General features: G+C 39.2%; 4 protein-coding genes and 1 long non-coding RNA gene across 11 annotated transcripts; 1 reads left to right on the forward strand and 4 right to left on the reverse strand.

Annotated features, from left to right (window-relative positions):
- Positions 1 to 903: 903 nt before the first annotated feature.
- Positions 904 to 9368, reverse strand: gdf6a (growth differentiation factor 6a). Of its 2 annotated transcripts, none has more exons than XM_064340922.1 (2): positions 8853 to 9368; positions 904 to 3402 (listed from the first exon to the last, which is right to left on the reverse strand). In XM_064340922.1, exons 1-2 carry the CDS (start codon positions 9229 to 9231, stop codon positions 2513 to 2515), a joined length of 1269 nt encoding a protein of 422 aa, XP_064196992.1. In that variant the 5' UTR covers positions 9232 to 9368; the 3' UTR covers positions 904 to 2512. The 2 variants fall into 2 exon arrangements, with proteins under 2 accessions (XP_064196992.1, XP_064196998.1); XM_064340928.1 differs by having other exon boundaries at positions 8883 to 9366.
- A 6770-nt stretch (positions 9369 to 16138) lies between these two features.
- sybu (syntabulin (syntaxin-interacting)) lies at positions 16139 to 30101 on the forward strand. Of its 2 annotated transcripts, XM_064340933.1 has the most exons (8): positions 16139 to 16307; positions 22185 to 22240; positions 22684 to 22870; positions 23516 to 23698; positions 25889 to 25988; positions 26278 to 26436; positions 27980 to 28135; positions 28349 to 30101. In XM_064340933.1, exons 2-8 carry the CDS (start codon positions 22217 to 22219, stop codon positions 29433 to 29435), a joined length of 1896 nt encoding a protein of 631 aa, XP_064197003.1. In that variant the 5' UTR covers positions 16139 to 16307; positions 22185 to 22216; the 3' UTR covers positions 29436 to 30101. The 2 variants fall into 2 exon arrangements, with proteins under 2 accessions (XP_064197003.1, XP_064197013.1); XM_064340943.1 differs by lacking the exons at positions 16139 to 16307; positions 22185 to 22240; positions 22684 to 22870; positions 23516 to 23698 and adding an exon at positions 24210 to 24419.
- On the reverse strand, positions 23103 to 23980 carry LOC135257818 (uncharacterized). The gene is made up of 2 exons (XR_010330779.1): positions 23863 to 23980; positions 23103 to 23718 (listed from the first exon to the last, which is right to left on the reverse strand). It is a non-coding gene; the product is annotated as an uncharacterized LOC135257818 (long non-coding RNA).
- ebag9 (estrogen receptor binding site associated antigen 9) lies at positions 29663 to 43110 on the reverse strand. 2 transcript variants are annotated; one of them, XM_064340956.1, is made up of 7 exons: positions 42955 to 43110; positions 42111 to 42209; positions 41738 to 41816; positions 41171 to 41329; positions 40666 to 40773; positions 40107 to 40198; positions 29663 to 35387 (listed from the first exon to the last, which is right to left on the reverse strand). In XM_064340956.1, the coding sequence occupies exons 1-7, from the start codon at positions 42987 to 42989 to the stop codon at positions 35270 to 35272; spliced, it is 690 nt and encodes a 229-aa protein (XP_064197026.1). In that variant the 5' UTR covers positions 42990 to 43110; the 3' UTR covers positions 29663 to 35269. The 2 variants fall into 2 exon arrangements, with proteins under 2 accessions (XP_064197026.1, XP_064197035.1); XM_064340965.1 differs by having other exon boundaries at positions 42735 to 43049.
- A 2335-nt stretch (positions 43111 to 45445) lies between these two features.
- On the reverse strand, positions 45446 to 50982 carry eny2 (ENY2 transcription and export complex 2 subunit). Of its 4 annotated transcripts, none has more exons than XM_064341008.1 (5): positions 50928 to 50982; positions 49729 to 49812; positions 47639 to 47709; positions 46237 to 46311; positions 45446 to 45725 (listed from the first exon to the last, which is right to left on the reverse strand). In XM_064341008.1, exons 2-5 carry the CDS (start codon positions 49794 to 49796, stop codon positions 45649 to 45651), a joined length of 291 nt encoding a protein of 96 aa, XP_064197078.1. In that variant the 5' UTR covers positions 49797 to 49812; positions 50928 to 50982; the 3' UTR covers positions 45446 to 45648. The 4 variants fall into 4 exon arrangements, with proteins under 4 accessions (XP_064197078.1, XP_064197055.1, XP_064197064.1 ...); XM_064340985.1 differs by having other exon boundaries at positions 50804 to 50963; XM_064340994.1 differs by lacking the exon at positions 50928 to 50982 and adding an exon at positions 50553 to 50754.
- Between the last annotated feature and the right edge of the window lie 21107 nt (positions 50983 to 72089).

Here is a 72089-nt window from a genome sequence, read left to right on the forward strand (position 1 = left end):
ATGTCTATATGCGCATGCTGAATGGAGCCTTTCTACCCTTGCATTAGCCTGCATCCCATATGTGTGCATTCTGCTATTCTACACGCAGCCAAGATGTGACATGTTCAGAAATGAGAAGTCTGCCGGTGTTCTGAATGAACCATGCATTTCACAGCTAAACAAAATGTTGCAATGAAAGGCCTGCATCTTTTCAGAACATCATCATCAACAACGCAAACATCTCATGAAAAACACGTGTGGAATTGATCAGATTGTACAAATCAATATTGCACGCTCAATATTATTGCAAAGTTCTATAACCGTAAGCAAGCGGTGTTCATTTTTTATTAACACTGTTAATATGCCTATTAACAAGAGCCGTTTTCACATAGGCCTAATTGGAGGCCACAGTCGTTCATTTATGAAAAAAAAAACCACTAACAAATGTCCTGTGACATCCATTCTAGCAGACCAGAGAATAAATAAAAGCCAACGCTTCCTTTCCAATTAAATTGCAATTTAGACACAGTTAATGCTAAACGCAGTATGGCTCATTCACCAGGATCTGATTTTAATTAAATAAGAATTCGTAGCCTACCATACACCGATAATGGTATAGCCTATACACATTAGCTTTTTGTGATATAGAGACTGAAACATTTATATTAAAAGACAAATCACTTTCATCTTTTATCATTTACCACCAATACAAGACACTACAAAACTGTAGGCTACTTGTTTGCAAAATATAACAAGATATAGCCTAGAATATAATACAAAATATTAATATCGATTAACCATTATGAATTATATACTTTGAGTAGATTTGCATCAACATATGACTGAAACACTTTTCAACTAGAATCGTGTCCTCTCGTTTGATAGCTTACTTCATGGAAAGAACTGAGATCAAGCCATCAGAAGTACACGAAAGGGTGCATTTTCCGTTTTATTGGTACAGTAATAGTGCGGAATATTATCCGTTAAAATATATAATTAAAAAGAACTTTACACTCTACTTGAATGCACCTCAGAACTTAGAGCCTATATAACTATGAGGTAGACATTAATCTTGTTTCCACCCTCAGTACAGAAGATTGAATACATTTAAATTAATCTTATCATCGTAGGAAATACATGATTATCATGAAACTGTACAGCACAAATAATAAAATAATAATTATAGAATAGAAATTATAACAATTTGAGTGCATATAAAGGTATATACATTAATAAGAAATGTGGTTGGTCATTTCATCATTGTTGCACTTGCAAAGTTTAAATATACACATATTTACAGCTCAAATTATGAACAGCAGTGCATTCAAAGCTAATGTGCATATTAAATATCTCGCATGCGAGTCTCTAACAGTGGAGTTCTCTCGGAAGACCTTTCCACCTTACAACGTGGATATGGACAGTTGTCGCAGAAGTGCGTACGTAAAGATGCAGACGTTGTACCAAAGTCAACAAATCATTGAGGCTTCAGGTTTTTCCGTGTGCTTTTATGATGCAACAATGAGATCCCACTGGCCTTTTTCGCCATGTCTTCGCATAAGTATGATGTTCAGACACAACAAGAAATTGTTTTCCAAAACCACGCTGCTCTTCTACATTTCCAATAGTTTTCATTTAGTCCTGTAGCTACCCAAAGTCTTTCGCAGCTGTAGTTTGGTTTTCTCACTTATAGGGCCGGGAAGCAGTGTGCGCGTGCGGGGAGGGGGATTCAGCCGTATAACTTTCTAATCATGTCTCACTTTATGTTTGGTAGTTACATTCACCTTTCAAAGGGACAGTAAAGGCCTGTCGATAATATGAAGGCATGTGATGCGGCATCATCAGCCTTATTGGACTCTAGCAACTTTCAGTCAGCCGGTTCAGTCGGGTCTCCAAGTGCATGACCGCGGAAGGAACTGGAACTGTGTTTCTTCCTAAGCTCCGAGGGCCTTCGTTTGAACAGGTGCCTGTCGGCGCATTCTGTCGTAGGCAAAGAATGGCGCAACGAAATTCCCCATTGTCCAGACATTAACAAGCACTACGTGGCTAGAATGGTGTTCTTCGCATCAGATCCCGCATTATGGTATGTAAACTGGAAGCGGTGACCTGCCAGTAGAAGTTTAGTGACATATTGAACCGTACCGTAGCATAGCAAGACCGTAGAGCCTACTCATCTATCTGAAACCATCTATCTTTAAAATAAATAAATTGCTTGCTGTCATGAGATGACCGATTGAACTTGAATGACTTTAAACTAGTAATTATACATAGGCCTACATAATTCGATAATGTTACGGCTATTATGTAAGAGTTAAACGAGCTTAAATTGACAGAATAAATATGTTTCAATATTACAAATAATGCATTCTATGTAGAGATCCCTTTTGAATATTAATGAGGCACACGTGGTGTGGAAAAACGCAAGTCCTGCATTCAGACACGAAATGACACGGCTTCTTCACACTGAACCGGCCCATAGCGTTTGTTTTGCGTTTATGGAATCAAACACAGATCCTAATAATTTGAAAGAAAAATGCTACCTGCAGCCGCATTGCTCCACGACCATGTCCTCATATTGTTTATACACAACGTTATTGCCGGAGTCAATATAAAGAATGCTAACGGGACTAAGTTTCGTAGGAACGCAACAGCTCGGAGGCGTGCTATTGGGATCCATTGAATTCATGAGAGTTTGAATGATGGCGTGGTTTGTTGGTTCTAAGTGCGATCTCAGGGGGAAGTCGCACACGCCCTCACAATGATAGGCCTCATAATCCAAAGGAGCAATGATCCAGTTGTCCCAACCAAGTTCTTTAAAATTAACATGAAGGGCTTTTTTGCTGCATCTCGATTTTGATTTTTTACCGTGTCTCTTCCCGTGCCGATTGTTTAACACAGTCCTACGTCTGCGTCTGGCTTTGAAGTGAAGACCTCCTTCATCCTCAGTTTTTCGCAAGCCACGAGACTTTATCTTCTCTTTCATCTCATTAAATAGGTTCTCCCTCTTCCTGGACCTTGTAAATACCACCAAAATAGCCTTCTCTTGCTGGTGACGGCTGTTTCTGTCAAATCCAAGACGTTTTAAGTCTATTTCCGTTTCTGATTTACCATGAGTAGCCCTGAGCTGGACACAAAGCTGGCTCCCCAGTGCAGAATGATGGCGATTTTTAAACATTTCCCACACATCCAAAACCTCCCATCCTGGTTTTCTAGAATCCTGGAGATCAAGAGATTTAGAATCCAGTAGCCGCTCTGATCGACAGGAGAGTAATTGAATGCCATAGAGACCTGTCTGAGACGCTTGGAAATCCCCGGGCACTTTTCTAAATATCCTTAATTCAGCTCCCACCAGCTCCTCTTTGTCTGAAAGGGTTGAGACATCAAACAGATACTTTTGTCTTCGCAAAGGAGAGTGCAAGAGATCGTCTGCAAGATAAAAGAAATAATTGCAGTCAGATTCACTTAGGATGTACAGTGTTCAGAAGGGAGTGGGGGTGGGGTCACGCTCTGACAGCACAGTCCGATTTGTTTGTCTTCTTGTTTCCATTAACCACACAGAGATTACAGTGCGCCACATTCTGATCTGCAAGCATTAATATCAGATTATTATTATTATTATTATTATTGTTCCATCTGGGACTATATGTACTCAGTAAGAGTTGATTTAACACAGAAAACTTTACTGTATTTTATTGTTATGCTGTTTAATTGCAACAGTCATATCTGTTTCAATGGGTTCATTAGCAAGTGAAGCTATTTAAATAAATGTCATCATGGGAAAATGAAAAGGCCTTTAGTCACATCTCACTGAAATATGCTGCTGCATACTCCTCATTGGTGTTATACTTATGGTTTGTTCATTCTTTGATTTTGTATAGATGGGATTTGTTTGTTGTAATTATGCTCTCCTCAGGGTATGAAAATGTAACAATAACCACAGAAATAACATACTGCTTCTCCTCCTACTACTGCTGCTACCACTACTACTACTACTAATAATTGTAATAATAATAATTATTATTATTATATGTAGAGCTTATAGCAATTAATTTTGGATTGTTAGGTCATGGGTTGAATACACGCTTAGGGCTGTGTTGCAAATTTGACATTTTTGTAAATGGTTCCTGTGCAATTGGGTAAAATATGTAAGGTGCGAGCTATTTGAAGTCACTGTGGATTAGGCCATTGTGCCAAATAAAAAGTATATAAAAAGTATTCAAAATAACAAATCAAAATGAGACTAATGATCTAATTATAGATGATTACTTCAAAACACCTACAGGTGAAATTACTGTGTTGGTTATCATAGTAACCCTGTGCAAAACTATTGGATAAGCCAATAATGATTAGGAAAGTAGGCTTTTTTATCTTACAAAACTATAAGAAATACCTCACACACTCATAATTATGAATAACTTTTAGACAGTTTTGAAACTCACAAATAAATAAAACATGCATATATTTCAATGTTAAAAAATGTAACCGTTTTTCCATTCATCACAATAGAGGGTAATGTTACACTTCTAACAATGTGGCATGAAGTATAATTTGGGAGGTTGAATATTAATTTGAACAATATACCTCGAGACATTTTATCTAATGAGAACCATACCGTAGCGATTACATGACACATTAAAGCAAAACATTAATGCTATTAATGGATACAAACGGATTATGTACAGTTCCTTTTGGTTTTTGAATTGACGGAGTTGAGGTTGAGTTTCTGAAAGGCACAAAACTTACACATCCTACCAAGCAACGAGAAACGAATGCAAACTATGGTTATCACTGAACGCATTTTATAGGCTACTGTGCGTTTTTCATTTAACTGAAAAGTTCACAATAAGATGGCAAACTGATTTCTGATACACTTCACTAAAGTGTTATGGAGTTTCTTGCACAGCCTATGATTAAAAAGCCTCAGATCAATGTACCCAAATCCCCTCTGCTCCAAAACCCCTTGTTTTAAAACTGTGTTTCTCATTCATTCTTATATAATTATTAGAATAATACATATAAATACGTGTGCAGGCATGCATTATTTTTAACCTGTATTTAACCTGTATCCGTATTTTCTCTTTATTGTCTCTATAAGGAATTTAGATTAAATCAACAAACTTAAGTGACTGTGTACTAGAATAAACAGCAGTCATGTACTATTTTGCTTTACTGTCTGACATTATACGCCTCCCACAACTGTCCCCACTAGGCCTACTTTTTGAAAAAGCAAATTATCCAAAAAGATATAACTGTGAAACGGAGGTGGACACAAGTGCCCCAATATGATGGCAAAGACCGCACTCATCCAATGAATTTTGCACATTTTAAAAATCTATAAATCGAGCCTATTGGCTATGTACAAACGTGAATTTATAATTCTGCCCTTCTAGACTACATATGCATAGATACATTTTCCAGAATAATTTTATAGTCTATTTCAAAGGTGGCCATTACCAATGGATACTGAGCCGTGCATTAACATCTAAAAGTTACATCTCAACAAAATCGAGAGATTATATTGCACTTTTTATCAATATAGTTTGTATGCTACATATTGCACAGAATGCTAACGTGAATACAACTCCACATTTCAAACTGAAGAGCTCTAAACGTATTTTTAAACTGTTTAAGCATCCAGACACTATCCCAGGAGTTTCCAGTAATTTCGTTTTCGCACGTGTTTAAAACAGACTGAAGACTGAAATCACGTTTTTGAGAAATAAAATGACAAATGGATTCATATGAAACGAAGCGGTTTCAGTAAATAATTAAGTCCATTAATCTCAATTAACCGAATCTACTGCGTCTTGTTTCACTGTATTAGCATTTTTTCGATATGACTCTAGAGTTGAATTTAATACACTAGGCTAGGGACGCTGAAAATACGTTTTAACACAAAAACATATTACTATTTCGATAATTAAACTACACTGCGAGTAAATTAATGCAGCCAATTATCCAAGAAAAAACGGTTGTTTGTGAGCTACTAATGTATATATTTTTTCTGCAGATGAACCGGACGAAGTTTAATAATAAAAGTAAATTGAAACCGTTTGTTTCGGTTGCTTTGCGCGTCTGGTCTGCGTTAGAGGTTTATAAGAGCTCGAACAAATCGAATACAAGGTCACCAAATAATTAACAGTTAGGAATCCCCTCCTTACCCATTAGAATACTTTCCTGCTTATATTTCATTTCCCGTCAGCCAGAGATAACATTCCCAGAACTAATGTGCTCTTACTGATTATGCCAAATAAATGAAAGATTATGCCAAATGAATGCCATATTTTGCATAATATCAAAATTTAATTTATGGATTTTGATTAGGGCATGTTATAATGGCAAACGTTGTTTAGCGGCGATTTTTAAAATAATAGATCTGTTTTTCAGGGTTGAAACATTTAGCCTATCATTTGCAGTGTAAACATTGTGAACTTCAGATATTTCTTTTGTCTCCAAATGATGTTTAATCGACAGCTGTTTTATTACAGACCCTCATCACAATGACATTTAGTCTGAAACTCCGCATGTTACAGTATGGGTATAACCATATTTTTTTCTTTCTTTGCTCTTTTATGTTTAATGGAAAATATATTGTGTAAACAAGTGTGTCCGTAAAATATGTGTGTGTGTGTCTGTGTGTTTGTGTGTCTGTTAGCGAGAGAGAGAGGGGGGGGGGTGTTTCAGAGAGAAAGACAGAGAGAGAAAGAGAGGCAGAGAGAGGGGGAGGGGGGAGAGAGAGGGGGAGAAAGAGAGAGAGAGTAATACTGAGGCTCCCGAGGCCAGCAAGCACCATCTGCGTTTTAATGAGTTACTTCAAGTGCCAAAAGTAATTTTCATACATTCAGCTAGTTCTTGTCTGATCTTGCGACCGTAACGAACCTAAATCTATTAAGTTTTCTGATCTATTTTGCATCAGGAATTTCCTGCTTCAGTATGAGGGAAAGTGTTTATTTTTCTTAAAGATGTGTTGGGTGGAAACAGCTTGATAACATCTATAAATTGAATGGGTTTGTTTTTAAAGAGCGTGAAGTTTAAACAAAAGCCATCCCCACCAACGACGACTCTTTTGGGAAAGCTGCGTATACAGGCCTACATAAAACTGTCGTCCATTTATTTATTTATTTATTTATTTTACTTTAGTATGTGCGGATTATCATGAGTTTAAAGTTTTAATTTGGCCTACAAAAGTCAAAAAACGGCAAACGGGAAAAGTGACACATTGTGATGTGAGAAATACTCTTTATAGAAATGAACTTTCAACACATGAGCTTGGACAAACTTTGACAGAAGACGTATTGAGCAAAACTAACGGAAGAAAAATTATTTTCCACAATTAAGTGGCGGTCATGCAGAGAGGTGGGTAGTAACTACTTCATAGGAACTGAAGTTTTCTTTAATTTTTATTTTGGTGATGTGCCATTGGCTGAGCTAGTTCATTATGGGAGAATAGACAGTGTTTGATATGTTATGACATGAACACTCAATTAGATCACTGAGTTCAAATACTCCAATCAGCGGTTCGATGCTAAGCAACCCTCAGAAGGTCCAGCAAGAGGTCATAGCCAGTGACACATCAAATCAAAATCAGAAGAGAAAGTGAGGCTTTTTTAATCAAACCCGTTCAGAATTCCAGAATTCACTGCTTAAAGTCTAAGTTCTATTTTCTGACGGGAGAGAATTCCAATGAAGTTAAATGATAGCTTTTATTTCCCGACCAAGGTAAACTCAGCTCACATGCCCTCCTTCTTGTCTGTGTATTTTGTTTGTTTGCGTTTGCTTTTCGTTGTTAGCCCGATTATTTTATCAAATCAGTCAGTTAAACTGCTAGGTAACCATAACCACCACACTCTCCTGAATGACACCCCCGCCAACCGAGTTTTTATACTATAGCCTACCTGTTAATTGTAGGCTACTGGTTTTATAAGTCTAGCATTTGAAATGTGACCATTTTGTAGCTATATTCCCTTTCTACATCGGAATGCTTAGGCAAGTTAACAAAGTAGGCCCCTATTTCCTATTTTATAGGAATACAAACATTACGTTTATTATGGTCGTTGAAATGCGTCACTGTCCCGTGTTATCTGTAATGTTTTCATAGCCTATCCTTCATTTACACTTTTCGTGAACTTGATTAAACAGGAGTAAACTATTCCAAAATTATACACAAGAGACTAAATATGGCTTGTTGAAGTATATCGAAGTGCCCTAATTGTTCAATGTGATTCGACTGTTAATTAACTCTGCTGGGAAGAACAACGCCTGTAGCACCTTTATGAACTGAGACGGTCAGGTTGATAGGAGCAGGTTCGATCTCCTCACGCGATGAGGGCGAAAATGATTTACAGCCTTGATCTGGAAAGCGTTTCAACTAGTGTTTAATTGTCGGGCTACTTGCAGGTCAATGCAAGTAGAGGCTAATTTAACTCTGTATGTGTCGCAAATGCGGATTGTTTTTCAGTATGTCCCTGGAATCTGTATACGATATAGCCTAACAAAACTGAATGTTTCGTTCACATTGCAGAAAAGGCTCCAGTTCAGCATGTCAAGCTGAGAAACTAATAAAATATTATATTCTAATGATTTCATGAAAATATACTAACGAACATGTCATATATATCAGCGATATATATTTGTATATGTTAAAATATTGCTACGTTAACTCGTCGTTTCATTCCCACCCCTACAGCTGTAAACTAATTAAGCACTAGGATAGCCTACCTGTGTCAGTGCGCAATAAAGACTGTCGACTGTCTCAGATTCAACCAACAACTTTTCCTTTAAAAACCCGTTTGGTGTGAAAGAATAATACACGTTGAAGTACCCTTTCACCTCTGCTGTCTATTAAATTGTGTATGGGCGATTTCAGCGCAACTTACAATGATAAATTATCATTATTTTTGACCAACCTTTTCCTCTGTCCACAAAACTTGTAATGGTATTTGCAGATTTGGACGCCCGGAACAAACTTGCGTTTAGCCCCAGTTTTTCAGCGGCAGAGTACGTCCTGTAAATGGAGAGCATGTAATCGTGTGGCACAATTGCGTCTTTGAACTCATCCTGATGATAACTTTGGCTCGAGGAGGATGCGAAGATTTCTTTAAGGAATTTTGGGGGCTTCTGTCCATCATGTAGGATCCTGGTTCCCTTATTCCTCCTGGAGACTGAGGGGGAGAAAATAGCAGCTGACTGGAAACACGGTAAATCCCACAGAAAGATAAATAGCAGGTAGAAGGCTACTGCCCGAAATACATCCATAGTAGTATTGTCCCAAAATAATTTTAAGATCCACAGTGAAGCCGGTATAATCGCTCGAAGGAAGACAGTGGCCAGAGCTAGACTTTTCGTCCACCAGAAAAGTGCGCTCTCTCCACTAATGCGGAGAGCAGCGGCGGCTGCATCAACAGAGACACGCCCACTCGCATACGCTCCTGTGGGACCTATTTATTGGAGAACTTTTCTCTGTTCTTTCAGTCCACTTCTGAAAACGGACATCGAACAGTGTTTCCCTGCTCCAGAGAAAGCATCACCAAAGAATGCCTTGCAAATTCGACAAAAAGATGGTATATTCAGCAAGACTGGTTATGTTGGCCTACTGCCGGTTTTGTACTGGAAATAATTCTAAATGAAGGAATGAAAGAACTGATGGACTGCATGGTCAGTTGACTTAACTAATCACAATGCATTACTGCCAGTAAATAAGTTTTATGATATGCAGTTTATTTGTTGAAACAATTAAAAAAGAAAATGACGTAGAGCACAGGTCCCTAAAAATCTTCACATGCATTCTGGCCCTGGTGCAAAATAGCCTGTAAATGGTAGCTCAGAGGCCCATTAAATGCATAGCATTTTAGAAGGGGACGGAACAATTTCCATTGCTTTATTAAGCTATAACATGCTGCGCATTGTCGAAACAGGCCTAGATAGGCTAATGTCACTTCAAGTGTCTGGATGTAATATGAGCTGCAAGTCATTTGTTTGCTCAGTAAAATAACTTTGTTCTGTTAAGTCCGTCGACTTCAAGGTCATCTTTTTGTGAACTTTCCTCTTTTTTATAGTGTTCGCATAATGTTTACCCTTTGCAGTTCCAAAAACAGCCACATACGTGTTTAAATATGTATGTGTGTGCATGCATGCATGTATGTATGTATGTTCCATCATGTTGATCTTTGTAAATGTATGTTGTGTTCAGTTCTTTCTGTCTATCTTTGTTAATTAACTTTCAACTTTCAACCCACCGTATGACTTTATATGACAAAAATAGCCTGCACGCGTTCCCTAACTGAAATATATATATGATTTATAAGACACCTGAGATACAAGACTTCCTCAGAGACTAATATGAGCACAGCAGTTACATTCTGTTCATGAGACCTATGCGACTATATTGAAGCTACTTCTTATTATACATAGATCGTAACCAAAAAATAAAATAAAATAAAATAAAACAAATAACTATCGGCCTCGAGATTAAGTTAGCTATGGTACTGTGCCGCAAAAATCGTTTAATTTTAACGGCTTATACTGCCCTCAAGCGGATTTGCCGCAAAAAGGCACGCTGTAACGCGACGACGGCAGCAAGCAGCCTAGCAGATTTCGCATTCACATCTACTTTTCTTAACAATACGGAACACATAGAAATTAGAGATGGCACTAATTACTAAATAGGGTAACTAGGTCTATTTAACGCAAACCACCCTTGAGAAATACATATTCGACAAAGCACGTTGGTACATCTATTTGTGGACATAACCACGTAAAAAATTCATTTAGGATTTAAAAAAATGCTACGCATTGCAAATAATGTGACGAAAAATCTTTCAATTATAGTCTATATGCCCTACAGAGGTCGAGACTAAACATCTTCAGCCACTGATAAGATGCTAAAACAGGATAGGCCTATATGGATCACTTATTAACCAATTGTTGTGTTTACAGGGTATAACAAAGACAAGGTCTTCCTTTGGTGATAAGATCAAACATTATTTAGAACAGGAAATGAATGGGCAACATTCGGCAGTCCCTCACAGGTGCCATGACGTTTAGACGTACCTTAGTACTGTTCAGGCTCAATCACCAGTTAATTCTTATTTAGTAATAATTATGAAGTGAACACTAGTTTTGTTTGCTTTAATACCCAAACAGTTTGCAGGTAGTGCATAGAAAGCCAATATTCCTGGAGAGCCAATATGAGTTTAATATTTGTCGGATAAAGTGCTCCATACTATTGAAAATAATTATTTTTTTATCAATTAAGGTGGGATCACTAGGCAAACAGAGTTTAAAAAGCACAGGAGTGACTTTTTTGAGGCGAGGTTATTAAAGAGCTAGCCAGGTGTCAATATAAATTTGTACATTGTTCTTGGAGAGGGAACCATCCCTTCTGAAGTCAATCAACAAACAAATCAAAATAATATACCATGTAGTGAACAGTGTAGGCCTAATCCAGAGGGAAATTTTAAAAATCAAATAAGAAAAATATGAAACGATTCCCTGACCCATGAAAACACCAGAAACCCTTTGACAAAGGACTTGAAACACCCATTAGCAAAAAAAATAAATACAGAAAGACCTGTAATAGCCTACTGTATATACACTGTGATAGGAATGTCGTAAATTTTACAGTAACGTGTAGGCAGCAATTACTGTCCTTGGAAGTTGCTATAATATATATTAACACTATATATTTACTGTGGGATGGGTACTGTAGTTGTGAGGGGTGGGGGGGCACTTTAGAGTCTCCATTTAGCCTAAACTGCATGTCTTTGGACTGGCCAGGGAAGAATATGTGAACCCAGGAAACTCCACACAGAAATCCCACACAAGATTTGAACCTGGGACATCCACTGCACCATTGTGCTGCCCCAACAACAATGTAAGATAGCAGAGCAACGTGACCATCAAGACAAACAAAAAACCAACCCACATAATTAAACGTCACTGTATCTACAAATATTATACAAGTTGCTGTGATTAAAACATTTGTCCATGATAATTCAGTGATGCTTCAATTACAGTTACAAATTAAAGTACTTTGTCAAAAGTAAAAAATGGTTGAACAGGCTACTTAAGTGATTTTGACAATGAGAAATCTCTCCAGTAGTGCGGAAATAGATGTTACGACGGGCTCCTGTGTCAAATGTGTGTCTTGTTGGATTAGGATACGTAGGTCTTCATGTGAAATTTGAATGCTTTGAAAGAATGCTTTAAAGATCTACAGCTACATACATATATACAGGTTTTATAGTAAGTGTAATTTGCTCATTATACAGTAATGCTGCTGTGAAAACTACAAAAATCATTTATAGTAAAGAAAATCGTTGAGTTCATCTTAAGTCCTATTTAAGGTTGTATTTTGGATTGTTGATCACCCGTCAATTACACCCAATCTTAGTTTTTCAAGCATTACACTTTGTAACAATGCAAAATTTAGCATTGTATTCCGTCCCATGTTAGTTACCATTTTCTACGTTCACAGACAAAAGTAGAAGAAATGATTCCATGATTGTCGTGAAAAGACTTCGCTGGATATCGTGACTGTTGGCCTACTGGGCATCTGAACACAGGGTGGCTAGTGCCCAGGATATAATCTTTATAATTTAAAAAACGTTCTGCGTTGTGTTCTACAGGTTAGGCTACTCAAAGCCAGGAGGTCCATAAAAAACGATGATGTAAATATTTGGAAATAAAAATTGCTGAAATGTATCATTTTTAAAATAATTATATACTCTAATAAGAGGTTAAAAGTATAGTTAATCTTTCTTTAGCTCTGGACCTTCTATTCACTGCGTGTGGTCAACAACTGAAGCGATCGCCTTTAATGTTTAAAACAGGGCCATGCAGAAAACTTGTGAGGTACAGGGGCCCAAAGTGTGAAAAGGGCATACCAACTAGAAAAACAGTTTTACGACGCACATGTATTTCACATATAAACATATTTTACCGAAATTAATGATTCGAAAATGAATAACAGCAGAAATAGTTTATTTATTTATTTATTCATTCACTTATTTATTTATTTTAACTGGCGAACAGTCATTTAGTTTCTACACGCTATGCATTCATACTGCCTAAAATGAGTAAATTATTACGAACTCATTTACATGCATGTAATCTTTTAGGCCAGGTTTACACACAGGGGCACGGTTCTCGCGTACCACTATGTTTCTACCAGCAGAGGGCGGGTGGATCACCTTGTCCTTAACCCTCGGTCACAAACCCTCGGACAAGTCATTACTTTATGATTAACTTATATTTCAGATCATTTTCTAACCACCTACCAGATCAGTCTGATATTCAGCATCTTGGTTTTTGTGTCACACTTAGACTGTGTTACACACAGACCTATGACAAATAATTTAATGAATTAGCATGTAGACTAAAGCCTCAAAGCTCAGTGGGAAATTCTCCATCAAACAACATTACTGTGATACGTAAGGAAAAACAGAAGAGCAACTATTTTTCAGGTGACTGAGAATGTCAATGCATGACACATAGCGAGGGATATCATAGTAGGGTTGCAGTGCATAAATCCTTCATTACAAAGACAAATGCGTTCAAGAGAGTTCAATGGTCCAAAAACCATTGGCACTGGTCTACAGAGATGTGGAAAAAAGTGATACGCTCAGATGAATCATCCTTCACCATATTGTCAACAAGCGGACTAGTGCATGGGTGGCGTACACCAAGAGAAGGGTACAGGCCCGAATGCTTGACCCCTACAGTGAGGGAGTCTGGTGGCTCTGTTATGCTGTGGGGGGCATTTTCCTGGCATGGTTTGGGTCTACTTATCCCCTTAAAGGGAAGGTCCATTGTAAATCAATACAAAGTTATTCTGAGTAATCACCTTTATCCTATGATGAAACATTTAGATCCTGATGGGAGTGGTCTCTTTTAGGATGATAAAGCCCCCATCCACATGGGCACGAGGGGTCACTGAATGGTTTGTTGAGTATGAAAATGATGTGAATCCTATGCTGTGACCTTCCTCGTCACCAGATCTCAACCCAATTGAATACCTACGGGAGATTTTGGACCGACGAGTGCTCAATGGTGGTTGAGCACTCTCAACCACCATTCTCAAAACACCAAATGAGGGAATATCTTTTGGAAGAATGGTGTTACATAGCTCCAGTAGAATTCCAGAGACTTATAGAATCTATGCCAAGGTGCATTGAAGCTCTTCTGGTTGCTTGTGGTGGCCGAACACCTTATTAAGACACTTTACAATGTTTTTTTAAAAATTTGTCATCCATTTGTATGTGCTTAAATATTTAACTCAATAATTTTTGGTTTTGGATTTGACCATATAAAAACATTTTTATATCATATCATTTTGTCACATGTTAATAATTTGTAAGTACATTTTAAGAAAGAAATCACAAAGTCATATTAGGAAAATATATAAATGTCTTCATTAATTATCAAACTAATCAATTCCACAACATTGTGAACATCTCCAGACTGACCTGAATTGTCTTTAGGAGCATTTTATATATACTTAAATTCCATTCCATTCCCATATATATGTGTGTATATATATATGTGTGTGTGTGTGTGTGTGTGTGCATGGGTCACCTGACGTACGCATTTATGCAGGTGGGGTCATGTAGAAAATCTGCCTTTGCCCTTAAAATGAGGGCATGTATTTAAATATTTAACCAAATTTTTGTATGCATTTAACCATCTAGAAAGATTTTTATGTCTAAATTATATATTTTTAGCACTTTATAGTTAAGACATCACAACATCATCAGGATTATTTTACTTGTTTAGCTGTTGTATTAATTTATTCCACAACATTATCACATCTGTAACATGTTGTTAAACAAGCATGTAACTGTCCAGACCCAGGGCGCAACTCACTTCAGCAGACACATTTTAGCTGGCACCACCTGCGCATGCGTCCCACAAAACGTCCCTCAAAGGTCGTCCATGAGTGAGTGACCACAATTTGCCATGCATAGCCCACGGCGGCAGTTCCTGCGCGCCGTGGGAAAAACCTAGTAAAGAACTAACAATGATAAAAATTTATAGAAATGATCCAGGTAAGTTTAACATAAAATTGACAAAGCCTATTAAAAATGTAGCGATAAAACTTTGTATGCACATTGCAAAACAAAACGTGAAAATATAATCTAAGTCAATAACTTTAATCTAACAAATTGGTAACCAACTCTGTGTCTGGAGATCTACCGTCTGGTTGGTTTTCACTCTAACCCTGTAAAAGCACATCTCATTCTACAGCTAGAGATTTTGATTAGCTGATAATTATTCGAGGTAGGTGTGCCAAATTAAGGTTGAAATTAAAACCTACAGGTTTGGTTATCACTGATCTAACTGATGAAGCACACAACTGTAATTATCATAGTAGTTGGTGAGTGTTCCGAATAAATTACTTGAAGAATAGGCTACATGAATTCGCAAATGATCAAATGCATTTGTTGAACAGACACAAAAACATGTTCGGGGTCAAAAACCGCACCCTTGCATCTGGGTTAAGTTCACATTCAAATCCGTAACTAAGACTTCAGGTAATATTCACATGAATACTTGTTTTTATATTTTGGTGACCGAATAAAAACTGACATTACACGAATTAGGCCTATTGCGATGAGTGACTTCGACCAAAAGGAACTTCAATAAGTTATATATATTTCATCTAACATGCCTCATAGAAACAACGAGCGTCATATAAGATGGTATTTTAAGGTCGTTGCATTCCGCTGACTTCAGGACCATGGATAGCCAACCCCTCCTTGTGTGGTTGACAGCATGTGACGGACAGTCTCGACTCAGAACCCTAGAGAATATAACTTCATTCAAGCGACTGAATTCAAACATAATAGGTCAATAAATGGGAAAACTTGGTTTAGGGCAACAACAACAACGACGTCGACGACGGCAATTGCTAGGTTATACGTCAGCGAAAATAGCACCTATGCTTAAAATAATGCTTGAAGAATCAAGAGTGTTGATGGGGGAAAAGGAAGTAGTTAAAAGCGTTACATAACATACCGTAGTCACATTTTTATTTACGTCTATAGCTCGTCATTGGATCGCTTTGAGCAGCTGCCTCCTCGTCCAATCCCATACAGCTCACATTTTCATTACAGCGCATCGAAATCAAAAGGGGAGCCTTTGCGAATTCCGGGAAACGCTAGTATAGACTGCCCATTGTGAAATGTGCATCTCATAGGCTTAGACACACATCACGCCTACACTACTCACGTTATTAATTGTTTAAAAAGTGGACACGAAGGACAGCTGTGCAGCCTATCGATTACCTAGCTGGAAGGAATATCCATCCATCCATCCATCCAATAATCCGGCAAGTACGTATATTTATAAATATTCAGACGTTGCTATAAAATGTAATAAAAAAGATGAAAATTAAATTAGAACATGGAAACTAGCAATTCATATAATCTCCATTTTGGTAGGCTACTGTTTTTGTCCGTGCGTGCTTGAACACTAGCCTACACACGAAATAGGCTGTAGATGTAGCCTAGCAATGTATCAATGCGTGGGAACCAGCTGCTGCTGGATTTGGTTACCCTGATTCGCGTAATGAAAAAAAAAGAATGACATTGTTGGTGCTGCGGCGTGCCCTGTATGTTGTTTACAATTTGCACAGTTAAGGTGGGGCTGGTTGAAACGCTGGGTAAGTTGAAGTGCTTAACAGCCTTCTTCCAAGGGCACAAATATGATTCGCAGCGGCACATTATCGATGTAGGTCCCATCCTGGTTTTGAATACTTGCTCGGATTTGAGGTAATGATCGTTTCTAAAACGGAAGGTTTTTCCTTTAAGCTTTAATTTTTTGACATATGCCATCAGTGTTTTGCTTACTAACTAATCGTGGACAAACTGTGCTACCCCTGTTTACACATGATGGAACTGTATTAGCCTATGTCTTTAAACTATTTTTTTTAGTATGCGGCTATGCTTCATAGTTATATGTGGTTTTATGTGGTAAACCAGTAGCCTTTTATGTGCCGTTTTGTTTTTTCTTGAAAATATTAGGGGTACTATTATTACGGACCTTGTTTTTGGAATGTGTCATTATGCTCAGATTGACATTCGAGACCCTGTAAACACGTATTGTGTAATCAACATTCAAACAAGTAAACAAAACAACAGTAAAAACAACAGCAGCATCAACAACATATTTCAGTGATGTGCATTGCTTCTGTCAATACAAATAATAGGTCAGTTAATCATGCATTTTGTACATTTAGTACCACAATTTATTGAAATAGACTGTAGGGATATTAAAAACCTGTCTTAACATATTAATTTATATATGAACATGACTTTATATCATAAATTGTCAATAAATTATTATTTCGTTTTCTTCAGGCATAATGTGATGTACTTTTTTTTTTACCCCAAAAGGTTTTAACAGAAGTGCTCAAGTGAGATCATTTATGTTACGTATTAACAATTCAGTCTGATTATAAACTGTGGTAAACTCACTTTAGCTACTTTACCTTCTTCTAGCACACAGTTTTTACATTTCAACAATTAGGGGCACCCAATCATGACTGAAATGAGATGTAGCTAAGTCATGACTCAGCGGTAGTAGGCTACACTTTAAACCCAAATTACAGAACAACAAGAAGCACAAATATGCTGAAACAAAATCAAAGTTTTTAATAATTAACGAGACTGGCATGCATAGCTCTTGAGCACTCAGGGCTGAGCTGAATTATAGATTAGTCATAAATAACTGATGATGCCTTAATCAGCACTATACCTTTTTGTTAAAGAATTGAAATGAATATGTTAGAGTTAGCCCACTTTTTATTTTTTCAAGGGGAACATAAAGGATAACTTATAACCAGTGACAACAGAGAGTACGTTACTAAAATCAATGAAACATCCAATAGTCCGCTCGTGTGTTCAAGTGGTGAAATGCATTGTCTGTCTTGGAATGGCTTCGATAAGTTTTATTTTTACTGTACAGATAGGTGCACGTTTTCACATTTCGATGCAGAGAACACAAAATGCAGTGAAAACAGCATGTTTTAATGTCATGAATGAATTATGAGAATGATGGACTTTCTGGTTCAACACACCACTTTACGATTATTGCATCATCTATGGGGGTCCTCAGTCTTCAATAAATAATGTCTGTTATGAGCATAGTAGCTCATGAGAGTGTTTAGTGGAGTTATATAACTGTACCTATAAACTTCACTAAACTGTCCAGGGTGTATTCCTGCCTCTTGTCCAATGCATGCTGGGATAGGCACCAATACTTCCCGCGACCATGACCAGGAATAAGCAGGGACAGATAATGGATTGATGGATAAGCCTCACTGGCTTTGAGACTCAGACACAAGTCATTATGAATGAATTCAAGAATCACACATTTAAGGGTGGCATCAACAAAGCCGAAGAATCATTGCATAACACGGTACAAGAGAACACATGGCATGGGAGTACTAGTGGAACGCATGAATGACTTCCATGCGGTGCAAGCATGCATGCTATCATGCAGCTGTTAAAGACTATGGCCAATATTCAATCCAACCACAATATGGCTAATCCATAACCTAAATGTTAATCTTTATTTTACTTTCAAATCATCATTAGTATTTTGCCAGTCTAAAAATTTAAAAAGAATATAAGAAATGGGAAGCAACAAAAATAAAATGTCTGTGTAATTTCTGTTATTCATATTGACAGTGCTTTGTAGTAAGACTGAATCTTCCAGAATACTTGACATCAATTATAAAGCAATGGGATTGATGAACATTATAAAATAGCATTCCAAATATTAGACAGTAAGCTGACCTTGGCTGCTCTGCTATATTGTGCTTTGGGAGCAGTGCTGAGACAGCGAATGGGTCACCTGACACTTTAAGGGACTACCAATGAATGCTGAAGAACTGATGTATTGGGGCTGCCATGATTCTTCTTGTACACTCGCCAAATCTACAGCGTTCTAGAAATGTTTCACATACAAAGCAACTGTTCAAGTCCTAAAGCTGTCAGTGCTTTGAGGTCTGATGTTTCTGAAGTCTGGGTATGACATTCACAGAACACTGGGGACAGGGGGTGTTTTGGCGTGAATGAGGCATTGTGCACTTGTCAGCTGCATCTTGTGGCTGTATTATGTCACCAAGCATGTTTGTGACAGGAGAGATAATTAGTCTGACTGTCCAGTGGACAAAGTGCTGTAACCCACACAGAGAAAATGCTTCATTGGACAAACCTAAAATTTTACTTCCATTTGTTACACCTATATTTTTTTAGGTTTTCTCAATTAAAAAAATATTTTGTTCATTCCAATTAACCTAAAAATTTTCAAATGAGAACACCTAAACAATATAGGTGTAACAAATTGAAGTAAAAATGATAGGTTTATCCGAAGAAGCATTTTTTTCAGTGCACTTGTAATCCACAGGGGACAGAAGCAGATAGAACATGCACAATGACAAAACACCTGCTCAAGGCAGCACTACATTTTAGACCAGGATAGACACAGGTACCAGAGAAAGACAGCTCCAAAAGATTCAGGGACAGACACGCATTCCCACTGGCATAGAATCAGCCACTGGGGAACCTCATGTGATGCAGACTGGTCACAGCTCAGCTCATACATGTGGCACACAAGATACAAACCAAATTAAGATGTTATATGTACCTGATCATTAAAGGGGTCACATTTACCAGAAAAGTACTGTATTATCTTTGTTAAAAAATTGTGCTGTTCAGTCATATGTACCAACAATCAGACACTTCCCCTTACATCAGACAATATTGTCAGTACGAGGGTATGATATTGTTCATATGTCAAATATGAACATTTACTGGTAATTAAACACCAGATTACATCATTTCATAGTTCGCAGCTAATGATAACAGTCGTTGTGTTGGCTTAAAATTACTTAGATTGAAAACACAAAGATCCAAACCCAGATCCTGGGAGTGGCTCTGTTGTTGTAGCCTCAAGAAAACGTATTAATGTTTAATGCTGCAAGGAATATCTATCCGTATAAAGAGATAATGTGAATAAAAATATGCGCTGCAGTATGTTTATTAAGAAAACTAATGGTTTAGAATTTTCAGCCCCATGCAGCTGGTCATGTGGCAGCCTTGGCTACTTTACAAGTAGCCATTAGCTTGGAATAAATGTTAACATGGCCCCCTTTTAATAAATTTCCATAATGCAGATGGAAACTGCAGAAATCCTGTATATGTAATAGGCTCATCCAGTCAATGTTGTTCATACTCCACTCTCCTCTGTTGCTAAGTCTGTTGCTAGGCAGAGCCAAGGCTTCTGCTGCTCTGCAGAGCCTAATAATCTGATTCCACTCTGAAACAGACAGTAACAAAAGGAAAGTGACTGCACTAAAGTAATGGGATTTTCAATGACCTATTTTTCTGATGGCTTGTGAAATATGTCACCACGTACATCATGTGCATAATAAAAAGAAATGACTGGCATAATGTAGTTCAATAGTTTATAAAGTTGAACAAAACATCTGATGATCTTAAATTTTATTTGCTAATTTGGTATGAGTCAGGAAGAAAATTCAGTTTCAAGTGATAACTGAAACATTACTGTGAAGTTTTAAAGTTTACCAATAAAACGAAGACTGATATACAATATACACAACTTTGTGCTAGTGTTTACTTAATGTTGAGTCTCATATTGTCATAATGCGAAATAATTTTTCATGGTACAGTTCTTCTCAGGATTTCTAGTGAAATACAGCAGTGGGTGGCGGTGTAGTATAATGGGTAAGATGCAGGTCTTGTAACCTAAAGGTTACATTGTACCCTGCATTGCTTCAGTATATTTCCAGTTGTGTAACTGGATGCCATGTAAATGCTATGTAGAAAGTTGTGTATGCCTGTAATGTAATGTGAAGAAAATAAAGCAGTATGTGCGGTGACCTATACCTCAGAATGCAGCAAAATATAGCCTACACATAGAAAGATATAATGTGCAAGTCAAGGATAAGACACAAGTTTTTTGGAAGGCCACTGATGATGGTGAAATATTTAGTAGTACTGTGTGCCTCAAGTAAAGATAACATCTGCTAAAAGATAATTCAGTGAAGCGAGCAAGCAAACCTTGGGGAGGTTCTGACATCATTCTTATAAAAAAGTCAGTTTATATAATCAGCCCCCTCCCAACTGATGCAAAGGAGGAGAAAGTAATCATGCATGATTGCACACACACACACACACACACACACACACACACACAGAAAAGTGAATTACACATATGAATGATTTGATTACAAATCTAAAATTATGGAGTACATAATAAAAAAATAAAAAATAAAAATAATAACTCGAACTGTGAAATTTAGCTACAAGCGAATCTTTGGTGACATTTGGGACACAAAAACTGTCCTATGCTGATTTTAGTCAAATTAAGGTACCAAAACTGACATGAGGTATGTTTGAAGAAATTAGTGATAAAAAAGATAACACGATGGAATCAAAACAGCCACAATTAATTACAAACAGAGAAGGAAAGACCAAATTAAATATTACATTTTCCTCCCATACGCATTCTGCTTTGTTAATGCTCTGTATTTCAAACGAGGTTTTGGAATTCTTCAGGGTTTAAAAACATGTAAAAACAAACTGAACAGCCTGAGCCTTGAATTTTCTCAAATAAGGTGCATCTCCAAATGTACGAAAAATAGAGAATGGTTGTTATAGGCCTACCCATAATTTTCATTTAGACGTAACATTTGCAACCTTGAAACTAAATTACCCAAACTAATAGGCTACTGCCAGATTTAGATACCATGAGCCACCAAATAAACTCCGGGCAACTGTTGCTGTAGCGCTACAACGTGCTCGTGGCGTTACACTCTAAAATAATTTAGGCGACGTTTTTCGTCAGATTTATGAAAGGTAACGTGTCATGTGTTACACTGTGAATGGGAATATCAGTGAAAACTGAATTTTATGAATAAATATAGCCTAATTAACATTAGGTCACGAGCTATCACAATGGATAACCTGGGCAGCTCCCTACCAGTCAGTAATGGCAGTTATTATATTAATTAGGCTACCGTTAACTGTGATTAACAATATGACCACGGGCAAGCAAACTGAATTCTAGTAGATTCGACTGACGACCGCTTCAGATATCTAGCGTTAATAGCCCAATCCATGTTTTGTTCTACTTATTTCCAAAGATGCCACAAATGTCTGACCTTGCTTTTCTCTTGACAGGTCTGCGACAAATAATTCCTGTTTCAAGCAGAATGGGTCCTTTCCAGGATTATCAGGTCGGTTTCTACTCCTTTGACTATACTGTGTGGCTACCTAGCAAATGTTAAAGTGTTGCTAATGCATTCCTCGCTTGTCAGTTAATGTTTGCTGCGCTCCCTCGTTCACTTGCACACAATGTACAGTAGCTACGTACACGTGTTACATTCAGTGGGCTAATCTAGCTGACCTATAATTATGCGTGTTTGCTTCGGAACGCACATCTTTATAGGATTTAAGTTAAATATTCGGATATTTTAGCATAAACGGGTTTGTCTAATGACAGTTACCCAGCTGCTTCGCAGTTTGGGTATCAATGTAGCTACGGAAGGATTGCCACAGTGCACTGCTGGATATATAGTGATCCCAGAGCAGACGTCAGATATTGTAGGCTAGTTCTTTTGGCATTAGTCTAGGTAGTTTCTTATTTACATGTGACAGTGTCCGATTTGGTGGTTTCCAGGAGCACAAGGCGTCAGAGAAGGAGAGCGCCCGCAGTCGCATCCCCCGTCCAGTCTTCCGCTCTTGCAGACCCAAATTGAACGGATTGCCACTGTCAGATTCACCATTTTCCGAAGAGGAGAGCAGAGACTGCGACCTCAGCTCTGATCATTCCAAAAGAACCATTAGCACAAACAGTTTTTGCTCAGGTGCGGTAATGTATACGTGTTGAACATTAATTTTCTCAGTCAGTAGGCTACTAATGAAAGTATGGGGAGACCAAGAGAGTGGAGTAATCGTATACGTCACTAACAGGCCGATTACATAATCTGGTTCTCGGCTGTGATTTGAGTGATTGCAACAGTGGCCTACATCCCGTTATGTAAACTTGGTTGGTTGCTTTTGCTACTTCTTTCCCCCGAGAGAAACGAATGATATGTATTTGAAATTCTTCATAAAATTCTTCATGTATTTTTACACTTCAAGCAGTTTTAAACATTATTTACTGCAGTATAACGTTGCTAAAATTGAGTTACGGAAACTACTGCTTTTACGAAAGAGGTTTTAATATGTAATTTAACATCCTGATAACAGAATAAATGTTTAACTTCAACCACGACCACCATTAGTTCTTCCATTCCAGAAAAAATTACCTTGGTGTTCTTTGTTTCTTTTTTAAACAAAGGTATGCTGTAGCCTACTACCATGAACTGATTCAAGACAATGTCTTATAATAGCGTTTGATTTCCGAACATGGTCGTTATTGGATACGTTATCTGACAGATAGCAGGAAGAACTTTGCCTTTGGACTGATGTGCCTGTTTTTCATGCTGTCTGGTGCACAAATTGCACAGATGACACCGGGTGTCCCAGCAGCCAGCCCGTATCCCCCTCAGGCTCTGAGAACAGCCCGCTAGCGTCCCCCTCACCCGGCGATCGCAAGGTCAAGGTGAAGAGGGTACGCGTCGTAATGGCGGAGTGGAGCGCGCCCCCGTCCAGGCACAAGAGGGAGCAAAGGTCCTCCAAAAAGCTCAAAGGTGAGGAAAAATGCATTCGTCTGCACAGAGAATGGACACACACACAATGCAATGCTTGTTTTATCTCTTTTTGCAGCTCTGAGTTAATGACTTGAGGTTTAATCAGTAAAGCTTTCATTTTGGTAACCGCAGACCACAGACATTTTAAAGAAGGAAAGCATTACTCTTTGAACGTATTTCTCTTGCTGATCGATCAAAGTACGAAGTAGCTGAAGCTGGTGCATATGAACAGCTGACAACATACCACACATGAAGCAGACCTGGCTTTTATTAAGCAGGCGCTTCAGCATGGAAGCAACGCCTCTTGCCTGATTAAGGTCCACAGCACCTGTTTCATCAGCATACTAATTAACACTCTCTACTACCAGAACTTTATTTTGCTTAACAACTGAATGTTTTTCCACACAATTAAAGCAGCTTGTATGAAAAGAGATGATTGAGAAAAACATTAGTTACTACATTTGTCAAAAAACATGTTAATTGGTGTGATAGTGATGTTGGGTACACAGATGCCTGTCCAATTAGTTCAATTGGCTAGCATGGTTTACTTTTCCCCCCACTGGTGGTGGGTGTCCTCCAGCAGTCAAACTCACCAGTTTGGGGAAATTTTTGTTTAGCAGTGTTTCTGTGGTTGTTTGACACATATTGCACGAATAGTCACTATAATATAATATAATATAATATAATATGGTTCTTTCAAGCAGAAACAAGTACCGCTCATGTAAGTAGTTTAAGTTTTCTTTATTATTACTGCTGAGGAAACTTAATTGATTTTCTGCTAACAAATCTTGTGTGCCTTGTGGAAAATGCATGAAATATGGGATTTGCAGACAGGCTGTTACTTGGTAGAGTAAAGCTGTCTTTTCTTAATAGTTGTTATTGTAAATAAATTCAGTGAAGCAGTACATCAAATTGAACTGTCAAACAAACAAAAAAGAGCAATTCCCAGTCCTAGTTTTTGGGAATGGCAGTATCATTTAGACTTAAAATATCTGATTTGATATTGTGATATTATGTACAAGTCTGGATGCTCTGAAAGTTTATGAATCCCTAGTGCATAGCCATGGTAGTGTGCTTAACCTTCAGCTTCCTTCATGAAACCAGAAAGCTACATTTTTATCTCCTTCAATAGCACAGTATTTATGGAGGTATAGCTGGCCAACTCATTAGATCCTTTTAGGAACTCCACTCCATGGTGGAACCGAGCCAGTTGTTGTGTACTGGGTACAAAGTTTTGCAAATGAACAGGCATTCAGTACAAATTATTGTCCAGTAGAATAAAGGCAGTTGATAGTCAGTGGTCTATATGAGATGCATCTCTCTCCATTGTGTTTTTCTCACTTATTTCACTGCGTCTCTTGAGTCAACCCTGATAAATCTAATGGAATATGATTAGAACATGAAAGCAAGACAACAAAACTAGAACTGGGTCTTTTGTATACTGGCTACAGATTTCGGGCCAGAGCAGGTCTGAGAACAGCACAAATATCCAATCCAATCAGTCATTGAGCAGATAAGGATTTCTGTTGAACTACTGATTTCGCTGTTCATGTCTGCATGCCAAAAATTGTTTAAATGAATTGCAACCGCAAATGCGTGCTATGCAACTGTTTCTACTCTTAGGGTCCTATAATGCTGTTCTTTCAACATTAGACGTTTGTTCAGTGTTTGAACATTCTGAGGAGTAATTGGAGGGCTAGAGGGAGGGGTGGAGACGGCAGAATCCTTTGCCCTGGTCAAATCAGGCAGGTGTTGAGTGAAAAAGTTCCCACAGTTGTGCGGAGGATGAGGCGTCGCATGCCTCAGGCAGTCTCCCAGTATGCAGGAGAGCGCGTTAAGTCATGGAAAGTCTGTAACCCGATATCGGCAGGACGGAGCGCTATGAACCGGCCACCGACACCTCGCTCTCAAAACACACGCAACTGGAAGCTGGAGCGAGCGCTCTTGTGCGGCACACAGCCTCCTTGCAGGGGATAGTTTTCTTACTGAGCTGTGGCCTCCAGGATGTGAAGGCACGGGTGGAAATGTTGAGAAGATACATGGCTCAGGAGGGTGCATTTCAGAGGGTGGCAGACGCGGAATGTAAGCAGTGTGTGCCAGAGTGTGTGGACGTTGCCTGGTTACAGGATGGCGTGAGGAGGGGTTCTGGGTCCTGGGTAAATGGTAGCTGTCTGTGTGCTTGTTCTGCAGGCAGCGAGGCAGACTTCAGCTCCTCCAGCAGCGCAGGCAGCATCAAGACCCGGGAGGCCCTGTCCAGCTCTACAGGGAAGAAGTCCTCATTCTCACGCAGGTATGGCAGGTTATCTGATCCTGGTGGCCTGTGTGCTGGGAGAAGCAACCCTGCTCCTTGCATGAAAATGCTTCTCTCAGCTTTTTGTTCTGTGTGTTACTGAAAGCATCCATCCAACCTTATCAAACAGACTGGCAAGTTTTTGATAATGCTGGTGATTATGTCTGTAATGCACAGGAAGGATTATACTGCAAATTATCATATGTGGCTAACTAGCATTATTCAACACTGTATCTTTGTAATTATTACTTGAAAATTGTGTTACTGTTAATGTGAATTTGTCATGCAGCCATAGCGCCTACATCAGGAGCAGCGTCCCAGCACAAAAGGCAGCAGGAAGCCCGGCTGCCCTCCGGGACAAGGAGCTCTACGGCCTGTATCACTCACTCCCCCACACCCCCACTTCCTCCAACAGCAGCAGCAATTCTGGCTCGAGCCCTACCGCCAGGTACCGTAGTGATAACATTGGCGACTGCTTCGCTTTCATGGGGGATTAGGCAGTGTGCCAAGCTGGCATGTTTTTGTCTTCCCTTCTAAATGAGAGGCTTTATAGTCATGGTAGGGTTATGCTAAGAATGAAGGGGTATTGTGTCTTTGTATTTGACCTAAATAATATTTCAGTCTCTGCCGCATACTAATAAATGGAGTGGTGGAGAGGGGGGCAGACACTTCTCTGCTTTGTTTTGTGGGGATAGGAAATGCTCATGAATATTTCATACACACTCGGTATCTCTGCTTCCCTCTGATGTGTGCTGTTTCTTTGGTTACGCTCTCCCGTTTCTGTGTAGGTGCTTGGTGTTCATATCAACTGGCCTTGCAATATCAGTAATATCAATCTCCACGCGGGATGCATGAGAAACCAAACGCCCACTCTCCATTTTCTGGATCCCTTCCATGAAAATGATTATGCTCTGCGTTGCCTCCATTTTAGTTTGTCTTTGTTGCTTTGTTGATATCGAATGCAGCCTGTATTTTTATGTAAGCCCTTTTTTGTATTTCAAAATCCATTTGAAGTGGACAGTAATGGTTGTGAAGCAGCATCTGTGCCTCTGTGCTGCTTGCTGTGATTGGGTCGTGATGTCCTTGTTCTTGATCCAACATGCACCTCCTCCTGCCTGCTAGCTTGTTCTATTTCTGGCAGAGATGTCGCACTGACATCAAAGCAAAAACCCAGGTTGCTAGGATATTCTGTGAGCTGTGTCACTTGTCTGCAAGGGCCTAGTCTGAATCGAGACTAATTCATTGCCTGCCCTGCAGAGGGAATAAAACCCATATCTTCTCTAACTACAACAGGACCACGTTTTTCCTTTGAGAATTATAGATGGCCTGAAATCTGGGCTACTTGGTCAGCTTCTTGTCTGGAGCAAATAAGCTACTGTTTGCTGCTTGCTTGAAGCACACAGTCAAACTGGCTTATTTTGTGTGCTGTGCATTAATGTTACCTTCCTTTTGGCAGAGGTCAGAGATTTCACACACCCATTGATTTTACTCTGCACTCCCGCTGGCTTTCACCTTCTGATGGGTTTTAAGTGTCCGCCAGTCAGTAATTCTTGCCTCCACTGACCCATATGCCCTGGAAGTGCAAAATCTGAGATTGTCCAGCCTGTCTGGACAGAGCAATTACTGGATGGATTCCACCAAGGATCTCCCATAGCTGCTTTAAAAGCAGTTGCCCAGGCAGATGAGCTTCATATGACTTGTGAAGACTGGATTTGACTCAGCAATGAATGCATAAACAAATCGGTGTCTGGTGTTCCATTGTAATAAAAGCCGAAAATTGCACTTAGCTATGTCTGTTAGGAGGTGCCATGGGTTTCAATGTGGGAGCAGTAAACTAGAAAGAAATTAGCTAGAGATTTGACTACAAAATATAAACATTATGGCACAAAAGTCTTTAGCTTTCATTTTTATATGAATCATTTTACAAAGAAAGCATCTAAATTTTATTCAGTTTGAGCTGACAAAGTTTTATGTTGAAAATGGTCTTTCAGGAGATCCAAGACCGGACGATATCACTCCTGTGGGGACAACCATGGCATCAAGCCCCCAAACCCGGAGCAGTACCTGACACCCCTTCAGCAGAAGGAAGTGACCATCAGGCACCTGAAAAGCAAGCTGAAGGAGTCTGAGAGCAGAGTCTGTCAAAGGTTTGCTACGTTTCATTTCCACTGGGGGACCGGAAGCAGCTTGTAGCAACCCTTCAATAAAGGAAGTCCGCTAATGTCAGAAAGTCTGTAAGATGAAGCTTTCTGATGGATTACCCTTGTCACTGGTGGACTGGGCACAAGGCTTAGTGTAATTTAATATAAAAAGGCTGTGCACCATATTCTAAATGCCCACATTTTCTTTTCCTTCTGCAGGGACTCTGAGGTGGAAGAGCTGAAGGCACAGCTAGGACGAATGAGGGAGGACTGGATCGAGGAGGAGTGCCACCGCGTGGAGGCGCAGCTGGCCCTGAAGGAAGCCCGCAAGGAGATCAAGCAGCTGAGGCAGGTGGTGGAGACGATGAAGAATAGCCTGATGGAGAAGGACAAGGGCATCCAGAAGTACTTCATCGACATCAACATCCAGAACAAGAAGCTGGAGACGCTGCTGCACAGCATGGAGATGGCCCAGAACGGCTCCCTGCCGGAGGAGCCCACCCTGGACTTCCTCTGCGACTCCGCGCCTGGTAAGCCCATGGCCGAGCTCGGGGACGGCCCGGCGCTGGAGGACCAGGCAGCCGAGAAGATGGCCGACAGCAGCCTACTGGCCGGCGATGAGATGGCCAACCGTTCGGACATCCTGGAACACGTCCTGATGTCGACAGCGGTGGACTCCAGCCAGGAGTGCAAGCCGAAGCTGTGCCCCTTGCAGTCCAGCCTGCTGCAGAGTTCGGTGGAAACGATCCCCACCTTGCCCATCAGTGAACGACAGATCGCCATGCAAGATAAGTCCATCCAGACAGACTTCATCTCTGAGACCCCTGACCTGGAAAACCTTCTGCTTCAGCTACTGAAACTTCAGACCAAGGGAAACAGTGCCCCGAACCCCAGTCTCCCTGAGCATCCCATGTTGAAGAGCCCAGATGTACCTGAAGCAGCAAACCTGACTCCACCTGACCCTTCAGCCACCGTCCTACTCGCTTCTGAAGGCGATTCGGGCCAGTGTTCAGAGCCCATGGAGGGCGACGGCTTCATTGAGGAGCTGGATTTCTGCATGAAAACGTCTGTGAATGACGTAGGTAAACAGCAGTGCACCGCACTAGTGGAGAAGCGATACTGGAGCAACAGCTTCCTGGTGGATCTGGTGGCCTTGGCTGCTCCAATGGTGCCCACCGTGGCCTGGCTGTATTCCACCCACAGGGGCCAGGGGGCGCCGGTGTACAACATCGGAGCTCTGATCCGAGGCTGCTGCGTTGTAGGCCTGCACTCCCTCCGCCAAGTCTCCTTGGGCTCAGTTGTGTAACATGTTCTCACTGCATGCAAAGACTGACAGAGAAAAAGAACCTAAAGAGTTAGGAATCGTTAGCGTGTTTTCTACACTTGTGTATAGATATATATTTTCGTTGTCACCCTGTAAGTTATTAATTTGCACTGTGTACAGTTGCCATCGGTTGAGGAAAAATGTTGAATGAAAGGGAATTATTTTCTGTTGTGGTTTCCCTCCCCAGGATTCAGTTGTTGAAGTCTTGATTTGTTTAAACTGATCATTTGGGTAGGTGGTTGTGTTGTAACTAAATGATGTTTGCTGCTTTAATTTATTTATTCCCCTGCTTTTTAAAATTGTATTTTTATGAGGGGTGGGGGAGGGGAGAACAGATGATCAAGAGATGAACATGAGTTTGTTGCAGTAGAATTTAAGGTTTATATGGAGTTGTATCTTGTTTGTTTAAAAAAATTACTAAACCTTCAGCCAAAGCTTTAAAGACCTTCACTGTTTGTGTTTAGTGAAGATGTATTTTCTCTGTGTTAGAGCTTTTTATGTTACAGTTCTGTGTTAACTTGTTCATGTGAAAAAAGTTAATGCTACAGCACATTTGACACTTGTTATGTGCCTGAATCATGTGCAATACCATTTTATTATTTACTTGAGATGTCATAATATATTTATTATTAAAGCATGATAGTCGCAGTCCGGCTTCTGTTTTTTTTCTTTTTGAAAAGTGCCCCTTAAGCAGTATCAGATGTTCATAAAATGTTTTTCTTTGTTTATTCTAACTGGCTGTCAGGGTTCAGAAACACACCCATTTTAATTTATATTTAGGCTTTTAGCAGATGCTCTTATCCATAGTGACTTGCATAAGTGCATACAAAAAGGTTTAGGCAATCATGAGCCAATGGAAATCCATTAGGGTTACAAATGATAGGAGCAGTTAATGTTAATTACTTTAATGTATGAAATAAACCTACAACATAAAGCACCATAATAGATGCAGGAGGGATTCTGGGAATGCAGCATTTCAAGTAGCAAATTATCCTGAAGAAGTAAGGAAAGGATGAATTTTGAGTATGTAGAACAGTAGCTTAAAGTGGTTTTTTGCAGTAGGCGCATAAAAGACATCTTGTTATCCAGGAATACACCAACACTGTTGGCAACTGGGATGAGGATACCTTTGTGTTGCCGAGGGTGATAGACAGATCCTCAAGGAATGTGGATTTAGCTTGGACATCAAGCACCTAATTTTTGGCAAGACTGAGTTTGAAATGGAGACAGTTCAGCCATGTCAAAGTATGACGTTAAGCTAATGCGTGCGCACTGATAGGAGTGGTCAAAATGGTATGAAGTTAATCACTTTTAGGCATTGTCTGAGAGAGCGATTTCTTTCAGGGTTCCCAAAAGGACCTACACCAAATGTAGCAGAGAGATCACGTAGGATTAGTACAGAGAACAGGGATGTTGTTTTTGCAGAACTGAGAACCTGTGTTACAGAGGATAGCCAGACTGATTTGGGTAAAGAAGGTTGTTCTGATTTAAGTAGTTTGTAGTTTTGGTGATTACAACCCTTTCAAGAGAAGGTAGAGAGGATACCAGTTGACAGTTAATTGGGTTGCAAATTGCACATTTTGATGAAGGTTCATCCAACAGGTTGCTCTGCATTTGGTACTTTAACCGATAACTGATATCTTTAATAATGATTAACAAATGGAATCAAATAATTAAAAAAAAACTATTTATGTCGGGATAAGTGAGGAGTTTCAATGGTTGATGCACTTTTGTTCTGTACTCAGAATGCCAAACATTAAATTAGGTTGTTAGCTATTAAAACTGCTGGATTTGGAAATTGTCATAATTTAAACAAATTCTCAATTCCCCGACAGATGTGTAGGCTCATACACTGGAAGGCTGTTGCACTGAATGCCTAAAAGCAAACACATTTATCAGCAGGTGGACATCCTTCTTAAAACTCATTCTCACTACAATGACCAAAGAGGGTGGGGCGCAGAATGGATAGGCAGTGCTGACAGTAGCTGGCAGCCCTGCAGGTGCAATGTAGTGCAGTGCATAATTGATTGTAGTGTAACATTGGGACAGAGGGCTTCAGACATATTGGTATGCCCCCTCTGATAGTGAAAGGACTCCTCTGGTTAGACAAGACAGCAAGTCTGCAGACTGGTGGCTGCCAACATATAATTTGGTGATGTGTGCATGTTTATGCTCTCTCAAACTGAAGTTTAAGTGACAAGACAGTCCTACAAATAGGCAGGGTGTTTTGCCTCGACTGCACAAAAAACCAGCTGGGTTACAGGCTACAGAATTCCAAGATGCAATGAGGACTTCACACCCCTGAGGTGCCAGTTAAACTGTAATGAGAATTCCAAGTCACCTTAGATGAGAGTGGACACTACACAGCTGCAGGCTGCTGAACAAATTTCACCAACAGTCATGTCCAGCCCAATCCCAGCATGCCCCTAGGCATCTTGTTCCATCAATTTTCATTTAGCATTTTCTCAGTGGCATGGTATCCCTCTCCATGTTTTGACTGCCAACACCTCTAAAGCAAAAATCTGTTTAAAACTATTCTTATCCAGTTTGAAGTGAGCTCTTATTTATACCCTTAGAGAAAAGCCACACTGAAGTAACCCTCACTGCTTTCAACTTTCTCATCTTACTTAAGAGTTTCAAATTAATATCATAACGGAACAAATATACCATAATTTGAATCATGTCTGTGGTCATTTGTCATTAACTAGGCCATATTAGCAAAAAGTGGGGGATTAATTACCTTCCGTGGATGGGATGGTCTGAGCGCTTCTATCATTCAAAAAATGTAAATGGCTCCAACTTCACACTTTCCCCTTCTAAATAGATTTTGTATGTCCACTCTAATAAAACACTGAGAACAAATACATTTTTTTCTTGGCCCAAGTTCTGACTACAATGAGTTATTACAGTGTAGTACTGAGGAACACAACACAAAAACTCAAAACATGGCCAGTGGACACAGAGACACAGACAAAGTGACTGTAACATGAAATATCTCCTCACTATAAAAATAACTACAAAAGTTGACGTATGCATGCCAATCATTCCAAGCACATACTGTACATTCAAAGAGGAAGCACTATAAGCGGGGCTTGTTTGAGAGCGGAATATCACTCCAGTCTGCTTTGTTCCCTTTCACCGTTCTCCAAGCACAAACAAGCCTTTTCCATTTAACTGGGTCAGCCATTGTGTCAAAGAGGGATGTTCTGGTGGCAGACAGTGATTATGACGTCAAGCTTTCAGGATCAAAATGTGCCGATTATCGAGGCAACCAGTCTGACCTGGGATTTAAAAGGCAGCGGTCGAAAAATATGATTACACTAAATTTATTTCAGACACACAAATAATGTGATCGCTTGTACAAATAGAAAGTCTAGCCTATCTGAGGTAAAATGGCTTGTAGAAGGGTACAGCAACTGTGACATACAAGTTTCAAACTGATGTCCAGTGGGTTCAGAGCTGAACACTTGTAACTGCATTGCTGCCAAGAAATCAGACCTATTGGTTAACAAAGCAATATAATATCAGAAAATTAAAACTGCAACAGGGCCATGCACATTCTACAAATTAACGGGCATTTCTTTCCTCCAGTTTTAGGAGAAAATTATTTATTTCTGTATATGAAGGACTAAAGGGACACTAATAGCATCCACGTTAAGAAGAAGCAAGGAACGACATTACGAAAACCTCTGAAATATAATCAGTACCCCGGCCACTGAAGTTCTGCCAAAACAACCAGTGAAGCTGCTGAGCAGTATTTTGATGTTTCATAATGTCCTGCTAATACTAATGCTAACAAATCACGAGCCTGTAGAAAGATTTTAAGTTCTGCCTTTAAGACTGCCCATTGGGTGTTCAGCTGGATGACCTGCACCACACAACACCCCCACATACACACACCGGAATGAGACTCTAGACATTTATTGCCTATGTCATACAGGGGATGTGCAAAATAATGAAATATTCTTGATGAGCACACAATTAACCATGCAACTTTCACCACCTAATTAAATATGACAGAAACCAGCCATTCTGCATTGCAAAGAAAAAAATCAATGTAAATATATCAAAAAAGGCATGAAAATGGTCAAAATGTCAATTTCTTACAACCATCATATCCCTGGCCCAAAGTTCCTGTTTACACACTGCATGCACTGGACAATACTATCAATAGGTCAATAATGTATAAACCAAAGTTTTAAAATGTTTTATATATTTCTCATTTGTTAATTGCATCAGCCTGCTCTATAGATTGCTCTCTTGGCAATACAGTCGATATTTTAAAATGCAGTAAGACTGCTACACAAACGATTCCCTCTGTGACTCCCCCCCCCCCCTCCCCCCCCAAAAAAGAAAACCCTCACAAGAAGAAACTAAGGTGAGCATCTTGCAGCCAAAAAGTATTTTTACAGAACATCCAATGTACTGTGAGACAAGATGGTTTTTTTTGGTGACAGAAGCATAATCATTCCAGGTCAGACTGCTCACTCATATGAAATCAGTGTTCAAAAATGACAGCTCTCCTGCAACAATTTTTTTCTGAAGCTGTAATTACCCCAGGTTTCCATGACAATATGACATGCCAATCTGGTCTCATAAATTATGCCCAGTATGGACCAGAATAAACTGCCCACCCTCCTCTCCCTCTTGAATGATGCTTAGATACAAAGCTACAATGCTTTAACATCAACTGACAAGCACCATTGTTCTATAGCACAGATGCAAACCGGTTAGCGTATCTTCTGTGGGAGTCTCTGTACCAGCCTCCGTTTCTCAAGTGCTGCATAAGATCACTTGTACCAGGACAGATGCACACTCAAACATATCAATGCTAGTGGACATGTTCTTCCCTTAACAGCAGATATTGTAACATTCAGTCATCAAATCCCTGCTGCAAGAGGTCCAATCATAGATATAGGATTCATTCATCGTATGTGCAATACTAAATGCAGAGTCAGTGTTAATGTTTAGTTTTAATTGATTCTTCAACGAAAAAAACGATCATTTTAGTGAAAATAACAGCTACTATTAAGAGCATTAGGAATATGAATAAGAGCAAGAATCTTACAGAGTACCACCTGCATGATGTTAAGACATGCCCTTCCAAGAGCATCTAGTTTGATTATTAAAAGTAGAATTTGCTTTGGGATCCCAAAATAAACTCACCTGTCCTTTAAAGATACTGTTGGAAGAGTTGGACTCTGTACCCACATCCACATTTAGCAGTAACTACAGTGAACCTCAGAACAGCCACTTTCATTTACATCAATGGTCCTTGTTTGTACTATGCAAATTCAGTGTTTGGAGTCACACACAGACTGATGAAAGTATTGTGACAAATCTTGAATGAAGACCCTCCACCCCGCCCCCCACCAAAAAAAAAAACAAAAAACAAAAAACAAAAAAAAGAACCAAGCTACTGGAGAATGAATTCAGCAGTTTAAGAATATCACCCTCTGCTGTGCAGTTTCACCTTATTACACAAAACTTCCCAGTTCTCCAAATGTTCATTTGTAATTCTATTTACAATAGTTCCTGCAACCTGATTCAGCAGAGGGGAAAAAATAATTTAGCATATTTTTCATATTTTTTGTTGTTATTTAAAAAAAAAAAAAAAAAACAGACCTACAGAATGATTCACAGACACCAGACGGATATTTTGAATGGCTGCTGGTGGACTTACACCAGGAAATTGAAAATGAATGGGTTAACTTTGGAAAGGGAGGGGGGAAAAAAACTGTTATGAAAATGGTGACTGTGTGGAAGGATGTCCAGCTTTTTCCTGGCATATGTCGTTGCCCAGGGCTCCTTCTACGTTACGAAAGCTTAACGGCAATCTTCTGTTCTTTTTTCGTCAGTCTCTGAGCTTCTTTCTCCAGTTTCTTCCTCTGCTGCTCCATGGCTCGTTTCTCCCTCTCAGCCAGCTTCTGCTGCCTGTTTCAGAAAGAGCACAAAACAGCCGTCAGAAATACCCCAGTTTTCCAGAGTAACTCAGAGTATCTTGAAGGTACAAAGGTTCCCCCCCTCCCCCCCCCCCTTTCAGCAAAGGATTATACAGTAATCTGTACCTGTGCCCTATACCAAATGCATTAGGTCTACAAAACAAGCTGGAAAAGAATTTTCTGGACTTGTGGTGCATATCAATGAGAGGTTGTCTCGACACATCGTTCAACAAGCTTCAACAAGACATGCTTGCCACAGGGGGCTGAGATGAGAATAATTTTGAGGTTTTCATTTAATCCTGTGAAAAAAAGCTTACTCAGAAACTATATTTAGTGTGTCCTATTATCCCATGCAGTTTGTCCCTGCCACCTACAATTCCAGACTAGCAACATAACATGCAGCATTAGTATATAATTTATTAGTAGCATCAGTTAATGCTTTGTAAACTGAGATTCAGGGCACCCTGGGAAGATTCAAAGCCACAAATTGTTCTCATCATTGTTTCAGGATACCCAAAAGCAGGGCTGCCCAATCCCTGTTCCTGAAGATCTAATATCCTGTAGGTTTTCACTCCAACCCCAGCAAAACACACCTCATTCAACAGCTAGAGATCTCGCTGAGCTGCTAATTGGCAGAATCAGGGGTGCCAAATTAGGGTTGAAATGAAAACCTACAGGATGGTAAATCTCTAGGGACAGGGTTCGACAGCCCTGCCCAAAATCAAGTGCAAGTTAGGAACACTGTGACTGAACCTGTACTTCTCCGACCTTTTCACCTAATATTGAAGACAGCTCACTGTTTTATTAGAGGTCATCATTACAAACACATGACAAATTCCTTAAGTGGACCACTTCAAACCAAATAACTGCAGTCGCTGCCCAGACATGCATGGTAAAACGTTTTACTCAAAACTAACGCCACACACTTCGGTTTGGTGGCATGAGTGTTGATGAACACTCATGTATTGCATCACACTGAACTCCTTTCGAATCCTTCTGTGCCAGGAAATCCACTCAGAGTTTGTGCCCTGTGCTTCCCAGAATCAGTCAGAGTCTGTCTAGCTTTGGCCAAAGCAATATTTCTCTGATGAGACATATCTGAGAGATCAGGGGAAAACCAGGGGTTCTCTTTCCCTTTTATCTCATCCCTTTTATTTATTCACGACTGCTTGAATGTGCATTTTAAAATAAAGCCAAGCAGTATGAACATCTGGGATAAGATCTGTTAAAAGTCACATGTAAATCATGAAGAAATGCCTATTCGTAAAGGTTCTTAAAATTTATTTTAAAAATTAAGTGGGCCATTTCAGTATTCCTGAAACACACTATGATACAATGGTCACTGAAGTCATTGGGGAACACAAAACCCGCTGGGTCTTTGTGAGGAGTGTTGGTTAGAATCAAACCAGTAAGAGTAGAATTATCTGGTAATTTTGTTTTAAGTTGTGTATAAAACTAACAAATTGGGAGAGATTGAGAGAGTTACACATGCATTTGAATGGATCAGAAAGAGGAGTTAAACGATCATGAATTAAATTGGGATCGTTTAACTCCTCTTTCTGATCCATTCAAATGCATGTGTAATTTCTTGTTATTAAACTCAGCCAATAAATAACACAAGGAAGAAATCTCATCTCTTGAAGCCTTATGACAAGTCTTATGACAGCCTAATATTGTGAAATATTAGGCTAGAAGGCAAGCTAGCAAACTTGATTCATAACTAAATAAACTGATTAGCTACCAATCAAGGAGATTAGCTTGCCTTACATAAAACCAATAGGTAGCCTCATCAAAACATACAGGATTACTTTTCTAGAAATCAGACTACAAGTCTGATCTTATCATTTAGTAACTGCCTTTAGCTAGAGCCCAAAAAGCTTGTCAGCCACATTGATAATGATCATCTTGAAGTATGCTGTCTAATGGTAATTCATTACTTTGGTTTGCTATTGCCAACTTCCTTTCTTTTGGCTAAGAAGTGAGGATGCCAGCGCTTTATGAGAGTAGGTTGCTTGCTTGCAGGCTCTCACTGGGACTGTACTATTGAACATTAGTTGCAGCAAAATTTGAGAGGCTTTGGTCAGGCCCCTAAATTTGACTGTCGCAGTGAATCTGTTGACAAACGATGACTTAGCCCAAACATAATTCGCAATTTAAAATGAAGATTTTGAAGACATGACCACAATCTGATGAGCTGAATTTCTCTCACTGTATTTAAATCTCTGTTAGCTACAGATTCACCATGGTTACTTAACAATACATGACTGAATAAAGATGCCTACTAGACCTTTAATGCTGATGAAACGACACTTACTTATGTAATAATGTAAATAAGCTATTTATGCTCAGTATACCTTCATAAAGCAAAATGTTTTATTTTTTGCCATTACGTAAGACAAGAAGGTCCTCACGCTTGATTGACCACATGCATGGTACAGTGCACCGTGGTACCACCGTGTAGAATACTGCATAGTGCACTTATGTAACTCCAGCAGTGACACAGAATGTTTAAGTAAGGGTTACGTCATAATCTACGCAACTTGTAACATAAGGCGGATACTGCTCTTCCCAAGAACCTTCTGGCATACAAATAATATATGTATGCAGGGTGTTAATTTAATGTAAAATCATCTCTCACTGAAATGCTTTTAGCACAATTTTCAGAACAAACACCCTTGTTATAACGTAAGTGGCAATGTCCAATATGGAAAAGCCTAAGTTACAAAGGTGTATGTGGATTCTCAAGCTATTCAGCAATACTGTCTTATGAAGCAGCTGACAAATTAAGGTATCATGTAGCATAAAACTAAATCATGGTAGAATGTCTGCCAAGCAAGGTGTATGCAGCATTAATGTTTTTGTTGCTGTCCCAACATGCTAAGAAAGATGATATGTAATCTTTCTGACGGTAAGCTTACAGACCACCATCGAGTGGAACCTGTACCTTGTTTCTTCTGACAGAAGCATCCATTGTGGATCGTGCATTGGGGCATTACTGGAACATTACAATACAAGTCAATGTGGGTGTTACCCACTCTGAACAGGCTGGGGTCATTCCAACCGCTTATTTCCACTCATTGCATCATTTTCTCGCTCCTTAGCTCCATCCATTGGAGAACACGAGGAAGAGACGAAAGGATGAGATACGAGAACAGAGGAATCAAGGCAAATGAAGCGTCATTCTTAAGTCAAGCATCAGTCTGAAGTGACGTCAATTACAGATGCAGCAGATGTGGACAGCTGGATGCACAGGCGGATCAATTATATGTCACACATTCCAAAAAAAAAAGAAAAGCAAAGGCTGCCCTTGTATATCCTCACTGAAATCTCACCGCTCCTCCACTTAACAGACTGGAACAACCTTAAAGATGGTGGACCTTAATTTATTTCTAGGTCACGCTATGGCTGCATGATATATCAGATTGTGATCTTTCGAAGCGTAATAAGAATAAGAATAAGAATTCCTCATGGAGCGTATAGGTGACCTTCGGTCTTTTTTTCAGTCATACCTGATGCGCTAGTAAGAACCACTAAAAATACATCCCTAATAACTATTGGGTGTTGATAAGACAGACAATCAGCAACGAGCTAGTACATGTGATAATGTGATTTGCTTTTTCCGATTGCAAGAAGGCCTTGCTGGTGATTGGCTGCATGTTCAGCACCCAATTTATATCAGTGTTTTTTTTTCCTCAGAAGCATTTCACATGGCCTCTGATGCATGGATGCATACTACCGCATCAGGTATGACAAAAAAAATAAAATAAAAACAAAAGATCGCCTATGTGCCCCATGGTGGCGGTTACTCAGATTACCCTTAGAAAGACCGTGATTCAATATATCATGCAGCGCTAGCGTGAACCAAAAATTGATAACTCGGAATCCGGAAACCGGGAAATCAAAGACGGATAAAATAAGCGATTGGAATGAACACACTTACACACAGTAAGTGCGTTCTTAAATCCTGTGAAGATTGAGGCCACGCAATGACACAACCTTGCATTATTCAGGGATGGGAGCCATCAAGGACTAGCTTTGTGAGGAAGTTCATCTATGATACTTGTGCAAGCTGGACTGAGAATTTTACTATAATACCCATAAATCAGACATTTTCTAATTAGACTTAAAAATATTTGTGTCATTATACTGTTCAATCAAAGAATGCAATTTTCACAGGAAGGAGCCTTTAATATAGTCCCCAATGAAAAGTGTGCAGTGGTGAAGCAAACCTTTCCATGAAATTATAAAATTCTTTGACATTTTGCAAACTGAAAAGCCTAAGAGTGCTCAAGGACGAGACTGAACCCACACAAAAAAGCCAAGGTCATGCACTGCCACCTACTGGCAAGAAGCAGAAAAACAACTAGACATTTATCATCTGCATGTGCAAGTATAAACAGCACAGGGAAATGGCAATTCCGAATCCAATAATCCAGGGAACATACAAGAGACGCTACATGCATAGCGAGTTTCACTGCCATGCCTATCAAATAGTGAGAGCCAATACATCAACAAGGTCAGCTAAACTGATATACCAAGCACAGAAAAAAAATCCCCATTTATTTGAGGGCACCACCATAGATATACAACTATCAGAATTTCCGTGCTTGTTAAAAGCATGGGTGAATGTACACATCAGGCTCTACTTTACGTATAACCGGCTGTGAGAGAAGAAGGAATGGCAGGAGTGGAGCACGGACGAGTGCAGTACCTCAGCACTTCCTCCGCCTCCCAAGCAGCTTCAGACTCATCCTCCCAGGCATTGGGGTCCTCCTGCCAGGTGTCCATTTCCCCTAGCTCAGCCTGCAGCACAAAGGGAAAGGTGGGGGGCAGGGGGTTGGAGGTGGAGGGTTAATATAGTTCAATCTTAACTGTCCCAAAGATTCCTAGGTGCTCTGTCGCTGTAGACACCCCTTTAACTACATGCTGTAAAGTTTCTAAATATAGCAAGAATAATCACTTTCACTTGTATGTAAAAATGTCCGTTCAACCAACAGTTATTAAAAGGATCTACTATTAATCTAATTGTTGCATTGAACTGCATCTTATTTCTACTTCTGTTATACTTCTCAAATTATTTGATTTTGTTTAATGTGTCAATGAAACTGCAATGTTTCCATATAAAAATTAATTAATGTGCATTCCGTCCCCCCCCACAAGTTCACAGCTGTAAGATATACGAAGTGCTCTGTGCGGTAGTCTCTGGAGGAAAGTCGACTCCAATCTGGTGTGTGATTGGCCCGTCAGGAGGAGCGGGCTGCCGCGCTCACCGACGGCTGGGTGAATGACACATCCTGAGTGGCTGCCAGCCGGCTGGAGAAACCCGAACTTCCGTCCGGAATGGTGAAATTCAGCGGCTCCCTCTTCTTCAGAACAATCTGAGGGAAGGAGAAAGAGAAGGAGGGTGGTCAAGCTCCCTGATCTAGACAATGTTTTCCCCAATTCTTTAACCTTGCTCAAAGGACATAGTGGGGAATGCAGCATGGCAGGAAAAAGGATGTTCGCAAGATGGAAATACATCTGCGAAGAATCAACTTGCTAAAACTTCACAAGGTCACTATCACATTAAAAAAAAAATTATTACATTTAAACGATAACAACTGAAAATGAAATGAGACACACAGGCACAATGGTCCAAAATGGTGGCCTGGTACTAAACAGAAAGCACAACTCATTTCTTTATTGTCAATAGCCGTTTTTTTGTTAGTATGCAGCTTTCAAATTTTGGCACACACTTTGTTCTGAATACAATTATTAACTTAAATTAAGTAATACTTTTTGGGTTTTCCTGATGGTGGGAGCCATGTCCTTGAAGTAATCTGGCTCCTCCTCCTCGGCATCATCCTGAGGGGGTGGAAGGTTGCCATTGCCCCCCTCGATTTTGATACTTGTGGGGGCTTCCTCATCCCAGGAGCTCCACTCCTCAATCTCAGCCTGGGGCAAAATGAGCATAAACATCCAGTGGGATTAGAGTATGACTGAAAAAATCAAAACAAAAACACAAGGAAACATCCACAGCCCCTGTATCTATGATACAGGCTACTTTAGCTCCAATGGAAGATTGAGCTGCATTGTATCTGAATTGAAAAATGAATGACAATCTGTCTGAACAAAATAAGCGATGTCGCTATTGCCCAAGGGAACAAATTGTCTGCAAAAAAATGAAGTGCACTGCATTAACCATTACTGAAAAATCGTACAAACAGAGCAAACAGGTGATGATTAACAAGTGAAAGACGTGCCATCTTTCCTGCAAGCAACGTCAAAACAACGAATCCGTGAAGCTGGTGAAGTATTGCTGATAAAAGAAAGCACAGCATGGGATTGCTGGACCTCACTGACCTGTTTGGGAACCGATGAAAAATCCACTGTAGTTGGCAAAGTTATCTGGTCACCACTTAGCTTTCGCAACCTTCCTGATCTGTGGAATGATACATCACTTACTCAACCAACAATACTCCACAGGACACCTCTTCTTGATCAATATCATTCCAGAATAAATAACTTTGCAGTAAACACAGGTGCATTCTTTATCTTTAAATACCAGCAGTTTTGTACAGCAGGCAAAACCTTAATTTAGCAAGAAACTAAAGTAAATTGCAGATATGCATCGTTCGAATGATCTATAATTCTAGTACAAACAAAACTGAGGCAAGCTTGGAAATAAACCTCCAGCTATACACGATTAAATTGCCCCAACAATCATAACTCTTACCTGCATATCAATCTTTTGAAGAAGGACAGCAAGGTTGCGAGACAAGTGCAGATCTTAAAAAGGCGAAACTGAGAGATGGCCATGGTCGAATATGCACTGCTGCATGAACCAACAGGAAAGGACAGCTAGTAGTGGTTAAACATATGCTTTAACATGTTACATTTTTTTTAAAAAAAGTAGCCAATGTTGACTAATATACTAACATCATTTATTCGAAAATAAAGTTTTTCGTTACAAGCTAGTCTAGCTAAACAATTAGCGACTGTTCGCAAGCGAATATAATTTGTTTATCTGGCAAGCTAGCTATCGATAGCTACAGAGCAATGTAGATAGGTGCCCGATCACAATAACTGCACCAGCTGAGCTGAACTATGACAACTGAGAATAAAGCAACATGAACCAAAATATAAACGCGTGGGTATGTTATGGTTTATAACGCAATCAGACATTTTGTTATTCTGTTCCGCCAACTGGCTGTATCTCTTAAATGTAGCTGGCTAGTTAGGTTAGCAACCAACTAGACACTGACAGATTGTTTGACACGAACACAACGCGAAACTAAGCGCCTTTGCATTACACAATGGTTAAACCAACACCATCAATGAGTCCTGCGAGTATACTCACCGTATAAATCAATACAGAATCGCAGTATTTGCGAGCATCTATTTTGCTACCACTAGCTAGCTACGTTAGCTAACCAGATCCGACACACTTCGACTATTCAACAAGCAACAAATCAAACGGATCTGCACTCCTTAGCCTTCGAGGTAAATAAACTGTCTTCAGTCAAGTTCATGTCTACTGCACCAGCAGTCTGAGCCAGTGGATATTACAAATGTGCTACCTTGCTCCCTTGTCCATTTTCATTTCAGAGAACATCACCCTTTGCACGGGTCTGTGAGTGCCATCTTTACACTGACAAGGAAGCAGAACGTTTGCAGAAGTAGGACCCTTCTATAGAGGTCCGCTGCACTGCCAGATTTTATTAGGGCTCCAAGCACGAAGTGTGCTATGGTAGGAAACAATGTGTTCTTTTACAGTTCAGTGATAGGAACCTGTGGTATTATTATTATTATTATTATTATTATTATTATTATTATCCAGGTGTAAAACTTATTCTGGAGAAAAAACCAAAACAAAATTTCATTTGATTGTAATTTCTGCCCCTCAAATTACCTGAGAGATGGACCTGGTTAATGGACACTTTGGCATATTTGTCATCTGGATTGTTTTCCTGCCTTTTTTAATTTTTGGCTAAACTTGGACACTGAAAATTATTATTATTTTTTTTTTACATGACGGGCAGAATGGAACCCATGTTTACACATACACCAGGACTTATACTGAACATACAGTTCCATCAGATAGGCCAACATTCATGTGGTACTTCTTGATATCTGGGACTTTAAACCTATTATTACTGAGTAAATCTCAGTTTGGTTTCACAGTGTCACACTACTGATTCTGGAATGAAGAGAATCCACATGTCATCAACTTTACTTGATTGCTGCCTCAATTACCCTAGAATGCCTCTGACATGTTTAACACTTTGGCATTTTGTCATCTGGTTGTTTCGTGCCTTTTCTAATCTTTTTGGCTAAACTGGACACTGAATTTTTATTTTTTTCACACGGCAAATAACCCATGTTACTACATACACCAGGACTTAAACTGGAAACATACACCATCAAATCAGTACCCTTAGGAGAGTTGCAGGGGTGAGTCTCTCAGATGCACCCATAACACAGCAATGGGGCCATATTTAGACCATATTATTACCTGAAAGAAAAGTAAACCAAGGCTTTGGATTTGAGGGCCAAATCTGAGTATCCATCCACTACAGCAGATGTGGGCAATGAGGGCAGTATCAGTTTATGGCTTTCATGCCAACTTCCAGCCTTGATTGCTTAATTAGCCCTAACATTTAGCCATCTGACATTTTACCTACATTTTTTGACTAAGTGCAAGAATGACAACAGAAGACTGTTCTATTTCATATCAGTCAACATGCCACCATATGGGTCAGCCTCATTGAAAGGTTGAGCTGTTAGGAGGAATGACAGCATATTAATCACACCCACCACCTGCCTGCAATCAGATCCTACAAATACGAATGCGAGTCTGGCAACACACTCTCCGTTTGCCTCCTGGAAATCAAAAAAGCTGCGATATTCCAGGCTGTTAGCATGTTTGATTTGGTTGTTTTCAGCTCTTTTTGTGGATCGCATAGCAATTTGTCTCCCAGTGAGAACTGACCATTGCTGAACGAACATTCTTCTCCCACAAGGTGAAAACTGCTGTGTCAGCTATGGCTGTTCTTAATTTGGCAACAGTTGAAGATAAGCATTGCTTAATGATATTAATGATATTAATAATATTCACAGAATAGTGTCGGAATACATTTTACTGTGAGGCAGCCGACAGGAGCCTTTTAGACTGAGAGGGAAAATGCTACTAACCCTTTCCCAACCCTGCTTTGGGACTATCATGGTACCCAACAGTAGTCATGAACGGTGGGGCCATGTCGCAGACTGGGCAGGATGAAGATGAGTGGTCCTCCTTCCAAGATCACACTAAGCTGAGCATTATGGCAGCCTAAGGGTGATTCAGAAGAGGCGTAGGAAAGCAATTAATTATATTATTTATATTAAATAATTGAAGTATTAAGAAATTTTCCAAACAGATGCTGATGGTACTGCAGTTGTACTGTGCTCAATTACGTATTAAAATTAAAAGTATTTTGAAAATTTGATCTTTAATACACAAACTGCACTTTTTTATTTTACAAAAATTAAGGATTTAACACAATTGCTCATTTCTTTGTGCATTTTGTTATTATACGATCTTACAGGCAGACAGTGAAGAGATAGAGGTCTGGACAGCCTGCAACAGCTTTAAAATAGTAAGTGCAAATCACACCTACATTGCCATACGCCATAGGCATCTAGCCAGCTCAGAAAGCTGATTAACGGTAATGTATTTAGGATGCTACAGTACTTCGCTTGCCAGCTGTCATTTCTTGCTTGTCAACATAAAACTGACCAGTTAAAGATAACTTCATTAACTTTACTTAGCTAGTTAATGAGACCAGTGCTTGCTTGTAATGTTAGTTAGCCAGTAGCTTACAGATTAACTACTGTAACATTACAAGCATCTATTTTATTGACACTATTTTATCACCAACATGAATTATTTAGAGGATTAAAACAACAAACAAACAAAAAAAAAAACTGTATATACATTTGGGATCTCTAGTAAATTGCCAAACCAAAATGGGCATTTCTGACTGCTTGTTTGACAAAGTTGATTTCTTTTCAATACAGCAACAACAGCAATTGTAACCAAATGTTTATTGTTAAAAATGCATTAAAACAATTCACAACTACTTAGTATTTTATCTCTGAAAGAAAATATTAAAAAATGGTCTAAATCATGATAAAATGTCACATTACTTTAATTTCAGAAATGAGGCAAAACAAATGTACTTGATTACTATTTGGATCCAAAAATAAAGAAAAGAAGAAGGTAACGCTTCCATTCATAGGGTGGAATGCTGAGCGAGAAAAGCTCTTATTCTCTGTAGAAGTTCTTTCTTCACACTGTCAGGTACAAGAGCTAAAAGTAAAAAAAAAAATAAAAAAAAAAAGAGGTTAAGACAAACACCACAAATGGCACTTTTCTGCAGAATTGAACAGTACTGAATGCAAGTGTGAATCACCATACTATCCCCCCTCACTAAAGGTATAAAGTCTGGCACTGCGCTGCTAAAATAACCTTAAAGTCATCCAGGGAAGGAAGGTTTTGGTTGACAGGGTGGCTCCTGTCTAATCAACAAGCGAAACTCCTCTGTGTGGGAAGTGCATCCCTTCAGTAAAATGAGAACTCTGCTCAATCAGTGAACTACACAGTGAGAAGTGGCAGCATGTGCCCTGCAGGATGCAAATGCTAGTCTGTTCTCCCAAACTGATGGATGATGTTGTAGTAATGAAAGGGGCCTATAGTTTGGGCCTTGGTAGCTAACCTTGGAACCTAGGAATTGGTAAAAATAAGTAACTATAAACATTTAGCTTCATTAAATGCACATGATCAATAAAAATACCCAAATAAATGCCTTAGAAAGTAATACCTCTTCCTTTGGGTGTGATTTCTGCCACCAAGTCTTCCACAGTCACATGCTCTAAGCCCTTTTCCTTGATGACATCTGCAAACAGAAGGAATCCATAAGATAGGCTCCTGTCATAATGTCGTATAGTGTTTTCTAGCAAAATGAACTTATTACATCATCAGAAACAAACAGAATGCCCAGAGGTCCCAATTACATTGCACAGATGACCGCTTGGGGCAGTTTTTCCCAAGTATTAGACTAACAGAAAAGTTAAGTTGCTGAAGAAAACTAACAAACAAACAAAACTATGTAATGCTATGAAATTCTTTTAGCTATAAAAAAAACATTCTCAATGCAGGCCTGTCTCTCCACAAGGAATCTTATGGACAGAATTGTGAATTTAAATTTTAGCTTTTAACTTAGGTAGAATGAGTCTGTGTGTGTGTGTGCATGCATGCGTGAGGTGGGCGGGTGGGGTGAGCTATGTAATTATTTCATTTTTTAAAGCTAATTGGAGCAATGCACTAAATTAAAACAAATTCACGCAGTGACAAAGTGTTTCTGCTACATTCACCTAGCAGCGGATTTATCTTCGCTCCACTGCACAGCCTGCCCACAGAGGCAAACTTTTTTTGGTATCCCTTCTCAGTAACCAGAGACATCCTGGACATGCCTGTCATCATTGTACTTGACGGACAGAACGAGAGTCATGCCCTGTTCTACCTGCGTCTTAAAACAAACGCATGCTTTCCTGGGGCGGGAGCCTTCGGTTTGTGAGGTGACTGACAGACTCTCAATCTCTTGAGTTGACAATAGCCATCAGAAAAAGATGAGAAGGTAGAATGGGTAGTTGTTTACATCTTACTGAAATTTACATATATGAACAAAATTCACAGCGACTTCTTAAGTTTAAGCTATTTTAATAACTTTGTTAAAGGTCTTTAACATTGACAAACAGTATTGAGCTCACCTAAGACAACTCGCAAAAAAAAAGAAAAATTGAAAAAAAAGAAATTAATTTCTAGTAGAAACACAACAGGTGCAACAGGTAAAAATGATCTCTAGCTTGAATAGTGAGACTGCCAGCAAGCTAACCAAACTACAAAGATGCAACTCAAGTCATGGCCATCCTCAAAGATCGCCCGTAAATTTGTGATTTGCATGACAGCAACACAAAACCTTTATGCAAATTCTAAAGAAAACAGTTCAGTATGTACCATGGTAGGGAAATAGCTGGGAAACACCATGCTGGCAGGAACCAGGAAGTCAGAAGACATATCCTTGGCGTTTGCTCCTACGCCAAACCAAGCAAGTTGTAACCCCCCCCCCCCCAGGCCTAACTGACAAAATGACTGGCCTCACTCTAGAAAACAAATGTATACATTTGAATTCATCCTGACTCATGCATTTATACAATGCTTACCTTTACAATGTGCTTTCAACTGATCCTTCCACCCACATTCAATAAGTTTGGCTCTGAGCAACTCCTTCAACCTGTGCCAATGAGAAAGAGGGAAAAAAAGGCAGTAAAAATGAATTATTCGCCAGGTATATTGACTCATTGTCATTTAAAACACTTGGCATAAATCAGCAGATCAGTGGGAGTTCCTGCCTCAATCTGTCTGATTATGTTAATATGAATGTTGTGTTTGTGCTTGTGTGCCATACAAATCAACGACTTGCTGTTATGTATTGGATTAGGAGTTCAGAAATCAGTTAAGGTAGCTGAAAACATGGTCTTAAGTTCATCCATGATTTTTACCTTATTACTTATAACTTATTAATGCAATACAGGTTAGGGTTGTCGCCATTTACTTTGGTTTTTTAAAAACTCTTGACCAGTGATCAGATGACCACATTTTCAGCAAACAGAACCCTGAAAATTTGACTTATCAAATTTTACATAATTTAGGCAACTCAAAACCTCTTTCTAAAATAATTGTTTGCCATATTGTGCATGGAAGTATTAGAGGATCTCCTCTGACAGATGTTGACCTCTCTCAACTCCTGCTATTCCACCAACTGCCTCTCTAGATCCCAAGCCCACTCTCCTCCTCCAGTCCATCTCCCCTGAAATCCTCCCATTCATCTCCTCCTAGGTAAACTCATTGCCCACTGGATGCATCGGTCTTGTCATTACCCATAAACCAACAAAACTGCTAAAGCTGCCATGTAAAAACAAATGATAAAACTAAGCACGTAAATTTCCATGAATTTAAGTTTATTTTTCCTGTGTACTGTATAGCGCTCAAGCCGTCCTTTTCTTGAGCACTGGAGTCCTTGAGTACTCATGCCCATCCCTACAGGCTACCTCAAGATTCTGCAGCTCTTAACCATTTTGCTTTTCACCTTGACAGCTCCTTCCAGGTTTCATGGAAGGTGCAGTTTTGAGACATCAGACTCATGACAGGTGTTCCCTAGGGTTTGATCCATGGTCCTACCCCCTGCTCTATCTACACTAGCCTCTTGGTTCTGTCATAGCCTGTCTTTTCTTTCCTATTCTGACAACACAATTTTTCCCTCTTCTTCCCTCCCTCTAATACACTGGTTGCAATTTGAACCATCATCTGGTCAACAAAACATCTCAAACTGGATGGCAAACCACTGCCTAAATCTCACCTCGGCTAAAACGAAGTTGCTACATGTCCCAGCTAAGCCCTTATGCCTTCTTTACCTTTCACTCACCCAGGACGGGACTACAACCCTCTTAATTTGTAAGAAAATTCAGAGCAGTAACTGGACAACAAACTATTCAACTTGGGTAACATCACTGCAGTATGTCAGAAAAGCAGCTTCTTTCTGTAAAATCTATTACACATTTGCACACATCCACCTATTCCTCACCACATTCTCAGCCCAGCTCTTAGTCCAGGCTCTGGTCATTTCCTGTCTGCTACACCCTCCTCCCTAGTCTCCCTGTCTCCAATATTAGACCCTTGCAGCTTATCCAGAATGCTGCTGCTTTATCTACAATCTCCAAAGGCTCAGCCATGTCACTCCCATTTCTATTTCGCACCACTGGCAACCTACAACAGCTTGCATCATACTCAAAACCTTGGTGCTAGCCTATCAGGCTGCTTAAAGGGACTGCTCCAATATATCTTGAAAAGATCATCAGACCCTACACATCAGCCAGGTATCTCAGTTTATCCGCCCGTAGGTGCCCGCCCCCTTCCCTTTGTACTTCCAGGTCTCCTTTCCTACAGCCAGGTTAGCTTTTATGCTTTCTTGGAGATATCGTGTTTTTGTTTTTCTGAGACTAATAATGATGTTCTCCACTACTGTAAATTGGTCTGAATACCGGTATCTGCTAAGAGATTCTAATGTAATGTGAATATGGGACATGCATTCATTCACTGCATACTATTGGTCCCACAAAAGACTGCAAAGACATTAATTAACATCTTGTTACAATTCAGGAGATTGCAACTGTGGTTGTTACAAAAACCAGCAAACACAGAGAAGCCCCTGGATAGTCTGAGAACCCCTGTGTTCGAGGAAGGCCAGCCTTACCGTTCCCGTTCGCCCATTTCAATCAGCTTCTGGTTTATTGCAGCTCTCATTTGCGAGTCTTTACTCATGTTCTTCTCTCTGAATCTACAACGGAGATGAATTTGTGAGGCAGAGCACGTATAACGTTATGTAGCTGAGCTTTCATACACTGAAAACACGCCGGACGTTTCACGAACAACAGTAACCTAGCAAGCGTTGCTTAACCAAAAACAAAATAGATCGTTCCTTGTTATTCACTAGCTATCTGTGTTACACGGTGAACTGGGGAACCAGGGTTGGCGTGCTAATCAGGATTGTGATCTCGTCGCAAATGTGTAGAAAGTTTACAACGCAGGAAATCAATACACTATCATAAGGACGATATACACAAAATGTAATGTCTAATAGTAGTCTAACATAATCTAACGTATATTCGCCAGTAATACTAAACATGGCGTTTTTGTACATAGAAGTACCTGTCTGTTGTTGTTATAGTTAGCTAGCCAAAGTTAGCTACTCCGCAGGCCTATCTAGCCACCTATATTCATACTTACATAGCTGAGAATCATCCCCAGTAAACTCACAAACTACTTTATGTTCGCTAGTTGGGCAGGCTATCGTTACATAGATACAATCTAGGTTTATAAGGCTGGCTAACGCCATAGCCACGTGAACAAGTTATGAGAGTAGCACAATGGCTGTGTAGCTAGCTATATTCAACTGCTAACCAGTTAGCTAACAAAACCGGTGGTTATGTCAGAACTAGTCATCACGAAAACTGGACAGATAGTTACTTAACAGTCAGTGGTAAGTTGGTTAAATAGCTAGTGAAGGTAATTACTTACCTAGTCTTGTCAATTCGAAAATACCCAATAACGTTAGCTAGCTACAAAATAATCTTATTTTCTTGTCTAAACATCTATAGCTAAAGCTTGCTAAGTTAGCGTACAGTAGTCGAGCAAAGAATTCAACCGCTAACGTTAGCTAGCTAGTTAGCTAGCCTCTGTTCTGGTTATGATTTGTGATTTCAGTGAAACCAAACTGGCTTACACCTAGCTGAATATATTTACAGAACACATAAAAACACCACACTCACGAATTACTGCTGGGCAAATTTGCATAATGTTGTACAGGTACGAGTTTTTCTTTTTTTAGCTTGTTTCTTGTCCGCTCCCTTGGAAACAACTGCTCAACATGCCGTTGCCACAACGTAAACGTACCGTTCTTAAACATGCGGTCAAGTAGGAAATCAGTTCCTTCTTTGCCTTGTGAACCGCGATAATTAATTTGAGGAAATAATTGTGAGCGTTTATATTGGCAGGATTAAACAATACCAGTGTTAAATTACACGATATATCTCATAAATGATTAATTATTACCTAATTCAGTGACGCGTGCCAATTCCAAACGAGAGAGTACGTATTATAAAATATGATAATATATAATAAATGAAGTGTGTATGAGAGAATGAGTGGCAGATGCGGCAAAGGCATGTCCGTACTCACAAGATGCTGCAAATGCTGTCATACTAATGTAGTTTTCAGTCACGTAGGCTATTTCTGTCTTCTTATAATCATATTCAAAGAAAATATTCGTTACTTGGCTAAACTAAGTATAGGATAATGTAAAATAACAGTAATGATAGCTTACTGTAATTAATCACTTTTCCACAGTTAATGCATATTCTGAATCATCAAATGACTTCCTCTTTGGCAGATTGAATTAATTAATTGTTTATAGAAGCAGTTTCAACACTTGAGCATCAAATGCTTGTATTCATTTAATTAAATTAATTAACGGTTAAATTAATTTAAAAGACTAATTGTAACTGTTATTCATTTTGTGTGTGTGTGTGTTGTGGTCACAAATAAAATATTACATTAGCAAGGGATTAATATTACTGTGTTACTGTTACAATCTAACCTATTTATGTCAACACAACATAACTGGTCAAACCACACATAAATCATTGTCTGTTTGGGTAACTAAAATCTGATGACTGGTTGTCCAGTTGTGCAGCTGCATTTAATGAAAAATGGATGGCCCTGAAATCATAAAAGAAACTGATGTGTAATTTTGAAGTGGTTTGGATGTGGAAAGGTGTTTTGAGGGGGCCACAGATTGAGCTCTGTCTAGAACTCCAAAATTATTTAAAAACGCCCCTGTGTTGAACTCACATTCATGAGTGTATATGTGAATAATTGAACTGCCAACTGTAGCCTATATACCAGATTGATAGAATTATAATATCACCATGCATGCATTGATATTAAATTTAAATGAACTGTTGACAATGGTACCATTGTGTTCAATGCAATTTACTCACAGACCAACGGTGACCCCTTATGTTGTTATCTGCCAGTTGACATGCTACTACTATTTGTCTGTTGCACACAAACATGAGAAGACATGTCACCTGAACAATCTGGGTTGATGTTTTAGCCATTTTTTCAATGAAAAATTGTTTTGATGTATAAAGGACAAAATAGTGGAGGACAAAAATCTGAGTACTCCTCTGATTTGCCTGTGAAATATTATTTGAAATTTAGGTTTACTGCAATCAATAAAAATAATGCCTCCCTTTATTTTCTATTGGTAAAAATAAACAAAAAACTGCCATAGGGTTCACTACATGGCACACATATGTTCCATTGTCAAAGACTTAATTTAAACGAAACCTCATGCATACAATTACCAGCAATATTGCGTTAACCCCCCCCCCCCCAAAAAAAAAAAAAAAAAAAATATATATATATATATATATTGTATATGTATTCTAATACTATCAGTATGGTGTATTTACTAATACTGACAGTTTTGTTGTCCAATTAAGCTCTTATGAATGAGGTTTCTGCACACTGTTCAGGATATGGCACATTTTACAAAACTTCTTGTGACTCAATCTTACGTCATTCTCTAAATGAAAAGATGAACATATTTGGAAGTCAAACAGTCCTTCAGAGGGACTGTAATAATGACATTGCTCATGACATTGCCTATTATCTTTGGGTATTCACTAGGTTCACTGGCTAATGCTTGTTTTGTGGAAAATTCACAAGCATGTGCATTAATGAAAATTTCAACAGTGTTTTGCTTAAGTAGTGTCCTCTAGTCACAGATTTGGATAGTTACAGATTTCGGTGTAACACCTGCATATGCATTGACAATGTATCGAGATTTTTGTAAACTCCAATTTATGTTTGCCACTAGGTGACAGCAATGTGCAGCCAATGATTATTTCACTGTGCACTTGAATACTAGCCTACACAACAATGAGCATTACAGTAAACTGAAATGAGCAACAACAAAAAAATAATAATCAACCATTCATGGTCTAAATGAATGTTTATTTCATGTTTTTGTTTCCTGAATTACTCCTGTGAAGCCCAGTGGTAACATAGGGTATATTTAAATGTACAATTGTAATTCACCAAGAAACTTCTGTCACATCTTGCATGTATAAAAAAAATCTGGCAACAATATTCAGAAATTGTTATTCATGATAAAAATTTCAATGTGTCATAAAGTGTAACTAAATGTTGGTGACAAATCAGTGGTCAATATGAGTGTACTTCAAGAAGAGTGAATTGAGGGGAATTACTTCATGATATTTATGGTATTTTACACAGTCAGCTTGCCTGGTATGCAAATAATTGCTATTTCTTTTGAACAAGTAGCCTACAGTATACTGAGTTCGCATTCACAAAGTCTTATCATATAATGTTTGATTCAGACTACCATGACAGGGATCAGGTATTTCAGTCAATTCTGTCAATAGCCTACTGCTGGACTTGATCTTCATGTTTAGTGGACAGTCATAATCCATAATTTAGTGGACCTGTTTTTTTCTTTTTTATTGCATTGCTCTGTGTTGCTGATGAACCAACTGTCTGAGCATACATGTAGTCCCTGCATTTGTCATAAGTGTACCATTGTTTTTTTTCTGCTATAACCTATTTGAGTTTACAATAAAGCAGAGACTATTGGGTCCCCAGAATGAGAATGGAGGGCCTTTGTCTTGACGATCCAGAAAGCACTTCACATTTAGTGCTATTAGGAACCAAGGTACATCCTATGTGAACACAAAATTTGCCGCTCAAGTGTTTGGTTGGATGCATACAGCTTCCATAAAACTGAAGTGCGTGGCATATGAACATGGCAGGCACTCGTTATGTTTAAATAAACCATATACCTTTCCTTTTCAAATTCTTTCCCCCTTCACAATACTTTGTAAAAATCTGGCAGCACAATATTGATTGTTTTTCTTGGATCAGCCATATAGGCAAAAAAACCTACCAGCCTACCAGGCTTTTGGAATCATGTGTATGGTGTTGGACTCATTATTATTGCCTCCATTTGTAGTTCGTATGAATTCCTCACCTTTCAGAATAAATCCCTTGATGTGCAGGATCCATGCACTTCTCCCATATCTAGTTTGCAAGTTTTGAAATTCTATTTCCAGAATGTGACTACCATCTTACAAAGCAATATGGGCTATAATTACTTCTGTATCCCATGGCTCTGAGCAGTCTATTCCAGGCCAGAGTATTTATAAATTCCTGCCAAAGGCGTCTGTGCCTTTCACCGAATATATTCTTAGTTTAGAGATGATATTCTGCTGTGCTTTAATGAGTTTTTGTAACCCCATAACAGTGCATTACCTCCCACATTCAATCTAATAGGTGGGACATTGAGATTGCATTACAGTTTTATTTGTCTGAAAAAGACAAGATGGAATAAATGTGTGATGTCTGTGGATTTGATTTTGTTAGTGCCCATCTTTTGAATACAAATGTATATGCCAAGAACTGTAGTGTGGAGAACTGTGTCAATTGCATCAACAAAGTGATCAGTGAGAGTTTTCCACGAGAGTAGAACATAATGGAGCCATGACACAATGCTGGTCAGTCCAGGTGCTCCATAACACTTGGATACTATGTGACAACATGGAACAAGAAATTCCAAAAACCTGAGAGGGATTTAAAGATGAGCATAAGGCCCTGCATGGTGTGAAGGGTGCTGCTTTGCCTCTGTTGTGGCGACCGTCATTATGTTGATCCCCCAGGCAAAGCTGACTCAAGATTTCTGCAACTAAAGTAGAAAATCCAACCCATTTAATTCCATCTTTTACAACACAACCTCATTATTGATTATCATCCTTCATCTAGAGTATATGCACAGAGCTGGTGGAGAAATCAGCAGAGATCTTAGTTAAAGGGGATTAAAACTCCAGTGTTCTTCTTGAGCCATGCATCCCTGACCCCCCCCCCCCCCCAATCTGAGAATTTCATTTTCGTATTTAGACAAAATATTTAATGAATAAGTAGTACATTGATTTGGTGCCAAATGGATCTGCTTAAAGTACTGCAGTGCTATAGTACTACACTTTCAGACTATACTATGATGTTTCCATTTAATATGCAAATAAATAAATAAATAAATAGAATAGAACTAACCCTTGTCTCTCTTTATCTTGTAAGTCTTAATCTTAAAATGCACTTTTGTAAGCTGCTTGGCAAAAATCATCCATGACTAAATTGTAAATAGTATTTTGCTGTGTAATATAACATGGGGATTTAGGGATTTAGCACTTATATGTTCCAATATGTTCAAATAAGGCACGCCATGCAGCCAGGTCAGAACAGCACAGAAAATCACAGAAACTTGTGCACTGCATTGATGGGAGACATTTCTGTGGGCTGTGCATAGTGCTGAAATGTTGTGACTTCAGTCATTTTGTTCCTGGGAAGACATATCTCATATCATATCCCAACTAGAAACATAGACAAAAACAGACCACTGTAACTCTTGAATGTGTCACCGTTTAGGAGTGCAGGTGTACTTGTTAACAGTCTTTCATAGCACAGCTAACCATTTCAGATCATTTAAATCATGCACAACGAGACCTTAAGGGGCTCTAATAAGACTTGCAACAATTATTATTTGTGAAGCAGGATAATCTTTTTTCCTTTGCCCTTTTGTGTTTAATTTCCAAGTATACATCTCTTTCATGACAATTTATTCAGACAGGTGTTTAATTAATCACTTCCTCATGCCTGATGTAATTTATTTGTCTCTGTTGTATTGACTTTTATGCATTCATTTCCCTACGGGGCCAGAGGTAGCAGTAATTAACAAGCAGCAAGACATCCGGTTCCTGACAAGAACACAATCAAGTTTAGAAGATAATTCAGGCAACATACCAATGCATGACCAGCCTAAAACCCTTTTTAGTATTACTGACTGCCAAAACTTTAATTCCACAGTAAAACACGAGTTGTCTATCATCCTGAGCCTGTGTCAATTATAGCTCGGAAGAGGTGAAGAGATGATGGGATTTGACGGCTCTAGGCTTAAGCAAGGAGTTATGGCTGACATTTTTACAGCACGGTGATTCATCCGTTGCCCAGCAGGCCTGAACTAATGACCCCCAACACAGAGGGGGGTCTGAAGAGTAGAGAGGTCAGCAAAACCATGGACGGCAGGAATTAAATATTACATGACAGCTTGACATTTGACTCTGTTGGCTTGCCAATAATTTTGGATGAGAAATATGCGCATTCACATGCATATAATTATTGGCAGTATTGGCAGTCATATTTTGGAGCTGTATACTTATATTTTAACACAATAATCTTTCAAGCACAAAAAGTATTATTGAGTATTTTTTCTGCAAAACATGGGTTTCAAAATTATTGGCACCCAAAGGATTAATATTTGGTGAAGCCTCCCCTGGAGAGGATCACAGCACTGAACCTCTTCCTGTCATGTCTGACAAGCTTGGAGAACACTTGAACCGCTCCTGCTTGCAGAAAATGTCAAGATCCTTGATATTCATAGGTTTGTGCTTATGGATTGCCCTCTTCAATTCACACCACACGTTTTCAATTGAGTTCAGGTCTGGAGACTGAGGTAGCAATTATAAAGCATTGATTTTTTGTTCCTGCAACTATTTCTGTGTTGATTTTGATGTACGTTTGGGGTCATTGTCTTGTTGAAAAGTCACTCTATGGCCAAGTATCAACCTCCTGGCAGAAGCAACCAGGTTTTGGGATAAAATAACAGTACTTAGAGAAATTTATTATGTCATCGATCTTAACAAGAGCCACATGATTCCAATTGTACTTCCAATGATACTTGCAGAAAATTCAGGCGCTTCAATTTATGGGTGGCTCTCAGTAAGAACTTCTTTTGTACAACCCTTCAAAAGAGCTTGTTGACATGGAGGTGGCATGTTACAGTTGATTTTGAAACTTCATAACCGCAAGATTCCGCTAAACTGCAGTTTTTAGGTTATCTGTGATTCTTACGTTCTTCTTTGCCATCTTCCACAATTTTCCTCACTATATATGTATATCCACATGTACAATATGCACATGCATTCTCTTCTAGGAAAATCCTTTTGAAATTTTGGATTATTGCCTAGTGTGGACTGTGCATAGTGGCATTTTCAACTCTTCATGCATTTTTTAATAGCCTGGTTTGTGTCGGTCAACAACCATCTGTCTCTTCTGAGTTTAAATCACTTTGGTTTTCCCCATGGTGATGGATAACAAAGAGATTTTACATGTGTCCAACCTCATATTTTTACCCCAGTGACACTGGAAATGGTGAAAGTCAGCAATACATTTTTTGGAGACTGAGATAAAATAAAAAATTTAATTTCATCACAGATGCCACTTTATTTGGTTTAATTTTAAAAGTTCTTTAGGGATGGCAATAATTTTGACCTTACTCAAAAAAGTATTTTTTGTAGAGTAAAAGCTAGTAGTTTTCCCAAATGTTTGAGCAGAACATTTTAATCATTATGTGTATTGTTTATTTTGTGATAATTTTTGCTCATTTTCAAGAAAGGTGCCCGTAATTATGGAGTGTACTATATGTTCGGGGTGATTTACATTCAATGGCCAATTATTCGGCTTATCTAATACCAGGTAGGACCCGCTTTTCTCTGCAGAACAGCCTGAATTCTTCATGGCATGGTTTCAACTAGGTCCTTATGGATTTTGGTCCACGCTGACTTGGTTGTATCACAAATATGGCCATTCAGTCATGCTGCAGACCTCCCATTCCACCTCATTCCAAAGGTGCACTATTGGATTGAGATCTGAGGATTGTGCAGGCCATTGAAGTAAATTGAAGTCACTGTCATTTTCGTGAAGTCAGCATGAGATGATGTGACATGGCACATCATACTGCTAGAAGTATCCATTTAAAATAGGGTAGACATGATCAAAAGGGTTACCCATGATACACATGATCAAAAAACAATGATTCAGTATGCTGTGAAATTCCACTGAAGCTCAGTTGGTATTAAGGGACCTAATGTGTAGAAAACATTCCTTATACCATTACACCACCACTAGCTGCCTGCTCAAATGGCATGGCAGAATGGATCCATGGATTCATACTGTTTACATCAAATTCTGACACTACTACGTATTTGCATGTCACAGCAGAAATTGAGATTCCTCAGACCGCCTGATGTTTTTCCAATCTTCAATCGTCCAGTTTTGGTGATTGTATTTCCACTGTAACCTCATCTGCCATTCTTGGCTGACTGGAGTGGAACCCGGTGTGGTCTTCTGCTGCTGTAGTCCATCCACTTCAAGGTTTGACATGTTGTGCATTCAAGTGCGCACCACTGTTGTAAACAGCTGTTATTCAAACATTTCAGAGCTTTTTGTAAGGTGTTTTTGCTCGCAGAACTGCCGCTCACTAGATGTTTTTTGTTTATTTAACCATTCTCGATAAACTCTACAAACTGTACTGCATGGAAATCCCGGGAGGGCTGTCATTTCTGAGATGCTGGAACCACCATGCCAGGTAACAACAAATATAAAGGACTATGGTTGCTGATATCATGCTTAGATCATCCTTTCTAATATTTGGTCGAACAACAACTAAACCACATCACCATGTCTGCATGTTTTATATATTGAGTTTCAGCACATGATTTGCTGTTTGTATGAGCAACCTATTTGTGTTAACGAGCAGCTGTACCTAATAAAGTACCTAACCACATGTCCCAGAGAGTCAAGCATTTGTTGTCATACAGTATAATCTTTCATAGACCTGGATTCAATCAACATTTGTTTCCCTCTGGAAACACAATCTAGCTGATTCAGTGATCGCTGACATGAATAAAAAAATTGTGTTATCACTGAAGAAAATAACACTTTCACTTATTTGTTAAGGATATGGGGTTTACTGAATCCAGGCCACAGTCTTGATTCCATTTTCAGTATAAAAGGATTGCCTTTTCACTCCTGTTGCCAAGTCATTGTATTAATTTTCTTTATGTAGTCAATACATTTTGGAGTTTTGATTGCATTGCTGTTATAAATAACATCATTGATATCAATGACTGTTGATTTATTATTTTCTTTTTGAAATGTAATTTAGTTGTACCACTCTGCAGCATTATATAAACCAGGCTCTCTCAGGCAGCACTGTGCGTTCCCATTCATGTCCTAAAGGATATAGGGGCTGCATTTGTGCAATTTTAAGAATGAGCACAATACAGTCATGTATTATTATTATTATTATTATTATATTATTATTATTATTATTATTATTATTTATAATAATAAGAAGATTTAAGGTAACAGACAGGACATTCAAAATTACAGTGCTAATTTTACATTGGTTTGTTTATACAAATAAATAAAGTAAGGGTATGGTATGCTGTAGTAAATAACCTGGAAAGCAACAGTGATGAATGTGAAGGGGGAAGTTGACACAGACTGAAGCACAGCAGTGTACCTAGGTTGTGTACTAACATTACATTCCATCCCAAATCCTGGATGGAGTACACACAGAGGCAATACTACAGAGGAAAGCCTCTCTTTGGAGGATGGAGCCAGAGGGAGGAATGGGCAGAAAGAAAAGCTGGCAGATGGAGGGGTGGCCCCACCACCACAGCCCCTCCAGGCTGAAAAAGATAACTGCATTTAACGAACAATCACAGTCTCCTTGATCATGTGACACCTGAGAAGAAGCAGAATAGTGTTATTGCATCCTTGTCTGAATGGGGATTAGTGAGGGACAAATGAGCAGTGGTGGGAAGAGGAGAAAGATGTTTAAAAGGTGAAGTGATCCAAGAAACCTCAATTGCACCTCAGCATATACTCATACCCAGTCTGAGAATGGATGTACAAGATTTAGTCAAGGAGGTAACATGTTTTTATTGTAAGCTAGCCATGGTTAAATGATTAAACTTTATGCAAGTTATGGCTGTAGCAATACTTTTTTCATGGCTAGCCGGCAGGCAAACTCCTTGCCCAGTGATAAGCTTGGAAATCTATAAATGAATATTATATGCATGTGTACATACAATGTAGGCTGCTGTGCCAAACCATGCCTCTTTTTGTGCTTTTTGGTCTGACGTGTTGTGTAGGCCTAATTAAACCATCATCCTAGCTAGTTGTGATGTTTGACCATTTGTTTATGTTTCCATTTGCCTGCAGCCAGGCACTGTCTGGGCTGAGCACTGTTCATAGTTCTGATGTCTACTTTGGACTACTTTCCTAATAGCTAATTTTGTACAACCCGACACATTGTCTACTGTGAAATATCTAGGCTTAATGTGTGTGTGCCCATGTTTGTGTGTATATGAGGGTGAGAGGAGGCCCGAAGAACAAACTTGGGGCCCGTCATAACTAGCTCTTGCTACTGAAATAGCTTCCTCTCCTTATTATCAGTAGTACTAATACTACTGATTTAAAAATGCTTACTTAAAAATGTCATGTTTACATATGTTTGGTTTTTACAAAATAACAATGCAAGGCATGCATTGTCTGTTTCATGTACAGATTACTGTAATCCATAATTCTCCCGCCTCTCACAATAGTTGTGAAACTCAGGCTCACATATAAGTGTTGGCTAGTAGATTGCAGAGTCAATCTACAGACAGTTTGTTTTGAATTTACTCACAAACAACAAGGTATAAACTCTATACAGGCACAAGATACCTACAAAATTATAGGAAAACATAGAGCACTATTTTCACATATGGTTTATATAGTTTTGAAACATGCACACATATGCATGCAACTAAAAGGGTAGCTTGACAAAAATGTTTTCAATGTAAAAAGATAAATTACTCACACACAACAAGGTATAAACTCTATACAGGCCCAAGATACCTGTACAATTATAGATAAACATAGAGCACTACTTTGACATATGGCTTGTATAGTTTCAGTGAAACATTTCGGTGAAAGTTTAGTAGGATTTTTAGGAATTGTGCTTTCACAGATGAGTGTTTACCTGCTGCAGGTGAGTAACTTGGCTTTTTACATTGAAAATGTTTTTGTTGAGGTACCTCTATACAACGGCAGGCCTTAAAAGGAAGCATTCTTTCATCTTTGAGAAATAAATGAGTCACTGGTTCTCTTCATTTTCCTGAATATGTCTTCTAATAACAACTGGTAGTGTACTAATGGGTTTTACCTGGTAATTTTTTATGGTTCAAAGGAGGGCCATGTGCCTTGTGTTAGCTGTATACAAAGATGGCTAACGACCATAAATGTCAACAGGACCCTGGAACTGTTCTATTAATCAATTTTCTAATCACATTCTTCCCTATAACTGGAAGGCTGCCAGTGAGATTGGTGTGGTTTTCAGCCAAATTAAAAACCTGTCACTTCATACACTTCCCCCACTGCCATGCCATGTAACAAAGGTTAGCCAGAATCATCCGTTAAAATCTTTCAAAAATCTTTTGATTCTGTTAAACTTGTAGGACATGAAAAGTGACATTTATTTGAGGCGGTCTTTTTGTCATGCTCTCTATAAAACATTACTCTCTATAAAACTTGCTGCAGGCCTCTTTGATGATGAAAGAGCTGAAGGAGCATGGGGATTCGCAAACAAGGCCAGATATTGAGGTGCTTTCTAGTTTCACTGATGCAGCAACATGGCACAGATCTTTCTGGTAATACTGTAGCATCCTGGCCTCACTTAGTTAATACATTAGGTGGGACTGTTCCTTGTGTCAGCTTTTAATGATAGTGACAACAATGGCAATAACCAGATGTTTTGCTTCTTGGAGATATTTTCAGTAGCAGTAGTCATGCTATCCCTCTATGAACACACCTTTGATCTCCTAATCACAATCCTCTTTTTTGAACACTGGAAGTTCAGAATTAATACTATTATAATTGGAAAGGCTGTTTCTAATCAGCAAGAAAAAAAATCTATGTGATATCAATGCTTAATGTTAAAAAGTGAAATATTTGTATCATTAAAATATATCAGCAGCCTTTGAATATCCTTTCTACACTATTTTAAAATGTACACTTATGGACTGCTGTAGAAATGTATTTTACTGCAGCATATTTATTGATATTTATGAATATCATTCCCACTTTGTGAAGTTATGCTTCATGGTCAAAGAGACCAGGTAAAATGCAAATTCCATTTTTTCAATATGGAAGGATTGATTTCATTGGTTGGAAAGCAATTCATTTATATGCAAAGTCAGGCTCTCTACAGGTTGGCTTGTTCTAGAGTTTTATTAACCCTGGGCATTGCCATAGTAACAGGCCTGCCTCAATGTTCTATCTTTCTTTATGAAATCAGAAAGCCCCATTTCTTTTCAGAATATTTCCAGTAGTTAGTGAGATAAGATTAGTCCTACTTCCAATAATACCCCCATTATTATAAAGTTTGGTGGTTTAGCATGGTGGTTCACAACCCAGAGTAGGGACTCCCAGGGGTCTGTGACAAGGTCCCAGAGGTCCCAAACAAAATGGTCAAAATATTAATTTGTATGTATTTTCATATCTGATAACTTATATAATTTAGTTTTTTTTCCCCATGACATCATGCTTTATACATTGTTACATGTGCTAGTGTGTTAAATTTCCACTGTGCTGCTGTCTGTAATAAGCATTGAATAAAAGTGTCAATCATTTTACTGGGGTGAAGGTCCTCTGTCTGGGTCACCATTCCTAGGAATTTGAAGTGAAAATGTTTTTAAGCCAACTAGTCTCTGAGTTTAAATTCTGATAATATAGGAGACAATTTAGCATTCTGAAGTTCTGAGGTTGCAGTGTAATAGGTTTAAAAGGATGGGACTTTTTCTGTGTTAGTTTTGCTCTGTTTTTTGATCGGCCCAGTCCAGTTTCCACCACGTGTTTGATTTACCACCATGGCACTTTCTGCACATCTCTTATCTGTAATCCTGTAATCTCCTTTCCTACTGTCTGAATACCATGAAAACTAAATGAGAAGGATGGATTCTCTGCTATCCTCCCACAGCCAAAACATGTAGCCCAGGGACTGCTGATGAATATTAGCCTCCCTAACCCACTTGGCACATTTACAGAAATATTATTAATGTGCATTAATGTTATTAATGTCCATGTCAGATAAACTAATAAACTGGAAGCTGCGGGGATAAGTGGCTCAATTCTGCCTCATGTATTGATGAATTAATTGGTGCCATTGATTGGATTGGAACTTGAATCTCTGCTTCTTCGGGAGTGTTTATCCCTCACTAATAGATACATCCCAAATCGGAAAGCCCCCATTCCCAGGGAGGAGGCTGATCCACTCTATATCATGCAAGCCAAGGAAACAGCTATGCAGTCAGTGCATGTGAGGACATTTAATTAAGTTCTCCATGGACAGTAATAGCTGGCGTTAATTTTTCATGACCCAAGGACATGCACGTGAAGAACCCCGGGAGTATTTAGCTCAGGCTTGATTAACCACTGACTATGAGCAACTCTGGCTCATTTTCACAGGATACATTTAAACCCTCCCCATATCTGAACCTCAATCATCTTGTGTAAAAGCTGGATACAAATCCAACTTTTCGGGCAGACTCTAGCTAACTGGCTGTGTTAAATATGTGTGTATATACAGTAAGGGACATTTGTAAAAGATGGCTTCTGAACATGCACAAAAACCCAACCATTCAGAGTGCTGTTGAAAAAGCTGTTGACTTGACAGCCCACACAGCCTTGAATTCTGGTTGGATTATTGTCTGAGTCTGTCACATGCCAGCATGACACCCTGGGGAGAGAGATGTGGCAGTTCTGGGAATGCACCATTGGTTGCCGCATGGAGAGAGAGAGAGAGAGAGAGAGAGAGCACACCCATACCAACACAAAATCTAATAACCAAACATCTTCACCCTTTCCCCTTCGGGTTGTGGGCGAAAACAATAAACTAAAACAACAAACTAAAATAATAAAGACAAAAGAAAGTAAAATGGAGAGACAACTATTCAGCTCGCTGCTCCTAGCTGACCAGTTCCTCCTGCTTTTTATCGGCAGTTTACTTTCGTTTTGTGTGCTCTGATGCCCAAAAACTCCACAATGAACGCTCTCTCGGTGTGAGCTCCTGGTCTCAGGGCTGAACTGTGGAGAGGAACACACATTTAAGCACCTGAGCTGATTAGTTAACGCAGCCCAGGTGTGTGTGCTCTCTCCACCAGCTGGCACAGACCAAATGCCACAGAGTGTAACTCCCAAATACACAGATTCCCTATTTTTGCATCTCAACTCTTGCAAGGTCTGATGTAATTGTGGTACAGGGAACTCTCTCTCACCCTCTCTTTGACCTGACCTCCATTGTAGACTAGAGTATATAATTAGATTATTTCATTGTTGAAATGTGTGATGCTGCTAGCAAATACTGACAGTATTCCCCTGATTAAGAAACATTTGGTTGAAGCGAAACAGGCAATTTGTTTAATGCTTGTGCAGTAATACCACCTGTCTTGTGAGAAAAACAATATCAAGCTGGAAATCGAGGTGTGTGCTGTTGGACCGAAGTCAACAGGTTTATCTGTTGTGATTCTTCACAAGCTGAACATGTGCACATAAAGAGGGTCTGGAGCTTGGCATGGGGATTAATTCAGCTCACTTAACATTGTCAGTTCTGAGAGGAGCAGGCGAATATACCATTGCATATCCAGTGCAATACAATAAAATGTCTTTGTGTTGCCTCATAAAGCTTTTAATGTTCCATTCTTAATCAAATCATGTTAATTCTGTCCTGCATCCACATTGTAATTGGCTCAGCTAAAAGACCACAATGGCTGTTACTATGAGAGATCAGTCATGGTAACATAGATTGATTTCTATTCTGCTTGTGCAGAATTGAAAATTGATCCAATCTAATGCAATGCAATAAAAAAACGAGCTGTTATGCTGTACCATTACAAATGGGGCTTAATGCCATGCTCTTAAGAGATTCTGTGTGACAGCTTGCATACGAGAATCTGCATACATTCTGTAGGCCTGTATTACTCTGGAGTCAGAAGGAGGCTTTTTCTCTTCATGGTTTCTGAGAGGGAGGAGATCTGTTGAATGTCTGCTGCATAGTTTAGCGAAAGTACTGATGGTACTGTTCCTCCATGTAGTGGGAGCCAGTGTGGATGTGGGCGGTACTGTGAATGATCAAAAAGTTGATCAAAAGCCCAGATACAAGAGTCTCACAATCGGATTAGCACTCGCATTTATCTTTATCTTTCATTCTGGGACTTTAATTCACCAACTTCAGCAACAAGAAACAATGAGGAATAATGGATAAGTGAACAGATAAGGAATCCAGCTAGGTTATAACAGGGATAAACTGCAGTAAGAACAATGTGACTGACACTGAATTAAACAGAATTTAAAGATTTCGAATTTTTACAAAGGCATTTGCTCATGTTAGTTAATGAGGCCATATTACTAATAAAAATGATCAAAGATTGTGCATATCTTTTGCTGGCGCATACATGCACACACATGTACAATTTGCTACTGACTCAAGCCCTATGCCAGTGTAAAAACTGCAGTGGCCTTGCCACGGTCTTCCCAATCTCTGTGCCTTTTAGGTGCTAAGCCTTTATCATCCTGGTGGGCTACGTTAATCCCCGAAGTGCGTCCACCTTCTCAAATTTAATGTCAGGGCTGTTAAAAAAGTACAAGCTTTGAAGCGTGCATTTCCGCCAGACAGCTAAGCAGACTCAATGTCATCGTTGCTGTGTTCTGCCTACCCATCCCACTTCTGACTCACCTTACCCTCCTAGCCCTCTTCTAATAATCTTTGAATTGATGAATGGCCTATTTCAGGACTCCACTCAAACTCTACTCATTTGCGAGGAAGGCTAAATTTTCTTTTAAATAAGAAATATATATGGATATTATTTTAAAATCATTCATTTGAAATGATTTTAGTTGTGTTTCAAATTTGGGCAAGTTATGGTTTGTGATACTTTATTCTTTAGAACTATAAACATTTTCTTTATGCACCTGTTTCACTAAAATCCAGGTGTGCAAATCTTACCCTTTTAATATGATGTTCATTTTTTAAACTTTCTTAATAAAAAACATTAAAATCTAATTTGTCCGGTATTGTCTGGCGATGAACAGGCTGTTCAATGGGTGGTGGGCTGTGTTTGGGAGAGGGGCCATTTTGCTCACCGTTTGCGAGCCGCTGGTGATTATAGCTGGTGGGAAACGCAGCTGTCAGGCAGTGCTTGCCATTTCGTACCGCATTCGAGGGCCTGTCAGGATCAATCATCCATCACCTTGGCTATGAACATTGTCTTCCCATGATTCACTTACCATCATCACATCCACTGACTTAGAATATGAAATCACTTGCTCGCTGCCCCTGATTTGACATATACATTGAATCAATAACATTTAAACAAGCCATTTCAGAAACCTATTACTCTATCCTTTACGTGGGGCTCTGAGGAAATGTGTCTCGCCTGTGGCTTTTTCTCCTGTGGCGTCATAATTTATGTCATGTCAGTATAGCCATTGCGGTTTTTTTTGTTAGTTCATTCTGGATTTACCAGGGAAAATATGACATATTTATTTTGTTTTGTCCCCATGCCATCATTGTTACCATGTACTAGTCTCTACAGTGATGCTATTTACATCAATCTTTAGTTGATGTTTAGAGTAACATTCAAATTCCCAAGAGAATATACAGAACAGTTCATTCATTCATTCATTTGCTTGTCTGGGGGTCTCCTTTATTTTGTGTAATGAACATTTGAAATGATTGTGCATAATAATAACACCAAATTATGGAGAACAATACAACCCTTTGAATGCAACTTCCATAGCCATGAACCACTTCTGAGATCTCATGATTGATAACTATGCAAGACCTGAGGAACATAAAACATCCCCAGCTATTTACCATTATATGCAGCAGCTATTTTCCCTTGTTTAGGAATGAGTTATTTTTCTTCCTCTTAAAGCTTTCTGTCTATGTGAGCATGAGTCTAAAATTTGCATTTGAATGATGGTTTCTGTTTCACTTTCAAAGGAGCTAGGTTGCATTATTTATGAGGAGGATGAACAGCACATGCTAAAAATGTTTAAATCACATTTTGGAACACATTTATGTGAGTTATGTTGGGGAAACTAAGGCAAATGTACTGTCTTAGAGGCACTGTGACGTCAACTGTCTGGCAAACTGTGGTATCCAGTACAAAGATGACTACAGGGCCAAAAAAAGTGAAACTTTAACGAAATGTGTTTGATTAAATCCACTTGATTAAATCCGCAAAAAACAAAAAAAACAAACCCAAAAACCTTTTAGCGGAATGCGCTTGCGATTAAATCCGCTTCTATTTAAAAAATGACAGCAATCCTAGCCTCACAGCCAGATGCTATCTCAACATGGCATGGAATTTTTGCAAAGAGTTTCTGCACTGTGGACTAATATTTGGGCTCATACAACACAAACATCCTGCTCTTTGTTCGGCTTGTCCTTTAGTTGTGGAGGTTCAGCCACTCACAGGAAGCTTCTACCAGAAGAGCCCATTGGTGGCCTCATGTGTCTCACATCCTACACTTGAGAACACAAGTGGCATGGAGGAAGAGAGGGGGTGAGTCAGCCACTTAGAGGCGTCGGGGATCCGGCTTTAAGGAAGAGCGGGGAATGAGGGTCGCATGCAGTGGGAGCACATCAGAGGGAGATCTCATCAGCACTGTCTTGGTGTCTTACACTAACAGGTAACTAAAAGACCAGCTGTGATGATAAAATAAATGGCCAATTATAGAGCAATGAATATGCGCATACTGTTATTATAAGCCGGTGTTGTGATTGTTGAAATAAATTTGAACAACTGTGATGCAAATTGTCTTGTCAGGTCATTCTGTTTATGGGTGCAGACAAAATATGTGCATAGACAAGGGAATTGACAACTTTTTAAAATATGCAAGATATTTCTTAAAATTGGCTGTTTCCCCTGACACAGAAAATTAATAAAAGGACTTTGGCACTTTAAATAATCAAGAATCAGATGTGTGTGTGTGTGTGTGTATGTGTGTGTGTTGTTTTTTGAACTGACATTTATTTCTTATACTGTAATTCTGCTGCGAGGCAAAAAAAAACCTTTCCATAAACTGTTTGCATTGTACATATTCCTAGAACAGACTTAAGCTAAATTAAGGCCTGTTTCATGAGGGCTATCAACTGAGTGTACCATGCAGATTGAGCATGCTCTGAAGGATATCTGTGCTGAATTTATGGATGGATTTTCAAATTAAGATTCCATTCCTATTCTGAGATATGAAAGTATTTTAAATGAAAAGAAACATCAGTTCTTTCCTCAAAACAAAATGAAAATGTGATAGCAACACTGCTCAGAATTATAATTGGTATATTGATCAGACCACATGATAAATCATATGTTCACTACAATAAATGCTTTCAAAGATCCATCTCTGTCTTGAACCTATGCATCACTTCCATTTCCCCCACAAGGGAATAATAGAATTTATATTGACATTCAACAATCACAGTTATCAAAAAACAAGAGACAATTCCATGCACTTTCTAGACAATTACTTCAAACAAGCAACACCTTTTGGCTCAACTACCCATGTCCCTCACACATGGTTGTAACGATAGAGGATTCCGTGTTAATATGTTTTAACACACTGTTTAAAAGGCATATCATTACAGAAAAAATACCAAGGGGAAAGTGTCCGAAGTGACAGTTTTATGGTTCTGTGATTCAGAGAGAGTGGATAATTTCAGTGCATGCCATAGAAAATGTACATTGTCAGTACGGTGGGGCATGAACACCAGCTCCCCATCTTGTTCTTGGAGAGGCAGTTTATCAACACGTTCTCTACATGTCTATCTTTATTTCACAATGGAAAATCAATACAGACAGACATCTCTCAACTCAAAACCAAATTGAATGTCACAATCAATACACCTGTGTTTTTAGAATGCCACACACATTTGGTTTTTTTTGCGTGAAAAATGTATTGTAGCATTAGGTAAAAATAATTCCTTGAGAAACATATTTTTAATAGTATTGTTGTACTATTCTTGTCTGGTGTGGCCTTCTACATTGTTGTATTATTCTTGTCTGAGGTAGCATATGGACATCACTAAGAACAGTTATTCAGTAAGTAAGCAAGCAAGTAAGTGAGTAAGCAAAAGTAAGTACATTACATTTATTTGGCAGACGCCTTTATACAAAGCGACGTACAATAAGTTCATACTGAAGGTCATTGGAACAACTACAAAGCACTGGTCGGAAAAGGTACAGTACTCATTATGTAATACTTATTCATAGGCATGAACACATTATGTCCAATTCACACAGTAAGCATAGGCTAGGTCATAAAATAAAGTTAGGTCAAGCAAGGAGGCAAGAAAACAAGCTACAACACCAAGATAATGATACAAGTGCAATATAAGTAAGTAAGTATCTAAGTGATTGAGTAAAAGTAAATGACCACCATAGTGATAATAGTGAGATAAGTGCCAACAGCAACTATATTTAGCATCTATATCTTTATCATTTACAATACCTAAGGTCATTGGAACTACAAAACACAGGCCTGATAAGGTACAATACTCATTTTGTAACAGTTTTTCATAGCCATGAACACATTAAGTCCAGTTCCCACAGTAAACATTACTCTGACCTAACCTATGCTAAGTCAAACTAGGAGGCGTGACAAGCTGCAGCATTAAGATAATGATACAAAGTACAATGTAAGTGCTGGATGGAGGTACATGTAACATGAAAGTAACACAGGAGGTACATGCGTAGCATGAAAGAGGGGGACTTACATTATAAAAAATAATCCCAGATTGAGAGTGCCCCACAGAGTGGTGATAGTTAATTAGTCTAAGTATAGTCTGAAGAGATGAGTCTTCAGACCATGGTGGAAGATGGGCAATGAGGGAGTGGTTCATAGAGGAACAGGGAGTTCATTCCAATTATTTGGCTATTGCTTAAAATTTAGAGAGATATAATAATAATCAAATAGTTTGGACAGTTTCTCCCCAAAATTCCAAAGCATTGCCTCTGAGTGGTTTGTGAGTCATTCATGATGATTTTCATTTTCATGCTCACATAATTCATCAATAACAAATTGAGTAAATTGATATTCTGTAACTTGTCCAACTTGTTTCTGACAAACCTTGTTTCTGGCAAAATCTCTCAAGAAAATGTCCTTCCAGTGCAAGTCACCATTGGCATCAGCATCTATCCCATTTAGAACCAGTGAATTTTCACTGTCTCTCACAATTTCAATTTTTCCTCATCAGCATGCCATTGCTTTCAAATGCATCTAATGTTTTGTTTGAATAGAAAACACTTCTGAATTTATGGAGGAGATGTTGCACTGGAGACCTCAAATTTGGAGAAAATACTGTGTAAATGAACATGCCTATGATGATGAGGTGCCATTTGCAATGTGGCAGTGTTAGCACTCCCTCACACATGGGCTTTGACAAATGGATGAGGAATTAATACAGAGACAAAGCAGAAAGCTCAATCGCAAGCGAGGCCCACTGGTGAACCTGAAGAAAGGGGGCTGTGGACACACTATCTATGTTAGAGGATTGTTCCTGTCAGAGCATCCATACATCATTTAATTTTGTTTTCAGACTGGCCAAGGGCAGTGTAAGTTATGCCAAAGCGCTGTCAGTCATCCCCCTCCCTCTTGTCCCCCCCCCCCCCCTTGCCCTTGGGCTCGAGCTCAGTTTACTCAGCTTTCAGCTTGAAGCTTCCTGTGGCTCTGAACACAAGCTCTGATTTTAGCACGGTGGAGCTGTACACTCTCCTTAAGGTCAGCTCAAACATTCTTTGTGGTGACAGGCAGGATTTAAGAGATTAATGCGCAGTTTTGATCAAATCTCCTAATGGGCAGCTTCAGGGATTGTTTATGGCAGCCATAATGAATGCATTTTGGTCCCATTACCAAACTGTGTGTGTATGTGTTCAGGCAATGAATGAATTAGTAAATACATGAAAATTATTTTTCAGATGGAAAAATTAGTCTTTTACTTTGGTCTGCGGCTGTGTTGCTCTTATCTTGGTGAGTGTTACTTCATTATGAGGTCTATAAACTATTCATCCCATTAGATAATACAGCCCACTGTCTATTTGTATTAATCTGAAGTGTGCATCACTGACGTCACATGAAAAGTGAATAGTGGCTAAGGGCAGGGTTTTTACTAAATGTCCTCTCCATTCAGAGTCTTTTTGAGCCATTGCTCATTAGACTCAGCAGTAGCATGTGGCAGATGTGCTTCCTCTGCTGCACCTTTTTCCTCAAGGTCCTCTTGACCCCTGAAAGCTTGAGTCACACCGGAACACTGTACGTCTTTTGTTCATTGCCATGGGAACCGCGCGAGGAATAATGGCATGCCAGACAGAATTTTGTGACCAGCTCCGGAAAAACATGTTGCGCAAGCCCCTTTTTGCGCACTTCATTGTTTCACCTTGCTTGGATCAATGTGGATGTTAAAACATTATGTGATTGAAGAACAACTAACAAACTCAAAACATTACATTTGTAGTCAATAGACCCTGTTGTCTCTTTCTTTCTTTTCTTTACTCTTCTTACTTGTTGAAAAGTTAAATCAATTTAGTATTATGGCTGAATAATGTGATGAATGGAGTTTACCTGCCATGCCCACGTAGCTTACCTGCCACGCCCATGTAGCCTAATTTAGCGCACCTGGATGGACGCCTAACTGAGTGCACCTGACTGGACTAATTGTCCTGCAAGAGAACAGGACTGAACTAATAAAAAAGGGACTCTTTTGTGAGGTGGCGGTGCGCTAAATCTGAAGAAAGCTAGGGGCTCTGCCGTTTGTGAAAAGGGGGTTGCAAAGATCGTAGACTAGCACGGAGACCGAATTCCTCGAACTGCACAGATAAGTTGTTCTGCGTTATCTGCCTTGAGTCGCTCGGATTGCTCTCTTCTGTTTTAATCTAGTATTATGATGTTTTATCTTAAACTGTATTAGCAATATCCGTGTTTTAGCATTTTATCGGTCAGGGTACAGCTTAGCCCTTTGGCCAGGGTTAACGGCCAGTCCCCACCCCTAGCTGCTCAACGAGGCCCATAGTTGAGGCAAAGAGGAGGAATAATTTA

The sequence above is a fragment of the Anguilla rostrata genome, chromosome 1 (assembly GCF_018555375.3).
Source record: "Anguilla rostrata isolate EN2019 chromosome 1, ASM1855537v3, whole genome shotgun sequence".
NCBI classification, from domain to species: Eukaryota; Metazoa; Chordata; class Actinopteri; order Anguilliformes; family Anguillidae; genus Anguilla; species Anguilla rostrata.

Excerpts from the sequence above, each read along its gene's own strand:
- eny2 (XM_064340985.1), bottom strand. The coding sequence starts at position 50,940 with ATGTTTAAGAACGGTACGTTTACGTTGTGGCAACGGCATGTTGAGCAG. Across the intron at positions 49,813-50,803 it reads AATTTGCCCAGCAGTAATTC|ATTCAGAGAGAAGAACATGA; the intron begins GTGAGTGTGGTG and ends TCTCCGTTGTAG. Across the intron at positions 46,312-47,638 it reads GTTGAAAGCACATTGTAAAG|ATGTCATCAAGGAAAAGGGC; the intron begins GTAAGCATTGTA and ends TTCTGTTTGCAG.
- ebag9 (XM_064340956.1), bottom strand. The coding sequence starts at position 42,989 with ATGTTCTCTGAAATGAAAATGGACAAGGGAGCAAG. Across the intron at positions 41,817-42,110 it reads TTCAAAAGATTGATATGCAG|ATCAGGAAGGTTGCGAAAGC; the intron begins GTAAGAGTTATG and ends ATCATTCCACAG. Across the intron at positions 35,388-40,106 it reads GAGGCGGAGGAAGTGCTGAG|GCAGCAGAAGCTGGCTGAGA; the intron begins GTACTGCACTCG and ends TTTCTGAAACAG.
- sybu (XM_064340933.1), top strand. The coding sequence starts at position 22,217 with ATGGGTCCTTTCCAGGATTATCAG. Across the intron at positions 22,871-23,515 it reads CACAAACAGTTTTTGCTCAG|ATGACACCGGGTGTCCCAGC; the intron begins GTGCGGTAATGT and ends CAAATTGCACAG. Across the intron at positions 25,989-26,277 it reads AAGTCCTCATTCTCACGCAG|CCATAGCGCCTACATCAGGA; the intron begins GTATGGCAGGTT and ends TTTGTCATGCAG.
- gdf6a (XM_064340922.1), bottom strand. The coding sequence starts at position 9,231 with ATGGATGTATTTCGGGCAGTAGCCTTCTACCTGCTATTTATCTTTCTG. Across the intron at positions 3,403-8,852 it reads AATAATGATAATTTATCATT|ACGATCTCTTGCACTCTCCT; the intron begins GTAAGTTGCGCT and ends TTTATCTTGCAG.